This window comes from Rhinichthys klamathensis, unplaced genomic scaffold (genome assembly GCF_029890125.1).
Source record: "Rhinichthys klamathensis goyatoka isolate OS25496 unplaced genomic scaffold, OSU_Roscu_1.1 h1tg000011l_1, whole genome shotgun sequence".
In the NCBI taxonomy this organism is placed as follows: domain Eukaryota; kingdom Metazoa; phylum Chordata; class Actinopteri; order Cypriniformes; family Leuciscidae; genus Rhinichthys; species Rhinichthys klamathensis.
This window is the reverse complement of record NW_026606564.1, coordinates 7,215,394-7,287,482: the sequence shown is the minus strand read 5'-3', so window position 1 is coordinate 7,287,482 and position 72,089 is coordinate 7,215,394. Positions and strand designations below refer to the sequence as shown.

General features: G+C 40.7%; 2 protein-coding genes across 2 annotated transcripts; one reads left to right on the top strand and one right to left on the bottom strand.

Annotated features, from left to right (window-relative positions):
- Window positions 1–21,722: 21,722 nt before the first annotated feature.
- Window positions 21,723–30,323, top strand: LOC130098979 (uncharacterized). Its single transcript, XM_056264799.1, has 10 exons — window positions 21,723–21,998; window positions 22,102–22,337; window positions 22,536–22,645; window positions 23,361–23,555; window positions 27,981–28,067; window positions 28,370–28,626; window positions 28,716–28,844; window positions 29,029–29,169; window positions 29,561–29,675; window positions 29,796–30,323. The coding sequence occupies exons 3-10, from the start codon at window positions 22,594–22,596 to the stop codon at window positions 30,014–30,016; spliced, it is 1,197 nt and encodes a 398-aa protein (XP_056120774.1). The 5' UTR covers window positions 21,723–21,998; window positions 22,102–22,337; window positions 22,536–22,593; the 3' UTR covers window positions 30,017–30,323.
- On the bottom strand, window positions 30,310–37,210 carry LOC130098995 (uncharacterized). The gene is made up of 6 exons (XM_056264800.1): window positions 36,828–37,210; window positions 33,817–33,958; window positions 33,050–33,197; window positions 32,495–32,743; window positions 31,049–31,313; window positions 30,310–30,566 (listed from the first exon to the last, which is right to left on the bottom strand). The coding sequence occupies exons 2-6, from the start codon at window positions 33,896–33,898 to the stop codon at window positions 30,363–30,365; spliced, it is 948 nt and encodes a 315-aa protein (XP_056120775.1). The 5' UTR covers window positions 33,899–33,958; window positions 36,828–37,210; the 3' UTR covers window positions 30,310–30,362.
- Between the last annotated feature and the right edge of the window lie 34,879 nt (window positions 37,211–72,089).

The window sequence follows — 72,089 nt, the reverse complement described above, 5'->3', positions numbered from 1 at the left end:
TTGAAAGTTATTGAAATGTTAAGGTAGGTATAGGATCATTCAGTACCACATACATGGACAGCGCCATGTCACACGAACATAGTCGAGTTTTCCTAAAAAGTAAAGTTGCCAAGCAGGGTAAAGTTATAGGTTTGATATTTGCTGCATATTCACCTAGGCTGCTTTAGCAGACGGTCCGTCTGTACGTACAGTACACAAATATTTTTATTTAAAACTTACAGTAATTCACCAAAGGGATGTTCCAAATTTTGTAGAATGTTCTGAGTGACCAGACTTACTACAGGTGATATTTTGCCAATACCACCCTTACTGTATTTACAGTAAACAAATATTTTTTATGAAAAATTTAAGGAATTTACCAAAAGGGGTTTTCCTTCTTCCAAATGTTTTAAGTATGTTCATAGTGACCAGACTGACTTATTACAGGTGACATTTTGACAATACCTCCCCTTCTGTACGTACAAAAATCATATATGTTTATGAAAAAATTTCTGTAATTCCCCTAAAGCATTATTTTCATGTTTCAAAGGGTGTAGTACTTTCCTAGTGACCAGACTGACTTACTACAGGTGAAATTTTGACAATACCTCCCATACTGTATGTACAATTATCAAATGTTTATTAAGAAAATTACTGTAATTCCCCTAAAGCATTATTTTCATGTTTCAAAGAGTCTAGTACTTTCCTAGTGACCAGACTGACTTACTACAGGTGACATTTTGACAATACCTCCCTCCCTTACTGTACGTACAATAATCAAATATGTTTATGAAACAATTACTGTAATTCCCCAATAGCATTTTCTTCATGTTCCAAAGGGTGTAGTACTTTCCTAGTGACCATACTGACTTACTACACGTGAAACTTTGACAATACCTATAATATAGTATTACATAATATAATACTGTAATTCACTAAAAGGGGTTTTGTTTTTTTAAAGTTGTAGAACATTAATAGGGGCTACATTATTAATAACAGCAGTGAATGAACCTGTTCGCATTGGTGCAGCAAATCTGACAGATAATGTACAGCAAGATCATGGAGGCATTCAAGATACTGTACAGTGCCGAATTTTATGACCAACATGTAATTTTTGCTTCTTGTACAGCAGGAATAATGGGTCTAATTGCAGAAGCCAATACACGGGTCTGGTATAATTTTGTATACAAGGTTATCTAAAATAATGGTTTGTTGAGAGGATGCTGCAAGTTGGCTGTTGGCATCATCTTTTCTGACACTGACTCCCCTATCAATCTGTATGTAGTGTAGTTGTCCTTAATGGTCAATATTTTCACATATTTTAAGTCACATGTGCTGATATAGCCACCAGCCAACATGGTATGTCTCCAACACTTACAAACTTTGTCCTTACACGACATTCACTTTTATGGTCTTTCTCCCCCCTCCAAATTCAACTTCAAATTCAACCAAAGTAACGTAGAAAGTCATTGTTGATGTAAACACTGTTTTAAGTGTATTATATTTCTAATTGTTCATGGAATACCACTGGGATTATAAATACAAGTTGTAATAAATTCCTTGTGGTTAGAGTAATATTTCAATATCACCTCTTCATAATTTTGCTGTTGTTGATCCTCTCTTGGTTGAAGTTGTTCTTATATTATCATAAACCCTTTAACTGATTGTTTTGTCAAGTAATTTTTACTTTACTATATTTACTTTTAGTGAAGTGACGATAAAATAAAAATTTAATTAAAATAAATGTGTGTGTTTGACTACTGTGGGTAAACCAAAATATTGAAGCAATTGAACATATTAAAATTATTTAATATATATTCATTGCATAATGTACTTGGTTAACACACATAACTGTTAGTGGTTTATTACATAATTAGTCCTTGTCATGTTTAGCAATGTGAACAGTGCAAAAGATGGTGCCATGCCTTGGACTATCACCAGACACTATTTCCTATTTCCACTACCTGGAAAAGATGCCCAATCATTGTGTTCACTGTGTACCTAGTTAAACAGTGGAACCTAACGACACTTTTAAAATTGTAATGTCTTACATAAAGAATACTTGATAAGTTGGCTAAACTTTGTCATTAAAGAATATCTGCAGAAGCTTCTGCTTTATTGTCCTTGTTGCAATATAGATTACCACTGTATATCTGTATTTTGGGACTTACAGTTAAAGACCCAAGAACCATATATGATTAATTAAGACCAGGAGTTAGTCAGTCAATTTAAGACAAGAGTCAGAATTATAAAAAATAAATGCACGTTTTACTGAAGATAGTTTGTAGTTTCATCATGCAAAAGTCAGCTTCAAGACACACAAGGAGTTTGTAGGCAACTCTGTCATGGTTACAAAGATCACAGCAATTATACCCTTCACCAAGGTCTAAGCTAAATCAAATGAAGATAAAAGAAGATATTAAGTCTCTCAACCTAAGTCTGACTTAAGTTTTTCTGTCAGACGTCTACAGAAGTTTTTAAGAGAATAAACAGAGGTTTAGAATTGAATGATTTATTGTTTCGTTTAAGGTCACCATGATGGAGATCAGCGTTTGCTTTAGTTGGGTTCCTGACCCTTGACTTTTGCATATAAGAATTTTTTTGTCTGCTATAACCAGGGTTCTAAATTAACACCCGCCAACCCGCCAAATGCGGGTTAAAATTCATTTTGGCGGGTGTTAATAAAAACTTACTAGCCAGTTTGGCCGGTGATGCATAAGGCTCTGTTCTCGGTCATTTATCCCCTGGCCGTACTTCCTACATTTCCCATGAACACTGTGCCGTAATGCTACGTGATGACGTTTCATATACGCCCATTGGCTGCGCGCAGTTTGCAGTGAAACCAGCGCGAGAAATGATCATGGAAACGAACGGAGCGTCCGTCCACCAGAAAACACAAGGAAGATAAAGAACGAATGGAGCCAGAGCAGGGAGCATAGACTGAAAGAGGAGGGAGCTAGTAAAGTAAAGTAAAAAGTTAAGATTAAACTAAATGCGGAGGTGGTTGGGACAGACTTCTGGGTTTAAATTTAAATGTCGTTTAACGAGAGATACGTTATTTTTTTAAGTTTAAGGTTTTTGTCATTATTTCTGAACAAGCTTATACATTAGGCAATATACACAACAAGCTTACTATATATCTTAAGGTTTTCTTTTAGTTGAAAACATTAAACAATATGTGTAAACAAAAAATATAAACAGCAAAAGCATTTAAGCTCAAGCAGCACGAACGGGTAAAAAACGCTAAAAAGAAGCAGACTGCGCAGTTATCGTACAGAACGTACATACTCGAGTAAGCATGATTATCGTGTTTATATTGTTTCACGTTCATGTTGAGAAAAACAATAATATCCTCATGCTCGAGTGAGAAAACGCGCTGCGCTGACACAGACGTTGCAGAGACACGTGTGTGTGTGCAAAGTGAAGTAACAGCACTTTGCGTTTTCTGTTCTTAAACCTGTATCCCTCAACGAAATTTAAAGGAAGCATATGTCTCAAAATCATTTTGCTACCAGAAGATATCATCTCGGATCATGATTCCCTTGGGGTACAGCTGCTGTCCTGCAGTCGTTAATGCAGTGATGGACAGCTGCTTCCTCAGTCGACTGGTGTTTCTTTGTATTTCATGTGATTTCTCATAGGCCTATATATTGTGGTGGTGATATTATGATAACTCAGTTTAATTAATAATTGATTAAAAGTAATTCCATTTTGTAATAGGCTATAATTTTCATCTAAGTAATTCCAAACTTCGTGAGGCAGACAACGACATTATGTGATCAAATACAATCCACTTGTTAAACACGCTCCACTCAGTGCATTTAATTATAACTGGGAAAAAGAAAAAAAAATTCGAATAGTATTTTATTTTTTGAATTACAGATCGAAAATTTGAATATTCGTGCACATCCCAAATAGATAGATAGATAGATACCAAACTTGAAATGAAATGTTTGCACTTTCTGTGTTGTATTGTACTTTATATGTGTTTTTCATGCCAACAATGTTAATAAAATGATCAAATGCATTCAGTGGCACTCATAATTTCTCTTATTTTCACCGGAAAAAAATTTGGCTAGTGGAAATTCTGATTGGCTGGTAACTTTAGAAAGTTACCAGCCACATTGGCTGGTGATCAAAAAAGTTAATTTAGAACCCTGGCTATAACCTGTGTGTTTACAAAGCACATTTGTTATGGTACGAAAGTCAAGAGAAAATGTGATCAAATGGTTAAGTATTGATGAAGACAGTCATCATGTAGTGACCTGATACAATGTTCTCTTTCAGAGTCTAATATCTGATTAAAACTGGCGACATACTATAGTTTTATTCTAAACTGTGATTCTACAGCAAAAGTGCCAGCAGTGTTGTGACATCAGATAAAATTAAGTATTTTACAAACAGTGTGTTGGTACAAACAAAAAGTTCTCTTACGAGAGGTTCTCTCGTATTGCGTAAGTTTAGCTTACGCTACGGGTAAAGTTCATCTTTGCTCGAGATATTGAAGCCAAAATTATCCTTAATTTTGTATATATTGTCAACGCAGTGCAGCAGCTGCAGACCTAGAGCAGGCTATCTAGCGTGCCCATTGGCTGCCTTGCGGCAACTGCAGAAGTCCACCAGTGAGCCTGGCGTGACGTCACGCCCAATGGTGGCACTTCGCGCCCACTACGCGTCACGGCCCGCGCAAGGGGGTGTGGCTTAGCGTATAAAAGCGGGGCTCAGAGGCTGCTTCCCTGATTTTCATCTCTTCAGCGAAGCTCTTCATACCGCTGGATCCGAGAGAAGCCGCCGCCGTCGAATCCAGCGACTGCCAGCAGAGGAAAGCGCCTGAGGAAGCCGGTCGACTTCTCGCTACCTTCAGCCTTCCGTGCCAGCAACGCTATCCGGCGACAATATCCTTTACTGCTCTTTTTCACTGTATTTACTGTGTGTGTGTGTGCTCGCCGCTGCGACACACACTTTTCTAAAAGAGCGCGAGCGTTCTTGTAAGAATGCCTCGCACGTCCTGTGGCTCGTGCCGAGCCCCGCTCAGCGTCGGAGACCGCCATGTGTTTTGCGCTCTCTGCCTGGGCCCGGACCATGCAGCCCTCGCACGTCGACCCTGTCTATGTCGACCCTGCGGGCATCGTCTAGACCTCTTAACGGCAAAGCTGTCACTCCGCCATCTGCTGGACCGCGCAAGAAGAAGCGCCGTGCACAGAGTCTGCCGGAGCCTGATGTGGCACTCAAACGCTCGCCGGAACGACTCCCTCGAGCATTTCTCTCTCCTTTCCCGCCCCCCCTCCCGGACGCGCAGCCGCCGGCTCCCGCCCGCGCTGCCGCCGCCTCAGGGGACGAGGCGCTTGATATGGATGAGTACGCGCCGCTAACAGCTGTTCTAATCGCGGCTAGCTTCTCTACGTACGAGAAAGCTATCCCGCCCCCGCGCCCCAGGCGCATGCGTATCTCACCGGCGGAAAAGGGAAGAGTGTTCTAGTCCCGCCGAGGCCGGACTAACCCCTATTTCTCAATATTGCAGCTATGAGCCTGTTATATAACATGCACTCCTGCAAACTAACGCCTACACAAAGCTGTGATGACGCTTTGTTATCTGCTCGCGCTAACTTAAGCTTTTGTCGTTTCCCCTGTGGCTCACTGGCGAAATCCTAAGCTTTCGCGCCAGAGACCTGTGTTCGAATCCCGGCTCTGGCAGCAGATAAAATTTATGCGGCTCTCCTCTCTGAGCTCGCGGACAGTTTTTCTTACGTACAGAAAGCACTGTTTAAAGCCGCGGCCGGACCGCCGTCAAACTATCTCGCCATGTCAGTCCCCCTGGAAAGGGCTACTGCAGTGGAGTATTTGGCAGCCAACGAGTCGGTAATGTTACCCACTTGCCTGCACACAACCACCGTTTTTACGGCAGCCCAGAGAAATCTCAGAAGAGTGTAATGTCTGGTATCCGGCTCATGCCGTTGGTGTTTCAAGTGTAGAAAAAGTGCCCACGTCTCAGTGTTCACCCCTACACACAAGCACTGTACCCCCCGTGTCTCTCACGCTCACAGAGCCCACTCTCTTAAAGCTGGCAAATGCCGCTTGAGTGTTAGATGCAGGTATCGTGCCCACAACCTTGTGTTCACGCCCATCCTCTGCCCGCTCTGTCACACGGCTAAAACACTCTCATATGGGTCAGTCTATGAGCGTAAGTCGCGTGCCCGCTCACGCTTACAAACAGACACATCGCCTTTGGCGCCGCTCGCACATCACAATATTTTCACAAACCGTTCCCCATTCGTAGCAATCGGGACGTCTCACGTGACACAGCCAGCTGCTGCTGTCAGCAAGCCGCCGTGTCCAGGCTCTCATATCTGTCAAGCTATGAATGTAAGTCACGTGCCCGCTCACGAGCGCTCACGCTTACTAACAGACACACCGCCTCCGGCGCCGCTTGCACAGTACAAGTGCTCACTCGACGTTCCCCATTCAAAGCAATCGGGTCGTCATATATGAAACAGCTAGTCACTGCTGGTTATCCGGCTCACGCCGCTGGTGTTTTAAGTGTAGAGATTGTGCCCACGCCCCAGTGTTCACCCCTACACACAAGCACTATAACTCATATGTCCTTCATGCCCACAGAGCCCACTCTCATAAAGCTGGCAAATGCCGCTCGAGTGTTAGATGTAAACATCGCGCCCGCGAACTCGCGCTCGCGTCCATCTCATGCCCGCTCTGTCACACGGCCATTTCAACCTCGTATGAATCAGGTTGTAAGTGTAAGTCACGTGCCCGCTCACGAGCGCTCACTCTTACTAACAGACACACTGTCTCCGGTGCTGCTCAGAACACAGTGCTGGAACACAGAATGTTCACAAAACGCTCCCCGTTCACAGTAACCGGGTCGTCTCATTTAAAACAGCCAGCTGTTGCTGTCAGCGAGCCGCCGCATATAGACACCCATATGAGTCAGGCTGCGAATGTAAGTTACGTGCCTGCCCCAGCGCGCTCACGCTTACTAATAAATGCCTCGCCTCCGGCGCCGCTCACTCGCTACAAAGCTCTCAGAAAACATTCCCCGCCCTAAGTAACCGGCACGTCACATATGAAACAGCGTACCTTCGCTGTCAGCGAGCCGCCGTATTCGAGCACTCATATCGGTCAGACTACGAATGTATGCTACGAGCTCGCTCAGTCGCTCCGCTTCAAGCCCCGCTCGCGCTTCAGAAAGCCATTGTAAAACGCTCCCCATACAATGTAATCAGGTCGTTATGTGCGAACTAGCCCAAGCGGCTGTCAGCGAGCCGTGCCCACGTCTCCGTTCAGTTCCCAAAGCCCACAGTGTGCGGCGACCAGAACCCGGAGGCCATTCTCCCTCTAGCCATACATGCACAAGCATGGGAAGCCATTCCAGGGGTTTCAGAGTGGGTGCTAAGCACAATAAGACAGGGCTATGCACTACAGTTCGCTCGCCGTCCCCCGTGTTTTCACGCTCGGACCGAGTCGACAGTGAACGCAAAATTAGCACATCTACTCCGCGCAGAAATAGCCAAACTGCTGTGCAAGGGAGCTATAGAACCGGTGCCGCCTTCTCTGAGCGAGTTAGGCTTTTACAGACGTTATTTTCTCGTACCGAAGAAGGACGGAGGCCTGAGGCCTATATTAGATCTGAGATTTTTGAACAAAGCTCTCATGAGGAGACCGTTCAAAATCATTACAACCAGGCAGATTCTCGCGCAAATTCGCCCGAGGGACTGGTTTAAATCTCTCAATCTGAAAGACGCGTATTTTCAGATACAGATTATACCCCGTCACAGGCCATTCTTGAGATTCGCCTTCGACGGCCAGGTATATCAGTACACCGTCCTCCCGTTCGGCCTGTCCCTGGCACCCCGTACATTTACGAAGTGCATGGACGCGGCGCTCGCCCCCCTCAGATGTCAGGGTGTGCGAATTCTGAACTACTTGGACGATTGGCTGATTCTAGCACTGAGATAGAGATAGAGATAGAGCTCGTATCTCACAGAACTATGCTACTCAGTCACTTGGAAAGATTGGGTCTCACGGTCAACTGGACCAAGAGCTCATTACGGCCCAGCCAGTCAATCTCCTTTTTAGGGATGGAAACTGGACTCCGTGGCTATGAAGGCTCAGCTGTCGACAGAGCGCGCGCGCCATGTTCGACACCTAGCCGCATCTTTCCAGAAGGGCAGAACCGCCTCCCTGAAAAAATTTCAGAGGATGCTGGGCTGTATGGCCTCAGCTGCAGCAGTGCTTCAGCTGGGCTTACTGCGCATGCGCCCGCTACAACGCTGGTTGAATGCCCGCGTACCCCGTCAGGGGTGGATGCGCGGCTACAAGCGGATCATGATATCTCAGAGCTGCATTTCAGCTCTGCAGCCCTGGTTAGCGGCCAATTGGTACCAGCAGGGGGTGACAATGGGAGCGATTTCCCACCAGAAAATCATCTCGACAGACGCCTCCAACTCAGGATGGGGCGGCCTTTTCGAGGGCAGACCGGTCTTTGGCCTGTGGCCAGACCGAGAGAAACGCCTTCACATAAACTGTCTGGAGATGCTGGCGGTCGAGAACGCGCTGAAGCGCTTCCTCCCGTTCATACAGGACCAACACATTCTAGTCCGCTCGGACAACATGTCGGTTGTGTCCTACGTGAACCGCCAGGGCGGTGTCAGATCCAGGAGCCTCTGCGATCTGGAAGAACACCTCCTCGTTTGGGCCCAGCTGAGAGCGACGCACGTGCCAGGGATCCTGAACGACGGCCCGGACAGACTGTCCAGGGACAATATTCCCCCTGGGGAGTGGTCTTTACACCCCCAAACAGTCCAGCTGTTATGGCGCCTCTTTGGCAGAGTGGAAGTCGACCTATTCGCGTCAAAGGACAACGCTCATTGCCCAGTGTTCTTTTCAAAGAACGAGGATGCGCTGGCCCAACTCTGGCCCAGCCGCCCGCTATATGCCTTCCCTCCGATCTCTATGTTACCACAGGTAATCAAGAGAATCAGGGAATCGCACAGCCCGGTGCTCCTCATAGCCCCACGATGGGAGAACCAAACCTGGTTCCCGGAACTAACACGGCTGTCACACACAGCCCCGTGGCCGATTCCGGTGAGCAGGGACGACCTCTCTCAAGCCCGCGGCTTGATCTGGCATCCCCACCCAGAGCGCTGGTCTCTGCACGTGTGGCTGATCAACGGATACCCGGCTATATGCGTCTAAATGGTCTGTGTTCTCCAAATGGTGCACCGACAAAAATCTGGACCCCAGAACGGGTGAGGTTTCGCAGGTGCTCGGTTTCCTTCAAGAGCTGCTGGATGAGGGCAGGTCCCCATCCACGCTCAAAGTATACGTGGTGGCCGTTGCAGCCTTCGCTGAGTCGAAGCAAGGCCGGTCGCTAGGAAGGAACGAGCTGGTCATCCGCTTCTTAAGAGGAGCCAGAAGGATGAACCCTCCGCGCCCACCTTCGGTTCCTATTTGGGATCTCTCCGTGGTCCTAGAGGCCCTAAAGATGCATCCCTTCGAACCATTAGATTCAACGAATCTAAAATACCTCTCGCTCAAAAACGTTTTTCTTTTGGCTCTGTCATCAGTTAAACGTGTGGGGGACTTACACGCGCTATCTGTTAGCACAGTGTGCCTTGAATTTGGTTCGAATGACTCTAAAGTCATCCTCAAACCGAGACATGGCTATGTCCCGAAGGTGATTGGCACTCCCTTCAGAGCGCAGGTCATTTCTCTGTCGGCTCTGCCAGCATCCGACAGCGTGAGCAGTGACAGCCTCCTCTGCCCTGTCAGGGCACTGAGAACTTATGTTACGCGCTCCACCGCCTTCAGACGCTCCGAGCAGCTTTTCGTTTCGTTTGGCGGGCACACCAAAGGTCTCGCCGCCTCGAAACAGTCCTTATCCAGATGGATAGTGGACGCGATTTCTGCTGCCTACGCGTCAAAAGGTCTGCAATGCCCTCTGGGCATCAGGGCTCATTCCACAAGAGGCATGGCCTCGTCATGGGCATGGTCCAGTGGAATTTCCATTCACAACATCTGTATGGCGGTGGGCTGGGCCTCCCCGTCTACATTTGTGAGATTCTATAATCTGGAAGTTCCCGCCTTGCAGGCTAGACTTCTGTCAGTCTATGTGTGTATGACCTGCCCACATGACTGGTGCACAGGCTACCTCAACGTTAGCTCTCCTGGTTGAGCTGCACTAATATGGGTTGATTTACATGTAACATGCAGCCCGGCGCCGCCGCTCTGCATTCCCCATGGGTGCTTATGTTATACATGTGTCGGCCCGCTTGCTGGCCGCCTGAATTTCCCACTTTCAATGTTCCCCGGGTTGGGACTCATGGAGTGGATGCTGGGCGCGCACGGCATTGACAAAGTGTTCCCGTAGCGTAAGCTAAACTTACGCAATACGAGAGAACCTCTCGTAAGAGAACGTACTCGGTTACCTAACGTAACCTCGGTTCTCTCTAGAGAGGGAACGAGTGTTGCGTAACCGGCCGTGCTGGCGCCACGGGCGATTTTCGCTTCAGATCATGAAAACCAGGGAAGCAGCCTCTGAGCCCCGCTTTTATACGCTAAGCCACACCCCCTTGCGCGTGCTGGGACGTGTAGTGGGTGCGAAGCGCCACCATTGGGCGTGACGTCACGCCAGGCTCACTGGTAGGCTGCTGCAGTTGCCGCAAGGCAGCCAATGGGCACGCTAGATAGCCTGCTCTAGGTCTGCAGCTGCTGCACTGCGTTGACAATATACAAAATTAAGGATAATTTTGGCTTCAATATCTCGAGCAAAGATGAACTTTACCCGTAGCGTAAGCTAAACTTACGCAATACTCGTTCCCTCTCTAGAGAGAACCGAGGTTACGTTAGGTAATCGAGTACGTTTTCATCTATGGCATTACTAAAACTAACATAGACATCAAGAATCAGCATATTAATCTCAACAATGGTGACCATTAAAAAACGATTCATGCTGCAATGCATGCTGGGTACTAGCATAATACAAAACTTATCCATGACTCCCACCATGCATTGTGGCGTGAATCACTTTTTAATAGTCCCCGTTGAGATTCATATGCTGATTATTGATGCCTGTGTTAGTCTTAATAATGCCATAGATGAAAACTTTTTGTGCACAAACTGCTTGTAAAATCCTTCATTTTATCTGATGGTCATAACACTGCAACGTACATGATTTTAAAATCTGATTGTCACAACAATAGATCTTCAGGTCTAATTTAAATAAATAGACAAAACTATTAATACATAACCTGTTTAATCAGATATTAGTGATGTGTCGTTCATGAACGATTCGTTCATTTTGAACGAATCTTTAATATGACTCGGGACTACCGAGTTGTCTCAGAGAGTGATTCATTCATTTTGTGTTGACCGCGCATGCGCATTGCGCAACATATGGGTTCTGAATCTGTACTGGAAACAGAAATGATTAGTTCATCTCTCTCTCTCGTCTTCGGGTTCAGGACTGGTCTGAGTCTTTCGTTCTTCCTGTCAAACTATGTTAAATCAACATTCCATTGTCAACATTAAGTCATTGAATCAACATCAAACTCTGATGTTGATTCTGCATAATTTTGCACCCTGTTTTAATATTGAAACAACGTTGAAATCCTGTCCATAGATCAACGGATTTTCAATGGTATTTATTTCAGTTATCAGGAATATTGAAACAATGTTGAAATTTCAACTGAACTAAGGATCAACGTGATTTCAATGGAATTTCAATCGTTGTTAAGCCATAGAAAATGATTGCGATGCATACTAAAATAATGCCCTAAATAGCATATAATGAATACCCTGCTTCATCTACAGCCAGGATGTTAAAAAGTGATGGAGCATTTGAAAGCTTGTATAGCCTAGCCTAAAACACTGACCACACCACACTATTTAATGTAAAAACAAATTCATTTTATTAGCATATCTTATTTCATCATTTGTTCTCTTTAGCCTATTTACAGTACATGGTCCTCTGACGTCTGAATGGTTTGTTGTCCAGTCCCTCCTGCCCGGTCTGGCGCATAGCGCAGACACTTTTGCACAGACTGTGCAAAAGTAAATTGGGTGACGGCGGCTGTCCCCATCTGCTATGTAAGAGCATCTAAAACAAAAAAATACAAGCACAATGCAAAAAATTTGCATTTAGGTTAAACAGAACACCCACATATTTGCACACTTGGTAACAAATTCAGACGCAAAAGATAAAGTCCAGTTTTCAGGCGCTGTTTGACAGTGGCGCTTCGGACGTGGTCAGAAAAAGTGCATCATGTCAGAACAGAACGCCAATGGAATGTCTAACCGGCAAAGCTTTAAAGCACGAGCAAATAATACACTTTTGTGATTGCGAATAAATGCAGTGTCCGGTGAGTGTAACTCTACCGATGCGTTAACGTTCTGCATTGAATAAAGTAAGGTAAATCAAGTTTTCGGTGTAATTCTGGCCCGCCGCGGTCACATCTGCACTAGGTGCAGCACTATGCTAGTGTTGGTGCCGGTGTTCACCGGGGGTCCGACATACAGTAGGCTACATCCTCCATGTATCTGCCTATTTAGCAATGTACAGACATGTATTTCGAGCTAGCTATCACAAAAATAGACTGGACTCGGAGGTTTTGCTAACTTTGTAACTTTGGAAGCGAACCACGATAGCCATCAGCACAAAGTTACATTAATTTGTATTTTAATTCCTAAATATAAAACGATATACATTCTGACACAGTCAATAATACGAATCTAATGTTGTATTTGATGCGAGATACCAGCGGTCATGTGACAAAAGAAGGAAGGATTCAAAACCCGAAGACTCGAAGAAAATGAACTAATCATTTCTCTTTCCGGTACTGACAGCATAGCCTCTATGGGACTGACAGGAAGAACTCAAGACTCGGACCCGGCCGAACCCGAACTCAAGACTCGAAAGATGAACTAATCATTTCTCTTTCCGGCCCTGCTGTATCACACACGGCACGGCACGGCCCAGCAGACAGATCAGAGTCAGACACTGACGAGTCGACAACTAACGTCTTGAGACACGAGAGGAGGAGAACAAACCTGATAAATATGAAGTTGCAAAGGACAGAATGATGATGAAGATCAGGAGGTGAGGTGAACTAACAGAATCAGACTGCAATAGCCTGAACTTAAGACCCAACAACTAATCAATTAATAAAACATTTCGGTTTCTTATAATTTGGCTTTGGCTTCATTACCCTATAGTTTATTTTTATTCTTTTTACAAATGTAATCAACATTTTCGTAAGTACTAGATGTGTTGGGATATTTAACATGCCGTTTTAATTATATTACGCTGAAATTAACGAAATGACTCGAAAAAAGATTTGTTCATTTTGCTGAACGAGACTCAAAGATCCGAGTCAGTAAAATGATCTGAACTTCCCACTACTATCAGATATTAGACTCTATAAAATATCAGTGAATCAAGCCACTAAATAATGATTTTCATCATCAAAGTCCAACCATTAACACCTGATCATACTTTCTTTTGACTTTTGTGCCTTAACACACTTATAAACACATGGGTTACAGCAGCCAAAGACAAACTTGTTTGCAAGGGTCAAGAGACCAACTAAAACAACTGCTAATCTCCAATATGGTGACCTTAAACGAAACTCAATAAATCATCCCCTTCTAAACCTCTGCCACCTCTTCTTGTGTCTCTCCATCTATGTCTGACTCCGGTTTGACAATAAAAGGTTACACGTTTTTGTCATTTTCAGTGCATGTTTGTTTGAGGTAAAAGGACAGAACCTCTTGAGGCTCCGCCCCCTGTGCTGGGAGCAGCAGCTCATTTGCATTTAAAGTTTTTCTTTCCTTCAGTGATTTTGCTTGTTAACAGCAGGTGTTCATCACTAATGCTCAATCGTCACTTAACCCTCTGGGGTCGGCGGTATCGCCAGCGATACCAGCTCACTTTTTTCCTTATCAGTGCAAAAGAGACTCAAATTACTCTGTTGATTTTGATCTTACATATAAGTGTTGTACATCATTCGATCCTGTTAAGTTTGTATTTTTTTTGTGGAACCTCACAATAAAAACAAAGTGTTGTGCTTTTCGCCTATACAGAAAAATAAACATGATGCGCGTTCTGCGTTCTCTCTGTCAGTGAAGTCCATTCTGAAACGCGTCCGAAAAATGAACTGTAACTAAGTCAATACTTATCACAGAACCACGAGACATGTGTCTTTTTAAAGCTTGTATTCTCTTCTTTTAAATGAAGTAATTTATTAAAAAAATAAATATTTCCAGTTTATGTAATCCGTTTGAAACCAAGGAGAGGTACAGTTTTTTCGTTCTCAGTTCATTATCTTTAATTAGCTGAGGCCGCCACGCCCCTAGCGCTTTTCACATGGTAAATAGGTGATCTAACGTTACGCATAGCACACGCCCAGCGATCAATGGCATAAAAACACGAAATTTCTTCACTGATAGATTCATTGCGTTTTGAGGATGGCACGGTACTCCGACAAAGAGGCCCTTCAGATAATTCTGGACAGCGAGGAAGAATTCACTTTTCCTCAGAGGAAGATTATAACTTGGACGAGGAACGGCTGCATTTTGAAGAACGAATTGATCCCGCGCCGAGGACACAAGTTCGGAGTAAGTTGTTTAGTGTTTTATAATTTCTTTTCTGATCGTATAGAGCTCAAATGAATTTTCAGACTATATTTTGCCTAGATTTTGACATCTTACTGAAAAGATTGCTTCACAATATCCCTAACATTCGCTCGTGTAAACTTTTTAAATGTGATATTACTCTCTAAACATATTTGTATATTATATATATAGTTTTTATTAGCTTATGACACTGATTATCATGCTAAAATACTGCCTTATGCGTTATGTATTTTGTTTGCGAATAACTGCATGTTTAGGTATAGCCTATTGATTTAGTGAAATATATTTCAGCCTCCGGTAAAATATGTGATACTGTCTAAATACAATATATTTTTTATATAAAAATGTTGAGTTTTGGTTAGCCTATGACCAGTGTTTGGAATAACGCCGTTTAAAAGAACGGCGTTAGGTAACAACGTTATTTTTTCAGTAACGGGGTAATCTAACTAATTACTTTTTCCGTCGTTACAACGCCGTTAACGTTACTGGACGTTAAATGCGGTGCGTTACTATGCGTTGATTCATGGGCGTCAGTTTGGTTTGAAATGTGTGGGGGACAGAGACGCATTCGGAAGTGCACTTTCAGAAGTGCTGGGTACAACGACGCAATATAGCCTACGTAAATATACGGTTAGTAAAAAATAGACTAATGTCATAGAACGGATACCTAATACAAATAAATAAAACATATCCAGTTAACTAGCAGAGCATTCATTTAGTTCGCTATTAAATAAGAGATCTAGCGCTTAAATCTGTTGTTTTTGAGATCCAGCTGAGCGCTCGTGCTGCTGCGATCAGTGTCATGGATACAGTTGTTCTCTTGTGGCTCGCGGCGTGCGCAGTCTTCACTCGGACGCGCGCTTCAATCTATCGCCGTTGCGGAGACTATTCATTCCGGTGAAATCACAAAATAAAATGCACACAAAGTGTCCCTGCTTGATCTAGATATATAGATACAGCTATATCTAGGAGCTAAAGTTCAATCTTTAAAAGCACTCCATCTTGTTAAACTGTTTACTTTTTTAATGAAGATAAAGAAATACAGCAGCCTATGTCTTCCAGACTATTTATCTCAGGTTGTTAGAGTTTGTTTGATTTATTTAGTTTGCTACAGTTACTGCAAACACACTTTATATTATTTAACTGTTTACCCACATAGCAAATGTTTTCTGGCCCAGCTCCGGGCCACACAATCACTTTTCCCTCGGCCCAAGTACCGCAAAGAATGACGGTACTGAAGTGGCCCAGAACTGGATTAAAGACAAGGGTCACACATGGGCCATAACCGGCCCGAATCTCAGCCAGTTAATCACCCTTAACTGGCCCTGAAGTGGCCCAGAACTGGATTAAAGACATGGGTCACACATGGGCCATAACCGGCCCGAATCTCAGCCAGTTAATCACCCTTAACTGGCCCTGAAGTGGCCCAGAACTGGATTAAAGACAAGGGTCACACATGGGCCATAACTGGCCCGAATCTCAGCCAGTTAACCCTTAACTGGCCCTGAAGTGGCCCAGAACTGGATTAAGGACAAGAGTCACACATGGGCCATAAGTGGCCCTGAATAGGACCAAAACAGGTTTTATTATTGGTACAAAGTCTCAGCCATAAGTTAACCTTATCAACACCAGAAACCCCAAAACTGAGCCATAACCCAGCCTAATCTTACCAAACCATATGAACAAATAAGTCACAGGAAAATTCAATTCTGAAAATTGCTTTATTTAACAATAATGTACACGCCAAAAATACATTTTTAAATTACATCTAGAATTGTGTAACTGTGTGAAGGCTATTTTAGTACATTCAAAGCATAACATCTTATTAGCACCTCAAAAAAGTGCATTTAATTTCAAAATGTTCTTGTCTGTCTTTAACCGTTACTTATTGTAGTAATGCACAAGCCAAAACATTTAATAATAATGAAAATTCAAATCTAGAATTGTGTAACTGTGTGAAGGCTATTTTTTTTTTTGTACATTCAAAGCGCAACATCCTATTACCTCAAAGTGCATTTAATTTCAAAATGTTCTGGTCTGTCTTAAAGGAACACTCCACCGTTTTTTCATATTAAACTATGTTATTCCCTTAACTAAGACGAGTTGATACCTCTCTCGTCTCAGTGCGTGCACTATATCGCTCTGGCGCGCGGCAACACTTTGATAGCACTTAGCTTAGCCCAGTTCATTCATTAGGATCCAAACAGAGATGAAGTTAGAAGCGACCAAACACCTCCACGTTTTCCCTATTTAAATACAGTTACACGACCAAGTATGGTGAAACAAAATAAAACATGGCACTTTTCTAAGCGGGTAAAATGGATAATAATGTATGGCGGAATAGCACTTGAACTCGGCGCAGTAATATAACTATATCATCGGGAGAGGATTATGAGTGATGATATTACTGCACCGAGTTGAAGTGCTATCAAGTGCTATTCTGCCATACATTATAGTTATCCATTATATGTTATAAGGCAATAACATAGTTTAATGGTCTGTTTAATAAAAAATAAAAAAAAGTTTAATATGAAAAAAACGGTGGAGTGTTCCTTTAAACAGTAGCTTACTTATTGTAGTAATATTGTAGTAATACAGCTAGAGTTGTGTGAACACTATTTTAGTTGCCTGAACAGCCAAGTATACAACATTTTCCAATTCTAACTAAATTAATCTATGAATGAATCTAGCACTGAAATGTAACCATATTATAATGTAATTTTACTCTCAACAAACATAGAGCAAATTAAAACAATTACTTAAAACAAATTTACACATCAGAATTTTTGTATGTGTGAGGGAGAAAAAAAATAGTTCTCAGGAAGTGAAGTACATCTCTGCAGCTCCTCTTTTCTCCTCAAGCGCTCTCTCCTTCCTCCATCTCTATCAGGAGCAAGCTGAAGCCATCTTGTATAGTTGCTTCTATCTCCTGATCGGGAGCATGTTGTGTCAGACGATTTTTTTCTCACAGCAGCTAAAAGACAAAATATGAAATTAATACAAAATTAATAAATACATATACAAACATTAATCCACCTGTAGGTAACAAAATAAAATAAGGTTGCTTTGGTTACATTTTATACAGGAAATGGTTGCTTATAATGTGGCACTATTGAATGACTGTCAAAATACTGTTGTCAAACTCACAACAGTATGACAACAGTATTTTGACAAACAAAACCTTTTTAGCAAACAAAAACCTTAAAAATGTTTAGATATGAAAACTGTGGTGTAAACACAAGCTTATCTGTGAATTAACTTTTAATTTATTAACTGTTAAAATAAAACGGCAATTATCCACTAAAGGAATAGTTCAACCAAAAATTTTAATTCTGTCAACATTTCCTCACCTCCACTTGTACGATGCCTATATGAGTTTCTTCCTTCTGTTGAACACAGCAGAAAAAAAAAAAAAAAATGTTTAATCAGTAGAGAACCACTTTCCAATTTAATGTTACATTCCAGTTACCTGTCTGGTCACCAACATTCCTCAAAATGTGTTCTTTGTGTTCATCAAAAGAAACCATAAGAGAAAATGATGAGTAAATTTTCAGTTTTGTTTGAACTTCCTTTAAAAAACAAGAACAGACATAACGTTACACACACACACACATAAAATAGCAGACATATCCTGATTATCAAAGTCACAGATTAGATTTAGATATAATTAAATCTGATTATACAGCCATTGAATCACTTTGAGCTTTAAAAGTCAATTACTGTTGTTTGTTGCTGATTTCGCTGTGATTTTTCCTATCATTTTAACAGCATTAACTTACATTACATCCCGCAGGCCGGTCTATCGCACCGGTCGCGTCAGTCTGTACTCGCATTCTCAAGGGGCAGTGGATCCGCTACCATATAAGCAAAAGTTCACTTTTGTAAAGTTCACAAAGTGACATCCGAGTTTGAATTCTGGTATTTAAAAAAAGCACAAAGAAAGAGAGCGACGAACTTCACTTACCTGAACAGCAGTTGTCTGACAGTGACAGACTTCTTCTGTTCTTCACCCTTCAGCGGGAGAAATTTCAAACGACGCATACATCACGTGAACCTCATTAACCAACCAGAAAAGCTGCTGTTACCGTGGAGATCGCGCCAAAATAAGCATTTTTTAAATGATATTTTTTTTCAAACGTTTTTTAATAAACTGATATATATATATATATATATATATATATATATATATATATATATATATATATATATATATATATATAGTTCGTTTTTAACATGTATATATATATATATATATATAGTACGTTTTTAACATGATTTTGTGGTGCTTAAACTAAAAAGTATGGAAAATGTTGACTATTTTGTATGTGAATTATTTTTTCTTTAAACTATAATTTATTTATTTTTTTTAAAAAAAAAATCAATTATCATGTTAGGAAAATGTATATTTTGTTCAGGTCAAATGGATTTGGGAATTGTTTAATGATTATTGAATTTTGTGAACATTGCTGAAAACTAATAGGCCTAGCAGCCCTAAATACTTATAACTGTCCAGTACACAAAGGCCCATAATCGCTACACTGATCTGGGCCATAATCGCTAAACTGATCTGGGCCACACACCTCCCATCCACAATCGGCCCAAATGTTGTCTGCCGTCATGCATGCAGTGCCATCATTGCCACGCATGGCCCAGAGTTGGCTGACATGATCTGGGCCACACACCTCCCATCCACAATCGGCCCAAATGTTGTTTGCCGTCATGCATGCAGTGCCATCATTGCCACGCATGGCCCAGAGTTGGCTGACATGATCTGGGCCACACACCTCCCATCCACAATCGGCCCAAATGTTGTTTGCCGTCATGCATGCAGTGCCATCATTGCCACGCATGGCCCAGAGTTGGCTGACATGATGCATGCCAGTGCCGGCAACACGCCAGCAGTGCCATTTTGAGGCCACATTTGGGCCAAGTCTGTTTGCTATGTGGGTACTTTTGAAGAAAATACTTGAAGTACAGAATGTCTACCAGACCAGTTGTCTGACATTGGGAGTTTGATTTATTTAATTAAGAATTTGTAGTTTAAATGTTTACTTTTGTTGTGAACAAAACACTTGGAAGTACAGGTTGTTAACCCTCTGGGGACCAAGAACGCGCCCACGCGTTTTGCTGTTTTTTTTTTCACATAGCAGCAACATAGACTTAAAATACTCCGTCATTTATGGTCATATAAATAAAATCAATACATGATTATAAACTATAGAGGGTCTTCTTTTTTTGTGTACACTCACAATAACATCAAAACCTTGTGTTTTTTTTTTAAATAAATAAAATAAACAGGGTGCGCTTTCAGCTCACTCTGTCTCCGCAAAAATCTTTCTGAAACATGTCTGGAAAATGAACGGAAACTCCGCTAATACTTATCACACAAACATGAAACATACGTCTAAAGAACGCTTTAAATTTCTACTTTTAAATAAAACAATTCACATTTAAAACAAATATTCTCCTGCAATGTAATCTGTCAAAAACTAAAGAGAAGTACAGTTTCTCCTGTCTCAGCTCATTATCGTTAATTTGTTCACACCCACTCGCAGAGCGCGCTATTCATAAGATAATGTGTTGAGGCCATTTGCAAAATAGATAAACGCCCCCAGGCAAATGCTGTAAACACACAATATTTTTTAGTCAGATTAAGATTCGTTTTGCGCGGAGGAATGAGGATTATAGGATTCCTATGAGGAATAATCCTGGGACATTTACCACAGAAGGGCTGGTTTATTTTCACTTCGAGGAGGAGCAACAGATTCAGCTGAGAAGTGTAAGTGTTTTGTGCTTTGTTCTAATCGCGATATAGAATAACGTTAGTGTCTGTAAACGGACAAATAGCATATCCTACTGTTTAAATGTGAATTATGTTTCTCTCTCTGTGTGTGTGTGTGTGTGTGTGTGTGTGTGTGTGTGTGTGTGTGTGTGTGTGTGTGTGTGTGAATGAATGAATGAACGCACAGATACGTATGGAAGCACATGGGTAGCAAAATTCAATTTGAAATGTAACATGCAAAATGACAATGCAATATGTAAAATGGCAATGCATTCTGTATTTAAATTTACATTTTACATTAACCATTCTAGCAACGTTTGGTGCAAAATGAAAATGAAAATGAAATTACAAAATTTACATTTGCCATTTCATACACTAGTTTTAATTTGCATATTGAAACGCTTTATAAGTTGCAAAATTAAAATTAAAATGTATTACAGAAACGTTTAGATATGTGTAACATGTTCAAGCAAAAACTGTGGCAAAATGATCATTCAAATGTTATTTTTCTTAATTGCATTTACACTCACAGTCAATACACTTGCGATTGCATTTTCATTAAATGTCCGGCAATGAATGTAGCAAAATTCAATGTGCATTCCGAGCCAATCAAGTCTCCGCCCCCTCCCGCCCTGCCAATCACTGCATCAAGGCGGGGTTTGAGTTGTGTTGTCCGGGGTATTAGCATAGACTGTAAAAAATGGGGTATTATTATGCATAAGGTTTAAGTGAGGCAACATGGACAAGTCAGTTCCACAACTTCTCCGAGAAGCTGCTCAAGCAATAGAGCGAAGTGCAAATGCTGCCCCTTCAGAAAGGCCATCGTCAAGTATGACGCCTCCTGATCGAAGTGGTGGGACACGGGGTAAGTTGGCAGAAAGAAAAGAGACAAGGGGTCGGTCGTCAAACGGTAGGCCTAGGGTTGCCAACTTTCACTCGTGGTCTGGACTGTGGAGTGTATTTGACGATCACACTCTTACGTGACCATAGAGCGTCTTTATCTGCGGTCACTACTAGATTTTAAGCACACGAATATAGCCAAAAAATCGAAATAGTCGGTCCAAAACGTTAAAATGTAACACCTACTCCACTTCACTGCAAACAGTTTGTATTCTTTTATTTCAGGTTACTTAAAGGTCATGTCGTGATGTATCGATCTTTTATTCGTCACGTCATACGAATTCGCAATTCAGAGTTTACCAAATTTTAACTTTTAGTGCAGCGAAATTCGAAACTTCCTCGCATGATCTCCCCCACTCGCATTTGTTTGAATGCAAGGCAGTTGGCAACCCTGATATAGCATTAATCAGTCAATTTATTAAAATACCAAAGACTAACATACATTTCATATTTTATGACCATTTTATTGCAGCAGAAGTTTTAAGATTATTTGCCCCATATTCAAATTCACGGGGCCGCCTGCCTAAACGTCCCAACACTGCTGGGCCTTCAGCAAAAAAATCGAAAAGTGTGTCCTACACCCATCGTTTTTTTTGTCTATCAAAAAGAAAGGAATATGAGGTCCCAAGTCCTTCAGTAAAAAACAAATTAGAGAGGGCAGGAATAGGAGAGAAGAGGATAACCTTTCCAGGTAAGACAATAACAAATATAAAAAAAATGCTTCCATTTTAATAATCCAACTCATAATCAGAATTTACATTGCATATGTCTTTTATATTTTATCTTTGTTCTAGACAAATACTGCACTCCACAGGATTTTTCAGACCATCTTTTTCAGCATTTCCCCATCTTGAAAGAGTGTGGCGGTTTCCAGCTCTTGCGATCCAGAGGATCAACGCGTTCAAAAATTTTAGAGACAATACCCTGTCCAGACGATGGCTATTGCCCTGAGTACCTCTTAAGTGAGTCTGTCATGATTGGGCAGGCTGTCATATATATCAGGCCACTCCAGAAAGATATAGATGTGCAGGTAGGTTTAAAAAAAAAAGTTAAAAACTGTGCTTAGTAATATTCTAGAAGTTGGGGAAAAGTTTAAACTACCAACCTTAAGTGATAAGCTACTTTTAAATAAGGTAGTTTAGGATTTTCCCTAAATTAATATTTCTTCTATTTAAAGATAACCCTACTATCTGCTAATGTTTAGGTCTTTTTTATTCTTGTGGTTCAGATTCTTGAGAGTGACCAGCCTATATCCACTGGACCACTGACAGAATGCTTGTACTGCAATGAGAAGTATAGCCTGTCAGAAATACAAGACCATGTTGATGTTTGTGAAAAGTAGGTGACATTTAAACATTCATATACAATATTCAACATTTTATATAAATAGGCACTTTTTTCCCTTTAAAATAATGTATATTTGATGTGGTTCTCTAATCTCTTAATGCAGATTTAACACTTTGGACCTTTTTCACAGACCGTGGTGATGCCTTTCCCCCCCCCCCAAAAAATATTACTTCATAAGAGTAGTGATGTTTTTTTGATTAATGTACATTTTTCCCAACATACTTTACATTATAATTATTGGCCATTCAATTAAAGAAAAAGTTATTACTATTGTGGGAAGGTTTTTAATACTGCTCCTGAAGGAGTGATGTTGAATTTAATATTTTTCACTGCTGTACTGTGATTATGGTTATATCAGGTTACATGAGTCAGGCAAAGTGATATCAGATAACACTGGCAGTACAAGACAGGAAGAAATTGCAGCAACCATGTCAGAGGATAATGCTGAAAGGGAGGAAAGGGCCTCAACATCATTCACTACTGTTTTCTCAGCCAGTACCACCAGCCCATCAGCAGAGCCTGCCACTGAAGGTGTCTCCATCTAAATGAACATACCACTGAACATAGCTTTCTCTGTATTAGCTTTAGCACACAAATCATGTTTTTCTTAAACTATTAAAAAAAAAACAGGCAAGCTGTCAGGGATATTAATCATATCACAGTTCTTTTGATGATTTGTTGTCATCACGTGTCTGTGTTTCCATAGAGTGGAAGATTGAGCCTGATCTTGAAACAGCTGCCCGGCTGTTTCGAAGACATATCTTAAAGAATGCTGAGGACAAACCAGACCTAGTTGTAACACTATATCTACACAGCTGTAAGGATCGGGAACGGGACATGTTAACTTTTTATAAACGTCCTAATATTGATTGGACAAGTCCATTAACAGTAAAACTTAAAGGTATGAATATTTGTTATTCACACCTTTAAGTTTTAGTCTCGGAAAACAGGACATTCTCTTCCATACTGGAATTATTTTAATAGCGGATAAGGCTGAATTTGAACTTAAAACCTGGACATTGACCACCTGATAGCCCTGCTTGCTAGCCACCACCTGGATGCTCTGCTAGCAGCCTTCTACAGGTAGCCCTGTTTCCTAGCCTGCTGCTGGTAGCTCTGCCTGCTAGCCATCACCTGGATGCTCTGCTGCTAGCCTGTTGCTGGTAGCCACCACCTGGATGCCCTGCTGCTAGCTGCCCGTGCTAGCTCCACTTGCTAGCCACCTCCCGGATGCCCTGCTGCTAGCCCCACTTGCTAGCCACTACCGGGATGCTCTGCTGCTAGCCACTACCTGGATGCTCTGCTGCTAGCCCCACTTGCTAGCCACTACCTGGATGCTCTGCTGCTAGCCCCACTTGCTAGCCACCTCCCGGATGCCCTGCTGCTAGCCCCACTTGCTAGCCACCTCCCGGATGCCCTGCTGCTAGCCCCACTTGCTAGCCACTACCTGGATGCTCTGATGCTAGCCCCACTTGCTAGCCACCTCCCGGATGCCCTGCTGCTAGCCCCACTTGCTAGCCACTACCTGGATGCTCTGCTGCTAGCCCCACTAGCTAGCCACCATCTGGATGCCCTGTTGCTAGCCTGCTACTGATAGCCCTACTACTAGCCTGCTACTTTTAGCCCTGCTTGCTAGCTATCACTTGGAAGCCTCCCTGCTAGCCTCCATTCTGTAGCCCTGACTTTCTGACTCCAAGCTACTGCTCACCCCTGTTAAGGCTGTCTTCAACTAAAACTGGTAACTTGACATCATGCATTTGTTTATACTCTTCATACTTTTACAGTCCAGCCCTACACTAGATGAATTTAATATGTCCAAAATGAGAAGTAGTATACTGATACAGTTAAATTATGGTCATTTCTCAATGTCATCTACAAGTCATTATGAGATATACCGCCAGAAAATCAACCTGTGTAACCAAAAAAATTGTTCACAAATTATAAGACTCTGTATCTCCAGAACCTACTGTTGTTAAATGATCATTTTACTGTCTCAGATTACTCTTTTTCTCAGTTCATAGAGAACAGTGGTAATGACAAATATTACCCAGCCAAGCAAAAACTACGCTGTATGATTATGCTTTTATTGTTGTTATCTGGTAATGTTCAGCCCAATCCTGGTCCTGTTCCTGGTCTTCCTAACACTTTGAAATCCTTAGCCACTCCTTCAGATTTGAAAAGCAGACATGGCCTTGGTTTTATACATTTAAACGTTAGAAGCCTTGTCCCTAAAATGGATATGATTAAGATCTGGGCTAATACAACCAATGCTGATATCATTATTATCTCCGAAACCTGGCTTAAAAAATCTGTATCTGATGAACTTATTTCTATTGAAGGTTTTAAAGTTTATAGAACTGATCGGGTTGGTAAAGGAGTTGGGGTTGCCATATATGTGAAATCTAAGTTTATAAGCTCGGTAACCCTATCACTAACTAAAGCTAAACAGTTTGAAATTCTGACCGTGAAAGTGAATATCTCAAAAGACGCTGATATTACAGTAGTTGGGTGCTATAGACCTCCATCTGCTTCAAAGGATGCTTTCCAATCTATATCTGAAATATTACATGAAATGAATGACTCTGAATTTATTCTTATGGGTGATATGAATTGGGACTGGCTTTCTGGGAACTCTGATTGTTTTAAAGATTTGTGTAATGACTTAAATTTAGTGCAACTTATTAATGAACCGACAAGAATAAATCCCAAAACAGAAATAAAATCTACTCTACTAGATCTAATCATAACAAACTCAGTTCATAAATATACCTCAACTGCCGTATTTTGTAATGACGTCAGTGACCATTGTGCAGTCGCCTGTGTAAGAAATACAAAAATCCCCAAGGTAAAACCGCGCATCATCCTAAAAAGACATTTTAAAAGTTTTGAACAACAGGCTTTTCTGCATGATCTGTATCATAGTGAACTCAGCAGGGTGTCTTTGTTTTCGGATGCTGAAATGGCATGGGATATTTTTCATTAAAATTTCAGCTCCATTGTAAATAAATATGTACCAATCAAAAAGTTTAGGATCAGTGGTAAGGATAACCACTGGTTCTCAGACAGTCTATCAGAGCTAATCTGTTTGAGAAATAAAATGTGGGCACAAGCTAGATTCTCCAAATCTTCTGCTGATTGGACTGCATTTAGAACTGTAAGAAACAAGTGTACTTTGATGATTAGAAAGTCTAAATCTGAGTTTTATTTAAAGTCATTCACAGAAAACTTAAACAACCCTTTAAAGTTTTGGAAATCAGTTAAATCTGTGTCGGGTGCACGTGTGACCTCAAACCTCCCTGAACAGATTCTCATCGGTTCAGATGAAATAAAAGACAAAGCAGTCATAGTCAATCAGTTTAATAAACACTTTGTTCAGGCTGGATTCATATTTAATCAAACCGTAAATAAATCTGTCCCATGTCCTGCCATGTCAGCATCTGAAAATGTAAATGTAAATCGTGAATTCTTTAATTTTAAACCGATTTCAGTGTCAGAAGTTCATAAAGCCCTCAGAGACATTGATCACAAAAAGTCAGCAGGTACAGATAATCTGGATCCTTTTCTGTTAAAAGTGGCAGCTGATATTATTGCTGAGCCCATAGCGCATATTTTTAATTTGAGTCTTCTTTCCAACTCTATTCCTAAAAGTTGGAAAGCAGCCTATGTCCTCCCTTTACATAAAGGTGGAGACCCATCAGAATTGAACAATTACCGTCCAATATCAAAACTCTCTGTTCTGTCAAAGATCTTGGAATCATTTGTGAATGTACAGTTAAAACAGTATTTAGCTGACAAAAACATTTTAAATAAATTTCAGTCAGGGTTCAGAAGTGGCCATAGCACTATTACTGCTGCTACATTAGTGACAAATGATATTATTGGGGCCTTAGATAAGAAGCAACACTCTGCTGCATTATTTATTGATCTGTCGAAGGCATTTGATTCAGTTGATCATGGATTGTTATTGACCAAACTATGTTCAGTTGGTTTAAGTGAGAAGGCTGTTGCATGGTTCCAAAATTATTTTGTAGATCGTACTCAATGTGTTTATGCTGAAGGTTATAAATCTGATTTTCTTGAGATAACTAAAGGTGTCCCTCAAGGATCAATCTTAGGACCCATTCTGTTTTCAATTTTTATAAATGATTTGGATAGAGATGTTCAAGCCAAATTACATTTATATGCTGATGATACAGTGGTTTACACCCAGGCTTCCACCATTTCAGTAGCAGTGCACGAACTTCAGACTGCATTTCAGGCATTGCAAAACACATTACTGAGTCTAAAACTGGTTTTAAATACACAGAAAACTAAGTTTATGGTCTTCTCAAGAGCTCGAGCTCAGCTACTTGACAACTGTGGCCTCTTGTCCTTAGATGGGAAATCAATTGAGAGAGTGTCTTCATACAAGTACTTGGGCATATGGATAGATGATAAGCTCACCTTCAATGAACATATCACTGCTTTAGTCAAGAAACTTAAAGTCAAGCTCGGCTTCTATTTCAGAAACAAATCTTGTTTTACTTTTAGTGCTAAGAAGGAACTTGTGGAAGCTACTTTTCTGTCGGTAATTGATTATGGAGATATATTGTACATGCATGCTGCATCCTCCATCTTGCGTCATGTTGATTCAGTTTACCATGCATCACTACGATTCATAACAAATACAAAGTCCCTTACCCATCACTGCATTCTTTATGATTTAGTTGGTTGGACATCACTTAAAATTCGTAGACAGCAGCACTGGTATATTTTTATTTATAAAGCTATACTTGGCAAACTTCCACTGTACCTCTGTAACCTCCTCTCTGTCTGCTCTGGTACCTATCAGCTACGCTCCTCAAAGTGGTTGCTCTTTAACGTGCCACGAGTTACAACCGAATTGGGAAGAACTGCTTTCTCTTATTTAGCACCTTGGGGGTGGAATAATCTACAAAAAAAGCTAAGGTTAGAAACCCTTATGTCCATTAATGAATTTAAAACTACTGTAAAGAGTGTTGTGATGGAGACATGTTCTTGTTTTTCTTAAGAGTCTCATTGTGTTCTTTTTATACTACTTTTATCATGAAATTGTAATTTGGTGTTTGTTATGTATGCATTTGTTGTGATTTGGCTGCTACCTTGGCCAGGTCTCTCTTGTAAAAGAGATTCTGAATCTCAATGGGACCTCCTGGTTAAATAAAGGTATAATAATTTGTATATAAAAGCATTTCATATATGATGAAGCACTCTGCATACTACTTGTTTCTTATTTTACTATTTGGTTTTATTTGAGTTTTAGTAATGTGTTTTTTATGTACATTGTATGTAATCTGTTTAAAAACAGGAGATGCTGCATTAGGGGATGGAGTAACACGGCACTTTTTTACCTTGATAATGGAAAAGCTCCACAATGGATTTGAACTTGACATTGGTAAGTTACAATTTCCAGAATTAAGTGAGTTAAGGAAGATAAAATGTGTCTGTAAAGTTAGTATACAATTTTAACAGTTGAACGTATCTTTGACATACCATTTCTTTGACCTCCACTTTAGTTAGGGTAAAGGGTATGCAAATACAGAATGACATTTTAAGAAAAAAAAACATTTGAAGTTTATTAAAATTTTAAAACAAAAAAAAATGTTTTACTCAATTTAATAAGTATGAGCATAGTTAATAGAAGGGTTTATTAAGAATGGTCATCTAAGTGCATTTTTCTTGTTCTAAATTTACCAGATAACTGTGGGAAAACACTTTTATTCAACGGAGCAGATGATCACAAGGTTCCTTCGACATCTAGAGCACTTTTGGATGGTGACCTGTTCAGAGTTGTGGGAAGAATGATTGGACATTCATTTATTAATGGAGGTCCACTCTACTCAGGACTTAGTGCAGCTTTCTTCCCCCTTTTAAGTGGCAGTAAAAAGGATGAATCTCCAATTCTGGAATTGAAGGACTGTCCTGATACAGATGTGATTGAAGTTGTGTCCCTTGTATGTATACTCTGTCTTTTGTCTCTGTGGAAAAACATACATTTTAACAAGTTTAAGTCTTACATTTTCACATTTTGTATAAATCATAGCTGGAAAGCCAGAATGAATTGAATCCGAACGAAATGGACAGTATCAACAATCTGGCCATCAGTTGGGACCTGCCAGCAGTCAACAACATCAACAGAAGATGGTTGGCAGAAACCATTCTCTACCATGGGGTATGTATTATATTATTTAAAAGTGAAAGCTGTTAACTGCCATTGGATATGCTACTTCACTGTCTCTACCACTACAAAAGAAAAAGAATCTTCATGCAAGTAGTTAGGACAAAGGTTTATCATGGTATTTATCATGGCTTGCATGGCATTTGTCCTACTTGTATGGTTTATGGTTAATTTCTAGGTTGTTGGTCGACGTGAAAAACAGATCTCACAGCTGCGGAGAGGACTCAAAGATACTGGTGTTTTGAGAATGATAAAAGAACAACCCAGTCTAGCTGCAGTACTGTTTCCCAGATCTTCTGCACTAGTGCTGGAACCAGAGGTCTTTTTTACTTTATTTATTTTTTATTGATGCTTGCAGTAAATGAACTGGGCTGGTAAAAGCTTACTAAAATGCAAGAAGGGGGAGGGCAGTTTCTAATAAAACACTAGGTAGTTGAATTAATTACTGATATAGTTTTTGGGTAACGCTTCCTTTTACAGTACAGTACTTACGTGTACTTACAGTACAGTACTTACCTAAAAAAGTACTGGCTAATATAATTACATGAGTTAGGGGTAGGTTCAGGGTTAGTACATAGTTATTACCCAGTAATTGTAATTACTATAAGTACGTAGTAAGTACATGGGTAACAGGACTGTAAAAGGAAGCGTTACCAATTTTTGCAGCCCTGTGTTTAGGCTTGTATTCAATGCTGCTATCTTTGTATTAGATGATACTTAAGAGAGTCATCTGGCCAGAACCAGACAGTGATGAAGATGAGTCCCAATTCAACCTGGAGCAATCTTGTGATGTTACGGCCTTCTTGCGTGAATATATTCAAACAGGTAAAACAATTGTGCTTGTAATTTTTTTAAGTTTAATGCGCGTTAAATGTTCAGCAGCAGATGATTGTATGTGTAGGAATGATGCAATAGAAATGTTGTGTTTGACCCAAACTGATGCAGGATCACCTGCTGAACTGTGCGAGTTGCTGAAGTTTTGGACTGGCTGGGCTGTTCTGCCTCAACATCTGTATGTTGAAGTATCACCTGACCTGTCATTGCCAGTGGCTTCAACCTGCCTCACAACACTTAAACTTCCTTTAAGATGCAGAACCTTTCTTGCATTTACACAAGCCATGAGAGCATCAGTTTCATCCACAAGGTTTGGCTTTGGCCTTGTCTGAGTTGTTACATTTAAAATTGTTCATGAACTGATAAATGCATGTTTGGGGAAAAAAATGTAATGACGTGTTTGTCGTCTTCAGTATTTTTATTATTTTCATACATTTTTCTTTTTTTAATGCATGTTCTTGAAAGGAACTTTCCCAGTTTTGCATTGTTTGAAATTCTTACGAGTTAAATGAAGTTAACATAAGAACAAATTAAATACAAATGTTAATAAGAAAACATTACTCTTGTTTCTCACAAAGCCTTAATGCAGTTAAGGCATTTCATTCACAATGTTACAATAAACTCACCAAAAGAATGTCAGTTCATGGTGTCAGTCCTCAATGCTCAAAACAAGAACATCTAATATCTCAACATCTCTGTCAGTTGTGCCACTGTGGAATTATAAACATTCACTGTGTCATTTAGGGGAACATCCCGGTCGGGAAGACCTGAAATCTCCTCTGCAGTGAGGCTGCGTGGCAACTGCACATCTGGGATTGAAATGCTGTTTGCATCTTCCATGGCATGTGGTCCATCCCAGTCAACACCATAGTCCTCATCAACCTTAAAAAAAATATTATGCAATTATATTATGCAAAATAACAAGCGTTTATGTGCCACCAAGGCATAAATGTATTGTTCTGATGTAGTTCTGATATTCAATTTAATTTAATCAATCAATAATACTATTGATCAGCATTACCAAACGTGGACGTTTTATTATTTTAATTAATACTGTGGAGCTGCTTTGATACAATCTGTGTTGTGAGAAGCGCTGTACAAATATTCCTGACATATTCTTGACTTATGAGTGAGGAAATTAAATTGAATAATTTGTTAAATAAGACTTCCCGAATGTCCCAACTTCGAGACATTTAGTGGTTTAATGCAGTGCTTCAGTTCTCAAACAAAATCCTGGGGTTTGAGATGGAGACAAAACGTGCCCATGGGGGATGTGCCTCCAGAACAGGTTCTGAAAGCACTGGTTTAATGGATCAGCATAAGAGTAAATGTTATTGTTCTTGAGTTTAAATGTGCAAACATACAGTCCCTAAATCATCGGCAGCATCTCTGTTTTGCAGCCACAGTTGATATGGAGATCGACCGTTCTCCGTTCTCAGTCTGTGCAAATTCCATGCTTCTTTAAAAGTGTTAAGCTGATGTTGTAACTGGGAGGAAAAGGTCCAATGCAGAGCGAAAAGGTGGATCTCATCATCAGGGTTCAACAGTCCAGTCACTTCCAAATGGTAAAACAATGCGTGGAACAAATCAAGGACTTGTGTGTATACATCTCGCCAAAGACGTTCAATCCTAAAAAAAAAGATAATGAAAACAAGTATCACACTACGATCACTAAAATTCATAACCTTTTTATAGATCAAAGCCATCTCTGTGCGTTTATATTTGAATTTGACAGGTGTTTGAATAGTCTTGACCACGGGTGTCCAATCCAGGACCTGGAGATCTACCTACCTTCAAAGTTCAGCCCCAACCCTGATCACACACAACTGCACCTAATTAGACTAAGCTAATTAAGATCTTTAGGAGCACTTGAAAATTACAGGCATGTTTGATTTGGAGCAGAATATCTGTTCCAAACAGATACAGTTTGACATTCTGTGCGAACAGAATATCTGTTCCTGGATAGGCAGATATCCAGGAACAGGAGACTGGACTACCTCCATATTTGACCATGAAGATGGTGCACTGTAAAAAAAAAAGTTGCCTGTAAAACTGTTGTATATTGCTGTAAAATTGTTAAGAACAAAACTGTAAAGCAATTTTAGAGCAATTAACAACAGTTTTACACGACTTTATTAGCAACTTTTTTGCCAGTAAATTGAACTAAAGCTTGATGATTAATGTACTTTCCTGCAGGACAGTCATCCCAAAGATTTTTCAAGCAAGGAATGGGCCAAGATTGCAGTAGAAAGGTGACAGATGCTTCTAAGCACTTACAGGCTGCGTTTGTGAAGAGGTTATAAAGATTAAATTATTCTGCGTTACGTTCTCAGAATCACTCCAATGTGTCTTAATAAACTTTCTATAATAGTTTACTGATGCCTTTGTTGAAGGCATCAAAGGTATTGTTTTGCATAAAATTTTGTTTTTGGCAGTAAAATGACTTGCCGGTCATGGGGTTGAATAATTTTGATTTCAACTGTACATATGTGATAGAAATGGTGTCCATCAAAGAAAGCCAATCTTTAGCATTAATTTTGATTATGGCTTTTCGAGGATGCGTGTATGGAGCAAGTGGTGGTTTGTTGTCTCACTAATTGTGTCATCAGGTTCTGCGCTACTATTGGTTTTTGATTTCACAGTTGTTGTAAGGAGAAGACACTGCATGACTGTGCCAGAATTTCGCCAGAGGTAAAATGTGATTGTTATGGAATTAATCATCAGTTAGTGAACATTATGTCAAGCAAACATAAATAAATATATAGGTAAAGCATTATGATTTCAAACCATACAAGTAATTTTTCAATTACCTCTGATTGTGAACGCTCCTTCCCGTAATGTGAGAATTGCGGTTTTCTCCACGGTTCTGTACCATAAATTGAGCCACCTCAATGTTTTCTCCTCCTTTATCTGAACGAACACGATATGGCAACCCATACTGGCTAACAGCACCAAGGAAAGCATCCAGCACAGTGGTGGCATTATTGTTAGTAGCAGCATTCAGATATACTACAAGACGACTAAACCCATCAATACCTCCATGGATCACGAATCGCCAGCTGATTTTAGACAAAAAGGATGAGAGACAAGAAAAGAACATCAGAGTTACATTTTGACTAGAAAATGTCCATGACTTTTTCTATCACCACCCTTATAAATCTGTCTTGTATATAATTTAATAATTAATATAATTATAACAACAATGTTGTCATTCAAAGTATAATGCTTAATATTATTGTCTCACAGTATATGTGCAGTAAATGAAAATATGTAGGTCCCTCACAAGGAGATCATAATATTTGGGGGTCCTTGGCATGAAAACATTTGACAATCCCAGTTGGGTGCCATCCAAAAAATCGTATTACCGTATTAATTTGTGATTTCCATCTATATGCCACATGCAATTCGGAGCAGGAACTGAGTACTGTCTGCGATGAAGAGTCCGGTTAGTCAGGGCTCGAAGTTGTGTTCCCTCTGGGTCCACTCTGTGTAGTGATTCACGTACCCTAAAAACTTCAGATGATGAAATATTGTGATTTTTGTAATGTTGCGTTTGCTTAAAGTTAATTAGAGTTGGGTAAAATCACTTCTACTTGATGCAAAGTAAATACAAGAATTTCAAAAAGAGAGTTACTGAGATAAAAAATAATATTGATAATGACTAATGGTTTTTATATCTTCCAGAACTGAACTGGACTTAATGTTTGTGTGTACACACCAAATATCTTATTAGCTATCTGGTTAGTGTAGACTGAAGGCAGGTTTATACTTCTACATTGGACCAAAGCCGTTTGCTCTGTGTAGCTACGATGGTTACACCTCTCCATTATATGATTGCATGTTATTTACGCAGAATGCAAGTGCATATATATAAGGAAAAGCTCATAAAACATGAATCTAAATAACAATTAGTCATCATAACGTAAAATACCTGCTTCTGCTGCATTTTACTCCTGTAGTCGACACCACTGGTTTGGCTGTATACTTGCAGAACAATACAAACACACCAAGGCAGAGCTATAAATGCAAACAGCCACGTAGGGCACCTCATATAGAGGCTATGCAGGTCTGCCATAGGTCCGACATAGAAGTATAAATCAGCCTGCAAGTATGTAAACAAAAACAAACTTACACTGAATCAAATGTCCACTTGCTTGGAGAAAAGCTCTCATCATACGGTACCCACACCGTGGGTGCTCCCTTTGAATTTCCATCACCAAACTGTCCAGTTCTGTATTGTCAATGCCAGAATTTCAAAGTACAACTCTGAAACTCTGCAGAACAAGTGCATAATAGAGTGATATATTTAGCATTAGATGCATCAGATATTTTATGATTTTATGTGATGAACAGAATTGTGTAAAACCCTATACACATATGTCTGTTTCTTAGTTATTCATGTCATATCTGAATGTCCTAGTTTAATTTCTACCCATCAGATTATTCTATTCAATTGTACAAAGCAGGTCTAAATACATCAGTCACACAGGATAAGACTTGCCGGTAGTAGTATGTTTGTATGTAAATCAATTGTTACTTCTGAAATGAATTGAAGTAGATAACTATTAACAGTTACTACATTTTTTTAATGCCTTTTTTATTAAAATCCCCTTGTCATGATTCTGCCCTCGTGTCCTTGATTTTCTCTAGTCTTGAGGCAGGATCATGACAGAATCATGTTTTGTGTGCAAGCACATGGTCTTGTGTTTTGAGCCATGTGCTTGTGTTGTCTCGTTACGTTACCCCGCCCCCTTGTTATCCTTGTCTCGTCATTTTTGTCTAGTCAGTTTTACCTGTCCTTGTCTAGTCAGCTTCACCTGTCTTTGTCATTAGTGTCTCCCTATTTAATCCCCTTGTGTTTGCTGTCCTGTGTCGGTACATTGTCAAACATTGTGAGTTATTCTCTGTGAGTATTTTGTCTGAAACCTGTTTATTGAGAATTGTGAGTTTGTTTCCTGTCAAGTCAGAGTCTTCGTTTGTCATCGTGTCTTAGTCTACCTCCAGTCCTGTTTTGCCCCATCGTGGGTTTTGTTTTCTGTTTTGTCATCATTAAACCCCTTTTGAGTTATTTGCTGTCTGCGCATGGGTTCGTTCCTCCATCCACATGACAGAATGTACCGACCAAAGAAGAACCCAGCAGACCGTTTGTCCTTCTCTGCCAAGCATCGTCCGGACCCCCTTGAAGAAGTCTGGTTGTCTTCCCCCCTCAACAAGAAGAGTGTCACCCTTCCATACTCACCCGAGGGTGAGTGGATCTTGTCAAACTTCTCTCGACTGTATGACCAATTCTCCCGGGAGGAGTCCGAGGTGGCATCCTCGAGGTCTTCACCTTCTGCCTGCCTACCTATCATTCCCGAGGGTCGAATGATAGGCGTCGCGACGCTTGGGGACCAGGCTGGTTCCCCCACGACTCCTGGCACTCCGTCTACCCCCTTCGGTCTTCGAGGGAGACGGTCCTCGTGGGACTCTCCTTCAGAGTCCTCAGCGACAGAGTCAATCCTGCCTGAGAAAGCCCCTCCTTCGCCCGACACAGTTCCCGCTGTGCTTCCCCAACCCGTCTCAGTTCCGGCTATAGTCTCTGCTTCGCGACCTAGGAGAAAGAGGAGGAAGAGGGGAGCCTCCCGTTCTTCGCCCGCTGCAGTCACAGAGCCCGCTGCAGACACAGAGCCCGCTGCAGACACAGAGCCCGCTGCAGACACAGAGCCCGCTGCAGACACAGAGCCCGCTGCAGACACAGAGCCCGCTGCAGACACAGAGCCCGCTGCAGACACAGAGCCCGCTGCAGACACAGAGCCCGCTGCAGACACAGAGCCCGCTGCAGACACAGAGCCCGCTGCAGACACAGAGCCCGCTGCAGACACAGAGCCCGCTGCAGACACAGAGCCCGCTGCAGACACAGAGCCCGCTGCAGACACAGAGCCCGCTGCAGACACAGAGCCCGCTGCAGTCACAGAGCCCGCTGCAGACACAGAGCCCGCTGCAGTCACAGAGCCCGCTGCAGACAGCGCTTCTTCCGAGTCAGATTTGAGCGCTTCATCCGAGTCTGTGTTCATGTGTACCGAGTCTGATTCAGTGAGTTCAGTTCCCGCTCCACAGCCGTCTGCTACGTCCCCTGTTCTTTGTCCTGTTCCTTTTTCCGCTGTTTCCCCAGTCAGAAGTCTTGTCTCGCCACCCTCAGCTTCCCCTGTCGTGATTCCCTCTCCGTCGTCCACTGTTCCTCCTGTCCCTAATCAACCCCGGACTGTTTCCTCCAAGACTCCTCATGTGTCCCGATCCAAACCTGCCCGGAATCCTCGTCCCAAGCCCTCATCCCGTGGACCTAAGACCCCCAGCACACCCATCCACCCTGGACCACCCCCCATGAACTCTGTGTTTCCTCCGCCACCTCTTCCTTGTTTGTTATTTTTATTGTTTCATCCGAACCCTGCTGTTGTGTTTTCGTGTTTGCCACTACTGTTATTTGTCATGTTTTGTTGGTTTGTGTCGATGTCTCAGTCTGTCTTGTCCCGTGTTTGATGTCCCCTTGAGGAGCGTCTGGTAGCCGCTCCTTAAGGTGGGGGTTCTGTCATGATTCTGCCCTCGTGTCCTTGATTTTCTCTAGTCTTGAGGCAGGATCATGACAGAATCATGTTTTGTGTGCAAGCACATGGTCTTGTGTTTTGAGCCATGTGCTTGTGTTGTCTCGTTACGTTACCCCGCCCCCTTGTTATCCTTGTCTCGTCATTATTGTCTAGTCAGTTTCACCTGTCCTTGTGTAGTCAGCTTCACCTGTCTTTGTCATTAGTGTCTCCCTATTTAATCCCCTTGTGTTTGCTGTCCTGTGTCGGTACATTGTCAAACATTGTGAGTTATTCTCTGTGAGTATTTTGTCTGAAACCTGTTTATTGAGAATTGTGAGTTTGTTTCCTGTCAGAGTCTTCGTTTGTCATCGTGTCTTAGTCTACCTCCAGTCCTGTTTTGCCCCATCGTGGGTTTTGTTTTCTGTTTTGTCATCATTAAACCCCTTTTGAGTTATTTGCTGTCTGCGCATGGGTTCGTTCCTCCATCCACATGACACCCCTTGTCAGAATTCGGGAATAAACTCAGAGATTATGGCCTTGAGGTATTTGTGTAAAATCATTAAAATATATTTAAGTTATTTACTTCAGTCCACACTGCTGCATTCGTCGATGTACCGTCCATCGACTAACTCCATACAAGGCCGCGATATCTTTAACTTTTAACCCATACATAAGATACCCCTCTATAGCCTTGCCAGGGATCTCCACGGCTGGTCTCCCCACTCCCCTAGGCCTATCCGAATACAATTGTTCTTCCACCACCTTTAAGAGGTCAGCAGCCAAACGGGTGTCGGCGCCTGATAAGGCAGAAAATTCTCCCAGACGCTCCAAAAGCGTACTGGTTCTATCACCTACATACGCGTAATAATCTTCGGAAATACTACCGTTTCTCTGTTCACGCTCCACTTCATCTGCTAGTGAATTTAACGCTCGTATTAGCTCTGCCGCCGCCATTTTTCCAACACTTCTAAAAACACGTAACATAGCAACATGTTATGTTTACCTGTTGCCGAGCCCCGCCTTGATGCAGTGATTGGCAGGGCGGGAGGGGGCGGAGACGTGATTGGCTCGGAATGCATTTTCAATGTGCACATTGAATTTTGCTACATTCATTGCGGGACATTTAATGAAAATGCAATCGCAAGTGTATTGACTGTGAGTGTAAATGCAATTAAGAAAAATAACATTTGAATGATCATTTTGCCACAGTTTTTGCTTGAACATGTTACACATATCTAAACATTTCTGTAATACATTTTAATTTTAATTTTGCAACTTATAAAGCGTTTCAATATGCAAATTAAAACTAGTGTGTGAAATGGCAAATGTAAATTTTGTAATTTCATTTTCATTTACATTTTGCACCAAACGTTGCTAGAATGTTAATGTAAAATGTAAATTTAAATACAGAATGCATTGCCATTTTACATATTGCATTGTCATTTTGCATATTACATGTCAAATTGAATAATGCTACCCATATGCTTCCATAGATACGCACTGTTACAGACGAAATAAAAGAACATTTCTTTGACTAGTTTTGGATAAAGTTTTTCAAATCAAATAAGCATCAAATAAGCTTCAAAATATAGACATCAAATAAGCTTATGTTTTGTCAATAAACTAATCAACTAAGATGTTTGTTCCAATGCAAGCTATATCAAAATAATGAATCCTCAACTTTGAAATATGTATGATCAAACTAAGACATTTATGGAAAAAGACTATTTTCTTTTCAAGATGTTTCCAACTCTAACTTTGAACTGAAATAAAACCATGTCTATATGGTGAAGGGTGTGTGATAGAAGTGTCCAGAGTATGCACCCTGTATTTTAAAGAAGAACATTTAATTATTTGCGATACATTATTCATTCACAAAGAATTCAGGGACATTATTCATTTCCCTAAAGGTTAGAGTTTTCCTCATTTTTTAAATTAAGGCATTAAGATTTTTTATTCCTCTTCTTAGTCAACTTTAGCATGGGTGTTTTCACTTATTCTAAGCAGTGTGTGTGTGTGTGTATATACACTACCGTTCAAAAGTTTGGGGTCAGTGAGAATTTTATTTTTATTTTTTGGAGGAAAGAAATCAATACTTTTATTTATCAAGGAATAATTAATTTGATCGAAAGTGACAGTAAAGACATTTATAATGTTACAAAAGTCTTTTGAACTTCCTATTCATCAAAGAATCCTAGAAAAAAAAAAAAAAAAAATTGTACAACTGACAGACCAACAACTGTTTCAACATTGATAATAATAATAAATGTTTCTTGAGCATCAAATCCTCATATTATACTGATTTGTGAAGGATCATTTGACACTGAAGACACTGACACTGGTGATGCTGAAAATTCAGCTTTGATCACAGGAATAAATTACACTTTACTATATATTCACACAGAAAACAGCTGATTTACACTGGAATAATATTTAATACTATAACCGATTTTTGTTGTATTTTTAATCAAATAAGCGCAGCCATGGTTAGCAGAAGAGAATTCTTTTAAAAGTATTTAAAATCGTACCGACCCCAAACTTTTGAACGGTAGTGTATATATAATTAAAAAGCAATTTTAACCAGAAACCAGTCCTTTGTTGTGTATCTTTGGATTATGTTGTGTTGTAAATAAATCCAAACAATCTAAAAGCCATTCTTTTTTAAATCTCCTCATTCTTTGTGCAAGGCTCCACATAAGGGCCTGATAGCACCTAATAGGGCCATTATGGGAGGGTCTTTGTCTTTCTCAGGTGTGAAATGCCATACATATTAATGAGAGATCACGCCTCCTCGCATAAAGCTTTCTCACACTAAACATGTCATACACATTATAAAAGACTTTATTGACTTATCTGAATGAGTAGTCAGGATGATTCTCACATAGTTTTGGAGCAAATATTCTAGGCTATGTGATACAATTTTCAAAAGTCTTGTGAATAAATAATCAATATGTGTTTTGTGGCCTTATTTCAGAAACTTTTATTTTTAAGTTTTTCAATAACCATGCATAAATAATATTCTCTCAAAAATACAAACATGTACATACATGTTGCTCAAATATTATGGTAGCCCCGTTTGTGCTATATAGAGTGAATTTACACCGTTGCCATTAACATGTTTATAAATAACTGAAAAAAGCACAAATGTCAGTGCATGTCAAAACATCCCAAGGGCCTCAAAAAACCCTTGGTCCCCAGAGGGTTAACTTGACCAGTTGTCTCAGGTTGAGAGAGTTTGATTTAATTCGCTAGAGTTAAATGCACTTTATATGGTGTAACTGTTTACTTTTCTTACAAAGATAATACTTGAGGTGCAGGACAAACCTCTTGCTGTCTGTCGACGTGCAATAAATATCGAAAGTTACGTACAAACACCTGTCTGTTCTACTCATTTCAACTGACTTGTGAAAACTGCTAAAAAAAAAATCCAAATTCTTTGACATATAGCAACTTTTTTTTAACAGTAACGCAAATAGTTACTTTCCCTGGTAACGAGTTACTTTTATTATAGAGTAATTCAGTTACTAACTTAGTTACTTTTTGGAACAAGTAGTGAGTAACTATAACTAATTACTTTTTTAAAGTAACGTTCCCAACACTGCCTATGACACTACTTATGCTAAAATAGTGACTTATGCGTAATGTAGCCTATTTTGTTTGCGAATAACTGCTTAGGTTATATAACGAGAAATATATTTCAGGCTCCGGTAAAAGAGGTCTAAATACAATATATTTTTTATATAATTAAATGTTCAGTTTTGGTTAGCCTATGACACTATATCATGCGTAAATAACTGAATACAGGTGTAAATGTTTGAAATGTAGTGATGTGTCGTTCGCGAACGATCCGTTCATTGCGTGTAGGCCTATCACTAAATGCGTGCGGTCTATATGGCCCATCAACAGATATTTCTCCATCCCATGGCCCATCAACAGATATTTACATACATTGTGCATCCATACCCATTAATTGTCCATCAGTTTACTTTGGATAATGTATGCTAACAGTTTTTTTTTTTTTTTTAGGAATGTGTTTGCATCATGCTCTCCTTCTCCAGCACCTCGCAGAGGGACACGCAGGTGTCGTTCAGTTCTCAGTGCGATCGAGAATCATACTGAGTAAGTGCACAGACGTAATATTTTACAGATGAAATTTAGCCTAATTGTGTTAACATCGTCATAATGTAAAAGTAGGCTACCTATTCTTGTGTGAAATTACAACAAAAAAAATTTATCCATGGCAATTAGTGATTGATAATGATAATAATACAGTTTATTTGATTGTGTTATCAGCATGCTTTTTTTTTTCTTTTTTATAACAGATGTGACAATGAACACGTCCATCCACCAGTTCCGAAGAGAGCCAAGGCAAACAAGCAGGCAAGCAACAGGCAGTCCACTTTTTTATATAAAAAGGCAAACAAGCAGGCAAGCAACAGGCAGTCCACTTTTTTTTTTATTAAAAAAAAAACAAGTTTGGTCTTTTTACGTTTGTTTTTTTGAAAGGATGTGTTAAGTGATAGTAATGACTTTAAGTCTTTACGTTCTTAGGAAAGATTTCTATTTTGAATAAATGCTGTTCTTTTTAACTTTTTATTCATCAGTGAATCATTCTTAGTTCAGGCTGCCTCACAGCACCTTGATGGGCCATTGGGGGAGTGTCTTTAGTCTTCCCACCCAGGTGTAAATCACATTAATATTCATGGCCATTCACACTCCCACGCATACAGCAGTGCTGACCAAAAACTGACGTAAGAAATTTAAATCATTATATTGTTGTTTGTGAAAGAGTGGTCAGAATGATTTTCACTTCATTTTGAAGTAAAAATTCTAGCCTACAAGCATAGTAACTCAAAAGTCTTGTGGACAATTATTCAGTATGTGTTAAATGGCCTTATTGCGGTGACATTTTTTCCCCCAAAACGTACTAACCACGCATAATATTTTTTTTCTATAAAATGCAAACATGTACATCCATTTTGCTCACATATTATTGTAGCAGAGTTTGTGCTGAATACAGCAAATTTATATGTTGGCAAATGGTATGTTTTAAGTAGCTGAAATAAGCACAAATGTCAGGGCATGTCAAAACATCTCAAGGGCCCCAAAAACACCTCAGACCCCAGAGGGTTAATTAGTCAATTAATGAATCGCTTAACTTATTGACTGCAATGTATATCTTCTTTTAGTTTTTAAAATTAAATTAAGGTAATCGGTGTCCTCAAATGAAATGAGTTAGCTTAACTTAAAGGATTTGACTTTGTGTGTGATATTGTGAGCTAGCAGTAACTACAAGCACTTAAAAGTTAATTTAAATTTTGTAATTTCACTGTTTTTACTCAATATAGTGAAGTTTCACCTATATAAGATATTTGAATGCAGTGTAAAGTTTAATTGTGTATTAAGAAATATCCTTGTTTTAGTGGATTTGATTAAAATAAGTTCAGAGTACTCATAACTATTGTTTTTATAAACTTAATTGAATTGAGGTAATCGGTCTCAAATGAAATGAGTTAGCTTAACTTGTTGGGTTTTACAGTGCACCTCTCAGATATTCAATATAGACATTAGATATACATGAAGTAACATTTTTGATAATCACACTGGTAATTTCTATAACAAAGTACAATCTCATAAGCCTAAAGAAGTCATTCAACTCATTTGATATTTAGAAGGAAAATATTGATTAATACCTTGATTATAATCACTCATTAGATATACATTGAAGAAGCAGTGGATTCCAGATTTAAATCATTACAATATGATTGTTGCTTATTTATAACGTTGAAAATATGATTAAGCTAAAATCTTTTTTATTCAAGGAACGAAATGTGTTGTACCAGGAACAGCAGTTCTAATACCTGCTTTTACCTAATACATTTATCAAAATTAATTGAGTAGAGTGATCACTAGGAACATACTATAACATTTGGAACATGAAGAAACACTTGAGGTGAATTACAGTAAAAATTGTATGTACTGTACTTACAGTAAGGCAGGTATTGGCAAATTGTAACCTTTAGTAAGTTAGTCTGATCACTAGGAACATTCTCCAACCTTTGGAACATGCAAAAAAACTTTAGGGGAATTACAGTTATTTGTTTCATAAACATTTGATTATTGTACGTACAGTAAGGGAGGTATTGTCAACATTTCACCTGGAGTAAGTCAGTCTGGTCACTAGGAAAGCACTACGCCCTTTGGAACATGAAAAAAATACTTGCGGTGAATTACAGTAATTTTTTCATAAACCTATTTGATAATAGTACATACAGTAAGGGAGTTATTGTCAAAATTTCACCTGGAGTAAGTCAGTCTGGTCACTAGAAAAGTACTACACCATTTGAAACGTGAAAATAATGCTTTAGGGGAATTACAGTAATTGTTTCATAAACATATTTAATTATTGTACATACAGTAAGGGAGTTATTGTCAAAATTTCACTTGGAGTGAGTCAATCTGGTCACTAGGAAAGTACTACACCCTTTGAAACATGAAAATAATGCTTTAAGGGAATTACAGTATTTTTTAAATAAACATTTGATAATTGTACATACAGTATGGGAGGTATTGTCAAAATTTCACCTGTAGTAAGTCAGTCTGGTCACTAGGAAAGTACTACACCCTTTGAAACATGAAAAGAATGCTTTAGGGGAATTACAGTAATTTTTGTAATAAACATTTTATAATTGTACATACAGTAAGGGCGGTATTGTCAAAATTTCACCTGTAGTAAGTCAGTCTGGTCACTAGGAAAGCACTACACCCCTTGGAACACGAAAAAATACTTATGGTGAATTACAGTAATTTTTTCATAAACCTATTTGATAATAGTATATAGAGTAAAGGAGTTATTGTAAAAAATTCACCTGGAGTAAGTCAGTCTGGTCACTAGGAAAGTACTACACCATTTAAAACATGAAAAGAATGCTTTAGGGGAATTACAGTAATTGTTTCATAAACATATTTGATTATTGTACATACAGTAAGGACGGTATTGTCAAAATTTCACCTGTAGTAAGTTCGTCTGGTCACTAGGAAAGCACTACACCCTTTGGAACACGAAAAAATACTTACGGTGAAATACAGTATTTTTTTCATAAACCTATTTGATAATAGCATATACAGTAAGGGAGTTATTGTCAAAATTTCACTTGGAGTAAGTCAGTCTGGTCACTAGGAAAGTACTACACCCTTTGAAACATGAAGAGAATGCTTTAAGGGAATTACAGTAATTTTTTAATAAACATTTGATAATTGTACGTGAAATGTTTATTACACAACAGTGAAAAAAATTATAACTTTTTAGACGGTCCCTATCTTGTTTAACACACTACATCAGACATTCAGTGGATATTCGCAAGTAAGTATGCCATTAAAACAATACTTGCCCATTTTGATCGATTGTGGGAAATGTAGTAGAGTTGTCAATATCATGTAGCTGCTTCGAATTTGCAAACAAATTGCTTTATTTCACATATTATTGAGAAAGTAAAAGACGCGAAAAGTCAGAATGTGTGAATATAAAACTAACTTTACCTAAGACTTAATTTAAACCGTGTCCGGGAAACTGCCCCATAGTGTTTCTGTATGGTCTGTCATTGTGCTGGAGAGTAGAGCCTGTGCTTCAGTCCAGGATGAGCAGAGAAACACTGATGCTATGCTGTGTGTTGCTTTATTTAACAGACAGTAACTGTGTAGTTGCTGATGCAGTGACATGTAGTCACAGTAAATCATGCTGTTCACTGCAAGAGATTCACTTTTTACAGTGAGTGTGTTTGTTAGTAAAAATTCAGGAAATGTATGTGAAATAACTGTGTTTCTGTCAAAAAGTTTAATGAAGATTTCTGTAAAAGTCTTTTGCACTATATTTAAATTAGGATATTTTACATTCATTTTATGGTTTTTGTATGGCAGCTGTTGCAGACAGTCATTTGACTGTTTTTTATGTTTTTTTGTTTTTTTTTCAGTGAAGGTGTTTGATTGTTATAATTCAGGAAATAGCTGTAAAAGCTATTGTTTTTCTGTAAAAAATTTAAGGAAAATTTCTGTAAAGGTTTTTTTGCACTTTATTTAAATGAGGATATTTTACTTTATTTGTACGGTTTTAGTTTGACAGACAGTCATTGACCGTTTTTTTAAAGATTAAATTCATGTTCCATCATGTTCCACAAAATTACAATTACATTAAATCAAACTTAACTATTTGTTCTGTGACTAGAGCTTTTAACATTCATTGCTGGGTGAAAACATTTCCTGTTAATGCAATCTGTACAAGAAGTTCAAACTAATATCATTTATAGAATATGTAATACAATCATATCTGACATATACTGTAAAGCTCCATTGTTAAACACTTCACTTAAAATATGAATTTCTTTGAATTTTTATTGAATTGCAATTCTGCTTCCTTTAATTCAAATTCGAGTTGTAATTCTAGATCCTGTTTTTGACATCAATTCAAATTCAAGAATTGAATTGGAATTCAGGAGTCATTCTCAATTCAATTCTGAACTGTGCACAAGCCTGGTATGCTGTGCATTTTCTGTTATTTAGATCAGTCCTTTGTTTACTAAAAGCTTATGAAATGCATTAAAAGCCTGGGAACTGATGCAACAGTGTTTTTTTTGAAACAACAGCAAATTTGCCATGATAAATATTTACAAAGTGGCAACAATTTAGTAAGGATTAACATCCCAAATGTTTCTCTTTAAACTGAAATACACAGCAAGCCTGTTTGGTGTTATCTTGGCAACATCTTTTCGCTGGTCACTCGTCTTGTAAACACATTGTCTCAAGGGTCTGTAGGACACGATGAATCCGGATGTGCAGGACTTGTTTAAAATGTTATCGTCCTATTGCAGAGCCAGTGTGTCCGCTAATGACAATCTGTTGGTCAGCAAATGATCCCACCCACCTTAAAAGTTTAAAATAAACACAATAATGATCTTTTTTTTCTGTCAATTCAGTTAAACATCTGAGAAAAACTGAAACCTGTTCAACCAGATCAAATCTGGGTACCAGGATTCAAGTCCACATCCAGACTTTAAAATTTGATAAAAGTGTGTGGAGAGGCCCAGCCACCATACAAACATTCCCCAAAGACGCATCCTTCAATAACACCTGAGAAGCAACACCTACAATAGAGTGAGCTTGAACGCCAAGAGATGAAGATAATTCATGCACCTCATAAGGTGGCAAAATTGCATCATTTACCCCACATAACATCTTTTGTTTAATAGCAGCAAAACCTTCATGGTGACTACCAAAACAATCAAACAGTTAATCAAAATGTTTTTGTGATTCAAAAAGAAGAGGACACAATGACTGCAACACAACAACCAAGAGCGAAATGAAGTGGAAGCAACTTTAGGTAAGGTTACCTAGGTCACAAACAAAATCACATCATTAAGAGATGTGTAATGGGACAATGGGTGCTTTTTAATCGCCCTTGACTACACCTCTCCAGTTTTATTTACGTAGGAGATCCCAGTTCACCTGAGGGCTTCCCACATGGCTATTCAATGTGATTAATACACTTAAAGCAGAATTACTCTAAACAAAGCCTTTTATTAAATACATTAATGTTTTTTTTCACTCAAAAGCTGCCCAAACTTGCTCATTGAAGATGGAAATACAAGTAACTACAGAGGGTAATATAACACTTAAAAAAAAGAGAAAAACGCACACAAACAAATAAATACAATAAACCCCTGAAAAATGCACCACATGCACAAAAAAGCTCAATAAACACATACCACAGAAACTAATAGCAGATTTAGGTAAGAACCTAATCTTAACTAGATTTACATATTTGAAACATTTGAAACATTATGTTGGCTTGACAAGGTCTTAAATTTTTAAACAATTTGAAGCTATAAATAGATAGATAGCCATTGCCATTTCTACTGAATTCAGTGAAATTCGTGTTGCCCATACATGGGATGTCACGGTATGGTTGCACAAATCGCACGAAGCAGGAGAATTTAAAACAAACATACTTAAATCCAAACGATCACATGGCATAGGAACCCGGGAGAACAGGGTCCATGCCATAACCTGCTATTCCAGAAAGCAGGTTATGTGACATACCCGGGTATGTTTAAGGGTAGTTAGCGGATAACCTCAACTGTTGGTTATGTAGGTAGCCATAGCAACTTACTCTCTGAACATAACCTGCTCCGGAGCACAATATCATATATAGATATATCGATATATAAAGCGCTATTAAAACAAGGTAATGTTAATTTTATTATAATATATATCTATATAATTCTCATCTCACAAATCGTTGATCTGCATTCAGACACATTTTTTTTTGTTGCATGTTCTATGCTATAATGTATTTCTATAATAAAATACATATATGATATGTGATATATCTTACCTTTCAAGCAATGCGGAAGCAAAATGACAAAACAATAAATAAACATATGCAGCCATGCTATCCTTGCAAGCACAGACTGTATTTAGTTTAATCAGTCTTTTTTTTATTATATAATTAGCATCAAACAAACAATATAGTTCTTATTCACAGTGTCTAAAGATTATTAAATGCAAAGATTGAAAAATGATTGCGCAACCACCAAATAGGTAGCGATATGCACTAAGTTTGTAAATCAGCATTTAACAAAAGAAGAAGAAAGAAGTAGCATGGTGCGCTTTTCCTTAGCGTCCGTTTCCATGGTGACTCGTCGATTCATCACTCTGTTGAGAATGTCTGGTGTGTTAACCATGAACATACTCTGAGTTGGATGAACTTACTCCTGGACGCGTTTTTGTCAAGTCAAGTCAAGTCACATTTATTTATATAGCGCTTTTCACAATACAGATTGCATCAAAGCAGCTTCACAGTGATAACATGAAAGTAGTACAACACAGTTCAATAATATTGTTGAATATTAAATATCCCCAACTAAGCAAGCCAAAAGCAAGGCGACAGTGGCAAGGAACCAAAACTCCATCAGATTGGATGGAGAAAAAAACCTTGGGAGAACCCAGGCTAGTCAGGGGCCAGTTCTCCTCTGGCTAACAATCATAGCTTTACAGTAAGTGCATATCAGAAAGTACCTGGAAAAAATACATTTAGTTAATCATGTAATATTTAGGGGATAACATATCGCCGGCGTTGAGTCGTCTCTTCGCAGGCGTTGAGTCGTCTCTTCACAGGCGTTGGTCTTCTCATCACAGGCGTTGAGGCATCCGAAATCCCCGTGAGAGGCAGGATACCAAACTGGAGCCTACGAACGCCATTTTTCTCGGGACAAGCGTCCCGAGATAACAGCAGAAAAGGCACAGTAGACAAAATCTTTTGTAACCAGCATACCTCCAGTAAGCAAGATTTGGTTTATTCAATCGAGAGTTCAGGGTATGTTTGACGGTAAGATAACCTTGCTTTCTGGAGTACCCCCCAGGAAAACCACGTTACATAGACAACACCAAACAAACGAACTGAACCAAACAGGGAATGTAAATACACAGGAACTAATGAGTTAATTAATTAGACAACAGGGGCGCGTTTCAATAAGGAGGTTCAACCAACTCTGAGTTAAAACTTGAACTCTGAGTTGACTTACCCTGAGATGGGAAACTCTGAGTTTTTGGTTACAGAACAGCTGAAATGAGTAAGTTCAATCAACTCTAAGTTGACTGACTCTGAGTTAAGCGCGTGCACCACAACTATAAAAAGCCATTATCAATGGAGCGCAGATATTATGAGTCACCATGGTAACAGCGCCAGACAAAAAGAGATCTGCATATTTCTCACCAGCAGTACGCAAAAAAAATCTACAGGACTACCTTCAGAAGATAGATTCATTTTATGAATACCTTTGTGAAGGTGAGATGCATGCACTATATTTTTAAAGTCACAGTTCACAACTTGTGTTGAGTACGCAAAAGATTGTATCAATGTTTAAATCTTAAAGGGATGGTTCACCCCTAAAACTTAAAATCAGTCATCAACTCCTAACCTCCTTGACAGTAGAAACTTGGGAGTGGTTTCCACTTTTATATAACCAACACAGAGTTTGTTAGCACAACACTGGATATTTTCTTAAAACAATTAAAGTATTTCAATATTTATCTAGCCTTAGACACAGCCAAACAGCACTCGCTCAAACCATTTTGCAAGATTTGGCAAACTACAACTAATAAGACAACTGACTCTAAAACCTTTTCTACCAACCTGTCCACTGCCACTGTTTTTATCTGCAGAGTATTGGGAAGTTTGAAAGCAATTGCACAAGATTTGGGGATGAGGAAGTATGACTGTTTATTTTGATAGCAATAGCGGACCACTGATTTTGTGATTGATCGTGTAGAATAGATTAATGTGACATGGATAATACTGTATGGGGGACTTTTGAGGACATGTTACTGTTATTGATCTGGAAAGAAGTGGCCACCTTTTACTTCTGTTTGTAAAAACGTTCACACAGTATTATGCAGTGTTGTATGAAAATGGCAAGCTCCAAAGTTGATCCTGTCAAGGAGGTGAGTCGTTGATGACTGAAATTTAGTTTTAGGGTGAACCATCCATTAAACAATTTCCTTAATCAATCCCCCAAATAGAACAAGCTTTTGAGAGTCATGGGAAGGGCACAACACATGTATGTCGAATTCCAGCTTACCACGTTTGCAGTTTGGCACTTGTTTACTAACATTGTGTATTTCTATGATTATAGAAGTGTTTAAGTCAATGTTTAATTTTACATTCAGTGTAATCAGTGTGCACACTGGAGACAGTCACACATTATGATTGTCACACATAAATACTGAACAAAATGGGACCATTATAAAGAAATGTTAGAGGAATGAATAAACTTTTTTTCTGCTGCTGAATGCTTGTATGATCGTAGGCTCCTCTATGTAACGCTGGTAACGCTTCCTTTTACAGTCCTGTTACCCATGTATTTTACTATGTACTTATTATAGTAATTACAATTACTGGGTAATAACTAGGTACTAACCCTGAACCTACCCCTAACCCATGTACTTACCTTATATTAGCCAGTACTTTCTAGGTAATTACACTGTAAGTACACGTAAGTGCTGTACTGTAAAAGGAAGCAATGTAATGTAGACGCAAATGGGAAGAATAATTAAAAAATTTATTATGGGAATTGTTCAGTAAAATGTGTTTCAAAACGGTAGTTTCTTGCAACTGTAGATACTCAGGCAGGTAGATTCTTGTAACGAGGCTGAGGCTGAGTGAGAATCCATGTGCGGAAGTTTATTAAAGACAGTTTCCACAAACAAATACGATAAGGCAGGCAGAGGGTCAAAAACAAGGTAGCAGTCAGATCTTTCAACATACAAAGGGGAATTCCAAAAGGCAAGAGTGAGTAGGCAGGCAAAAGGTCCAAGCAAAAACATCAGTCCGATCAGGCAACCAAAACAAAGGGGATAATCCAGAAAATCGAAAAACAGATAACTAGGCAGAATCATACACAGTAGACAAGCAGGATCAACAGGAAATAACGCTCGGTAAGGCAGGTAAACTGGCAATACTTCGCAATGAGTATAAGAATGGTCTCTGGTTAAATAGCAGTCAAACAGGAAATGAGTGCAGAAGAAGCAGAGGGAGTGGAACACAGTCAGTACTCAGGTGAGGGCTCCCTCTGCTGGTTTGGCATTACAATTCTAAGTTTATTGAGCCCCGTTTGTATTAATAGCATGCAGCACACTGGTCTACAATGGGATTATGGGATTTGGCACCCATAGTTAAAGGGGTCATATAATGGTACATGCACTTTTACAAGTTGATTGTACTGAAATGTGTGTTGGCAGTGCCTGTACACAACCATCATAAAATGATAAAATCTGATCTTGCCAGCCTGGCTAGTTTTGGGTACACCAATCTATTGACTTTCCACCATTTCAGTAGGTCCCTGTCGTCATCCATGACATGCCTCTGTGAATTGTACATGGCCACCTCATCCTCATCTGGTTAGTTATCATCATCTTGGTTCTCCCATTCGGCGAAGTCAGAGTCTCTTCTGGGCCTGGCTGCTGGTGGTGTGAAGCCAGTACTGCTCATTGCACTGACAGCCGCTGCAGCATCTTCCTCTACAGACAAGAGTAGGGAGCGAACGTGGGCATGTACTTCAGATATCTCTTCAGGAGACATCATCCTCAATTTGTTGAATTTGGGCCAGAGGAAAAGAGCAACTTTGTGAAGGATTTTCACCTTGATTTTTTGCACTATGAAATCGACATGTCTCTGGCGCACAAAGGCTTACTGCGGAGAGTCGGTGGGAGAGGGCTGGCAATGTCTCTTCAGTCTCTCAAGCCAGAGGCAGACCAGGTTTATGGTTGGATATTTGTCGCCCTCCAACTCTCTCTGGGCATTTGAGGTGAGTCGTTGGTCGTGAATGGTTTTGAATGGCTCCAAAAAGGTGACCAGAAAGCTCAACAAGTCAGGTGCTATATTTTCGATGCACTCAAGCTCACCGTGGGTCTCCAGCTTCTCCCGTAGCTCTGGGTATATGTCCTGAACTGACTTGAGTGTGAGGTAAACTGTGTTAAATCATGTCTCCCCCATCTGTAGCACTGTTTTCGATAATTGCGCAACGAGGCCAGATTGTTTCAGATATCTCACAAGTCCTTTAGCAGCAGATATGGTCTCTCCTATATCCGGCGCGTTGTCGGCCAGTGTGTCGGCATGCAGACCGTGACGAAGGACAGTATTAATTAGGTGATCGAGACAAGAAAGCCTCCTATATGGTTCCAGGGCTTTGATTATGTTGCTGTCTTCATCTGTTACCCACACTATTCGGCTGAGGGAGCTAGGGTCGAGGCCAAATTTGTTGACCAGCAGGCACACTATCTCGCGTCTGATCTTTTTCCCCGTTTTAGCATCCTCCACGGGAAACATTGCTGTGGTGAGAGTTTTACCAACTAATGTATAGTCTATTCCAAGCCTTGGAAACGGTGCTATGGTGAGGCAGGATGGACTGGGTCGATACACAACCATATGTAGCACCAACATTGATCAATTCTTGAGCTAGCACCTGGAAGCCCTGGCCACTTACAACGTAAAATGGCCTTATGTCTCTGCAGCAAAACTCAACGTATTTCTCGGTGAGGGCTTGCCTCGCCCTCAGGGGTATGCTTGGAGAAGTAACAAAAGAGGACATTGAAGGCTGACTATAATCCTTTCTGTCATGGCAAGCCTGCTTCATGTGTCTATTCATCATCGAAGTGCCCGTTTTTTTGCTGTCATAAGCGAGCAGCGTGCCGCACTTAATGCACTCGACAAAGCCAACACATATGTTCACGAGTTCGCACTTACAAATAAGTCAGATAGAATAAATGCGTATTTGGCGTGCTGTCCGAGGAGAGGGCTCCGGGTTAGATATTCGGCCCGAACCCAGAGTACTCCCCCCATATTCCTGGCTGTGAAAGAATAAGCCAAGAGTGAGGAGTCGGGGTGGTGGAGGGATGCTGAAACTGTCAAGGAATGTTAGGTGAGTTGACAGAGTGAATATATATATGCTTCCTCTCGTGCTGATAGGGTAGACATGGTAATTGTTTGATGACAAGTTGATTGGAATGATTGTTTGAACGTAATCCTCCCGAATTTTGTTTATAAAACATAATTTCACGAGTTCGCACTTACAAATAAGTCAGATAGAATAAATGCATATTTGGCGTGCTGTCCGAGGAGAGGGCTCCGGGTTAGGTATTCGACCCGAACCCAGAGTACTCCCCCCAAAAGCTGCAAATAAAATGCGGGACAGCTGTCAGAATGATGCTTGTATGATCGTAGGCTCCTCTATGTAACGCTGGTAACGCTTCCTTTTACAGTCCTGTTACCCATGTGAGTGCAAAGCTTAAAGTATCAGCCGTGGGAAGGGGTTAGTCGCTGGAAGGTTTCTTCTAACATAGGACGGGAGTTGGTTGTCTTGAGGTCGGATAGGTGTGCCTCTCAGGTAGTAGGCTGGGGATGGTCTACTGCGGAAGCGGAGGAGATGACACTGCTGTGGCAGTGGAGCAAGTTTGGATGGAGTAATGGAGCTCCTGCGGGAGCGGAGTGGATGACATTGCTGCGGCAGTGGACCAGACTTGCTTTACGACTTGCTTTGAGTAATGGAGCCCTTGCGGGAGCGGAGTAGATGACACTGCTGCGGCAGTGGAGCAAGTTAGGACGGAGTAACGGAGCTCCTGCGGGAGCGGAGTAGATTGCACTGCTGCGGCAGTGGACCGGACTTGCTTTACGACTTGCCTTGAGTAATGGAGCTCCTGCGGGAGGGGAGTAGATGACACTGCTGCGGCAGTGGAGGAAGTTTGGACGGAGGAATGGAGCTCCTGCGGGAGTGCAGTAGACGACACTGCTGCGACAGTGGACAAACTTGCTTTCGACTTGCTTTCCAGGTATCCTAAGGTGAGTTGAGAGGAGGATTGGGCACTTGCTGGAGCGGAAGAGATAATGATTATGCGGGATTGGAACGAGTTGGAAAAATGTAACTCCTGCGGGAGTGGAAGAGATGATACTGCTGCGGCAGTGGACCAAACTTGCTTTCTGAACTCGACTGTCCAAAGGTAAGTTGGACTAAAGACTGGGCTCCTGCGAGAGCGGAGTAGATTGTGTTGTAGTTCTTTCTAACCGATGGGCCAGTTGGATTGGGAACGAGCTCCTGCTGGAAAGGAAGAGATGATGCTGCTGCTGTGTTGGAACCAAACTTGCTTTGAAATTGCTTTCTAGGCTATCCGGAAGGAAAGTTGGAAGGAGAGCTGAGCTCCTGCTGGAGCAGAGGATATGGTACTGTTGTGGCGGTGGAACGAGTTGGAGTTGGGAAACGTAGCTCCTGGGGGAGCAGAGTAGATGACGTTGCAGAGGGAGTGGAACCCGACTTGCTTTCCAGCGGCCTAAAGGCGGGTTGGGAGAAAAAAAGGTGAGCTCCTGCGGGAGCGGAGAGATAGCACTGCTGTGGCAGTAGAGTGAGTTAGGATGGGGGACGGGGCTCCTGGGGGAGTGGTGGGAAAGAGGTTCATTGAGCTTCTTTGGTATGGAAGCGGTTTAAACGGATGTAACTTTTAAAGGCCTCTGACGACCAGCGGCCAAGCTCTTGAATCTACTGCTGGGAGAGGCCTTTTTGGGCAGCTGTGGTTGCTGCGCCTATATGGAATGAATGGCTGGAAAAGTGGTCTGCTGGGATGCCTGATTGGAGCAAAATGGACTTGAGGTGTTTTTGGAACCAGAATTGTGTGATGGGGCGATTGGAGTCGTCAGTGAAGAGTGGGTCGGAAGGGGACTTGGTCTGCGAGTTTCTGAAATGTAAGTATGCTAAGAGAGATTGGTACGGTTGGATTGGTGATGGGAGATTGAAGATGTATATGAAATGGCCTTTTTTCATTTGATCTGTCTTACTTTGCTTTATGAAGTAAGAGATGGTTTCGTTGTCTAGCACTGATAGATCTGTGATTGTGGGGTGGACTTTTGGGTTAAAGCTGGAAGTGATGGCGAGTTCTGAGCATCTGAGAAAACCGAAAAAAGCCAATATGAACATTCCGTCCAGTGTACGGGCAGTGTTGGTGGAGTGGTAGCCTCAGCGGAGGGTGGAGATGCACTTAGTAAATATGTCTAAAGTTATTGGTTGTCTGGCATCTGGGAGGGTGGGTTGGGTTTTTTGGATGCCTTTGATGAGCATTGATGTCTGAGAATTTGCTATGTCTGTGGAAGGTGAACCAAAAAGGAGTTTGTGGAAGAATTGGATTCCGCTTAGATAACCCTTGATGGAGCAGGCTTTGAGATTCTTGATGCTGTTGAGATAGGATATGAATGAAGTGACGGTGAGCAGAGAAAAATTGGGAAAAGGCAGGTTGTATGTGGAGTGAAAAGACTTAAAACTCTTCCATGCGGTTACCGGTACGTAGGATTGGAGGGTGCTGGGTGAAACGGCTTGAAGAATGGAATTAAGAGAAGTATCAAGAAGTGGTTTCAATGGGTGGTTTATGGGAAAATAAGCTCTGAATAGTGAGGTACTGGGGTTGGGAATGGGTCCGCATCTGGTGCCAGCAGCCTGAATTTCTGGAAAGCAAAACGAGAGAGAGAGTCAGCTATTTGATTTTTGGACCCGGGAACATGTTTTGCAGTTAAGATGAACTGATCGCAAGTTGCTATCCAAATGAGGCGCCTTAAGAGAGGCATTAGTGTGGGGGGATTAGAGTGGCCTTTGTTGAAGCAATGCACAGTTGCTTCATTATCGCAGTTGCTTCATTATGCTGTTAGTTGACCATTCTTTACCAGACAGGAAAGCTGCTACTACTAAAGGATACAACTCGAACAGCGCTGAGGATGTTAGTGATTGCGGTGAGTCTAACAGCTGGGCAGGCCATGTAGACGCAAACCAACGGCCTTGGTAGAATCCCCCGAAACCGACGGAGGGAGTGAACAGTTGACGTCAGTGAACAGTTGGATATCCACGGGGAGAGAAATCAGATTATTATAGAAAAAGGACATGCCGTTCCATTGTTTAAGGAAGGTTATCCATAAACTGAGCTCGTTGCAACATGGAGTAGTTAGGGAGATTTGGTCCTCTAGCGCGTGAACTGATGATGCGAGGAAGAGGAGACGTGAGATGAAAGAGCGGCCTTGCGGGATGATGCGCATGGCAAAGTTTAAGTGGCCGGGCAGAGATAGTAGCTCTCGTTTAGAGCAATTTGGATTTTCTAGGAGGGTAGATACGACCAGAATAATCCTATCGATTTTTTCCTTGGGCAGTGAGGCCTGGAAGTTAACTGTGTCCAATTTAATGCCCAAAAATTCGATGGATGTGGCTGGACCCATGGTTTTTTCTTGGGCGATTGGAATCCCGAGCTCAGCGAAGACTTTTTGGACTGTGAGAAGATGCGCGGCTGGGACGGTGTCGGGCGGTGAGATGATTAGAAAATCATCTAGCAGGTGGATTAAGTAGGCTATCGAGTAGTTATTGGAAAGAATCCAGCAAATGGCTTCTGATAGCATGTCGAAAATCTTGGGGCTGCTTTTGCAGCCAAAAGTTAAACGAACGGCGAAGTAAAAATTACGTAATAATAAAAATACACCGAACAAATGCCATGAATCTGGGTGAATTGGCGTCACTTTAAAGGCAGAGGTGATGTCGACTTTAGTGAGCCAAGCGCCGTAACCTGCGTCTTTAATGGCTTATGGCAAGGTTATGGCTTGGTCAATGGTGTGGTAATGAAGAGAGAATTGTTCAAGCGAGATAAGGCTGTTTATGCTTGGAAACGGAGAATTATGCGGGGCTGAGAGATCCATTATTAAACGTTTTTTGCCTGAAAATTTCCTAGTGGCCACCTCAATGGGGCTGATGCCTAAACATTCGAAAGGAGGAATGTTAAAAGGACCAATCATAAAGCCTGATTCGATTTCTTAATCAGGATGTCGACTGTGTCAGGTTCAGCGAGAGCAGACTGGAGATTGTCACATATGATACTTTGAGTGGGAAGGCTTTCGACGCCGGGTTTGAAGCCGTGCTCGAGACCAGACAGTAAATAGTCAGTAAAGTTAGTGTTAGGGTGGTGAGACAATTCAGAAGACAGACGAGAAAAATTCACAGGAGTCGACAAGTAATTTTTGGAATCTTTATTTACGGACCTTCTTACAGGGCATATGGTGCGAGCGTGCGCGCCGCCACAATAGCTGCAAATGTGTAAATAACGGCAGCTTGGCCGTGAGCAACGTCCTGAATTGAAGTTATTGCAAACTTGGTTGTTGGATGGGAAGGAGGGTTTTCTTCTTTTAAAATCTGTGGCTGTTGAAATTTATGTTTGCTGGCCGCGGGACATAACTGGTTGATTTTCCATCTGGTGAATCTGGGCGGGGAGGGTTTGCAGGGTTAATCAAGGGACAAGCCGTGGTGGAGTGCGAAACGGATCTGCAAACAGCGCAGGATATATTACGGCAGCCTAGGAACACTCTATTGTGTAGCTCTGTGTCTAGGGCGCCCCAGTAAGGGCACTGGTTCTACTGAGCTACGTGGACGGCGCATTTTGCTGAGAACAATTTGTGGTAAGTATAGAAATGGGTTCCTCCATACGATAGCTCTCGTCTCCTGTGGGGAAGTGCGGCACAAATAATTTCGCAATACCGGCTAAAAGCAATTGCAAATTCGGAAAACGACAGAATGCGGGATAAATTATGAACTGGTTTTTTTTAGGGTGACTGCAAAATTGCCGCAGTCGATTTGGCGATTTGAAACAGAGGGAGGGAGTAAAGGTAGAAGGGAAGATAAATCGATGTCCGCACCTGTGAGGATCTGTGCTCTGATGTTGCTGGCAACAGGGGGCTGTTCCATGGCTGTAGCATTCGGCGGGATGGGCATCGGCGTTGCGGAAAACAGAGTGAAAGGAGAACGATTTTGGGAAAAGGTCGTTTATGGAGGTTGAAGGAACTGGGCTTCAAGGGTTCCTCCTCAACCCTTAAAGCTTGAGGAGGAACTGGAAAAGTGGGAAAGGAGGGGAGCTGTGGAGGTAGAAAAGATGTCTGGGCCTGCACCTCTAGCTGAAGCAGCCTCGTGCTAGAGTCTTGCGGTGGGGCTGCAGGCCATGGACAGGGGAAAGGGAAAGCTGCCTGGAGTGAAACGTACAGGTTGTACAGTTGAGCTTTGTTCATTCTCCTAGAAAAATGAACATCGGCGCTGATTAGCGCTTGTCTCAACCCCAGTACTGTCCATTTCTCAATTGCAGGAATAGTGGGTTGTGCTTAGGTGTAGGAGGAAGCTGGAGATGGTGGTGGAGGTCTTGATGCCACCAGGGCAAGCCCCGGCGCCTCGGGGTACGGGAAGCGGCTCGGCTAGGCCTGCGGCCGCGCGGTGATGCTGGAGGTTCAGATGCGGTGTCCTGTTGAGCATGGGAGCTCGTTGCAGCGATGGAATGCTGCGATGGAGCCTGGGCGACGAAGGAGTCGTCGTCGGACGGGAAGAGTTCGATCTCTGACATTGTAGCAAGTGTTAGGTTAGTTGACAGAGTGAATATATACAGTATATGCTTCCTCTCGTGCTGATGGGGTAGACATGGTAATTGTTTGATGACAAGTTGATTGGAATGATTGTTTGAACGTGCTCCTCCCGAACTTTGTTTATAAAACATCATTTGTCACTGCCCACAACTAGTTTAAAATGTTTCCATACCTCCGACTTTCCTCCAAACTTGCTCAAAGTTAATTCTCCTGTTTTAATTTTTTTCTTTACTTCTTCAAGCTCCATGTTGCACTTAAGCTACACAATACAACAGCACACAGCGCATGCGAGTGGAGGAGACGCTGCGTGCGTGCGCATGACACGTGACGTGCTTGATCAAGGGCCCGACCCGGCCAGAGAATAGTGGCGGAAAATATCGGCCCGACCCGGCCCGGGCAAAGAATCTAAGCTCTAGGAGGAGGCAAGCACCATGGGACAGGTGGAAGAGGCGAGCACTACGAAGGGGCTTGTGAAGGAGGCAAGCACTACAAAGGAACAGGTGGAAGAGGCAAGCACTAGAGGGGCTGGTGGAGGAGGCAAGCACTACGGGACAGGTGGAAGAGGCGAGCACTTTGGGACAGGTGGAAGAGGCAAGCACTACGGGACAGGTGGAAGAGGCGAGCACTAGGGGACAGGTGGAAGAGGCAAGCACTACGGGACAGGTGGAAGAGGCGAGCACTATGGAGGGGCTAGTGGAGGAGGCAAGCACTACAGAGGGGCAAGGTAATTAGGACAGATTTAAAGAGTTACAGTTTATATTTCTAAAGGCTTGAAGTGTTTGACCCATGGGTTAAAAAATACTACTAATCGAACACTGAAATTACTAGGCTATATTTCAGGATTAAAGATATTAAGATAATTTGAATATTCAAAATAATATGGAATGTAATTCGAATGGGATTATAGAGGAAGATTGACAGCACTAATCTGTATTTACATCTTGCTGACATATAACATTGGGTAAATCTGTTTAGCAGCACCAGGAGGCCTGTTTATCTTCCGCTACGCAGATTAAGCATACATTTGATTTTGGTCATGTGTCATTTTCTGTGTGTGCAGTATGGGTTAGGGTGATGTATAGTTATTTCTAAAAGTAAAGTGAACTCGTGGCATCAATTGAAACACAGTTACAGAAGTGCTTACAGAGCACACATAACAGAAAGGCTATTCCCCCCCCCCCCCCCCCCCCCCAGAAATTCAATGACAGAAGGTGTTGAATATCTTATGCACAGTAGATCCTTAGGCCCTTCCTGTCAGTGGATGTCAGTGTCCATGTCCATGAACACTTAATTTGAAGGCAACATATCTCAAAATCTATTGGATTGCCATGAAATTTGATGAGCACATTCCATGCTCATCACCACACCGCCATTTCCCCACCCCATGAGTTCCCTGAACAAGTCAGCGAAGGATCAGCGCTTGTTGAAACTGAAGACTAAAATGTAATCTTTTAATATAATTTCATTATATTTCAGGTATAATACAACAACCATACTTCAAATCACTATCAGTACCCGTAAACTTGGGCACACAAGGGGCACCAGGAAACACTGGCATCATCATCTTTGGAGATTTTAAAATATTCTATCAAGTGCTGTTCCACCGTTCCCATACCCGATCCTGCCAACTACGCCAAATTATGTCAGCGGCCAATGACAACGGATAAAATTTATATTTAAAAACTTTTGTAGCCGACTACACCACCTAGAGTTGAAACTGAGACCCTAGGAACTCACTATCTAAAACAGGTTCTTTATCAGGGGAAGGAACATGGAAAACAACACCCAGCAATAGGTGAAGAAAAACTATTTTATTACAATAAAATTGTTGGAGAAAAGGATGAAAAAATTAATAAAACAAAAAAACAAGAAAGTCCAAAAATCCAAGCTCAGGGGGCAGTCAAAGTTCAACTCAGTCTCTGCTAGGCATCTGAATTGCAGCTGACGTCCATTTACTCTCAGTCCCACTAGAGGCCAATATCAGCACGATGCTGGAACACAGAGAAGAAAACAACTGCCAGCATACGACGTCTAAACTCACATCACTTCATATCATATAAGTTCATTAGTAAAAACTAGAATCTCCTTTAAAAATGTCGGCCGATTCAAAGTCACTCATCGAATAAGATTATGCAAAGCAGGCTCGTTCTCTTCCGTTACAGGGCAATGAACTGGATTTAATAGGCACACTGCTAGATGAAAGTCAAACGTACTCACAGGGTGACCGGATAGCAACCCTGCTATCCAGTCCAATGTATTCACGGTAGAAGAACTCCACGTCAGTTTTTACTCGTCTCCTCAGCACTCACGGTAGTCTCTCGCAGCCGGTCATCAACCCGTCTCACACGTTGCTTCTCCAACAGTGCTCCGCGAATCACCGACTCTGTGGTTAATCGTCTACAGTGCGCTGCACTCTCTCATAGTCAAGTCAAGTCAAGTCATCTTCATTTATATAGCGCTTTTAACAATGTAGATTGTTCCAAAGCTGCTTTACAGTGATAATAGGAAATTAAACTTACAGAGATTGTTTTGGATTTATGACAGCTCTAGAATAAAGTTATTTTCCAGCTAAAGTTAGTTTTAATTGATTCACTTCCGTCGCAACGATCATTAGTTATTAACTTAGGGGCCGCTGACACGACACCGTTTTAACAGAAAACTCTTAAGTTCTCTCTACGCAAACTTTAAAAACGCAAACCTGTGAGAACGCTGATGGCGTGCACATGCGTACACACCGAGGCCACGTGTGTGTGTGTGTGTGTGTGTGTGAGTGAGTGAGTGAGTGAGTGAGTGAGTGTGTGTGTGTGTGTGTGTCTGGTGTGTGTGTGTGTGTATGCGTGTTTGAATATATGTGTGCAGGCATGTAGTCCTTCCCTAAAAAACCAACCCTCAACAAACTACTTGTCTGGCCTTAAAATTTATAATACAGAGTTTTATCACTTCGGCGTAGCCACGTGAACCGGAAGTATCACTACAACAATTATCTGTACAGAGGTAAAGGGAAGGAGGCCTTCACAAGGAGGGACTAGTGACACTTCAGGACTGCGTCGTCGTCGCGTCCAGGCGCAAGTCCTTCATCAGATCTGGATACGGCCTGGATCCGGCGGACTGCGGTAAACCTCGGGATAAACAGAGAGACTAATATTAGCGTAGATGCCATTCTTCTTATGATGTAAGAAGTACATCAGGATTTATGGGAAGTGTTCCCGGTTCCGGCTGACCTAATCTATGCAGCCTTGAATTATAGAAGTCTATAGTGTGTTATGTGCATGCAAGGTCAAAGAGATGTGTTTTTAGTCTAGCTTTGAACTGACAGAGTGTGCCTGCTTCCCGGACAATGTTAGGAAGACTGTTCCAAAGTTTTGGTGCTAAATAGGAAAAGGATCTACCACCAGCAGTCGATTTTGATATTCTAGGTATTATCAACTGGCCGGAATTTTCAGATCGCAATAGGCGTGATGGACCATAATGCGTTAAGAGCTCGCTCAAGTACTGGGGAGCTAAACCATTTAGTGCTTTATAAGTTATTAGCAATATTTTAAAATGTATACGATGTTTAATAGGGAGCCAATGCAGTGTTGACAGAACCAGGCTAATATGGTCATACTTCCTGGTTCTGGTAAGAACTCGAGCTGCTGCGTTTTGGACCAGCTGTAATTTGTTTATTAAGCATGCAGGGCAACCACCCAGTAGAGCATTACAATAATCTAGCCTTGTTGTCATGAACGTATGAACTAATTGTTCCGCATTCGTCAATGAGAGCATATGACGTAATTTAGATATATTTTTAAGATGGAAAAATGCGGTTTTACAGATACTATTCATGTGACTTTCAAATGAAAGATTGCTATCAAAGAGCACACCCAGGTTCCTAACCGACGACGAAGACTTGACAGAGCAGCCATCAAGTGTTAGACAGTATTCTAGGTTATTACGTGAGGACGTTTTTTGTCCAATAATTATGCTGCGTTCCAGGCAGGTTTTTGAGCACGTAAATCACGACTTCAAACCACGACTCACGACTTTGTAGCATTCCAGGCCAGTCACGCCAAACTACCTGAGCGCAAGGAATTGTGGTAGCTAACGTTAGATGTAAACAAACCAGCATGGCGGACCTTACGGGGCTTATGCGCATTTGTAATAATTTCTGTCGCCAAAGGTGCTTACTCCTTGTAAACGCTGCATATATAAGCCAAGATAAGCTGTTATACCTTCTATTTTACTGTATTTGTATATTTGGAAATGTATTTGGTATTAATTAATCCTTGCACTCAATGGACTGAAAACTAGTTAACGTTATATTGTCCTAAAGTGTATTCTCACCGTGTACCGCCTGCAGAAACACTGCATCCGTAGGGGCTGCCATTGTTGTTTTGTATGGTTTTGCGGGCTATGTGACGTCAGAGCTCGTAACTGGGAGTACATCGATCTAGTACGAGTTCACGGGTGGGAAGTCACGAGTTTGACTGCCGTTCCAATGCACTTTTACGGGTATAAGGTTGGAAAAACACGGGTAACAGGTTGCCTGGAACGCGGCATTAGAATCTCTGTTTTTTTTCAGAATTAAGTAGTAGGAAATTACTAGTCATCCAATTTTTTATATCAGCTATGCATTCCGTTAATTTTGTGAATTGGTAAGTTTCTTCAGAGCGTGAAGAAATATAGAGCTGAGTATCATCAGCATAACAGTAAAAACTAATGCCATGCTTCCTAATGATATCTCCTAAGGGTAGCATGTACAGAGTGAACCGCAACAGTCCTAGTACTGAGCCTTGTGGTACACCATACTGAACTTGTGATCGATAAGACATCTCTTCATTTACTGCTACAAACTGATAACTAGGGTTGGGTACCGAAACGCGGTGCCAATAGGGAACCGGTTCTGACGTAAACGGTAGTCACCAGACCGAATAAGAACGAAAATTTCGGTGCCTGATTTCGGTGCCTGAGTCTCTGTGGCATAAGGCGCACACACGCAAAGTCTCTCCCTCTCTCTCTCCGCCGTGCACGCACTATACGGTTTATTGGAGCACTGTCTGTTCTGTCTCACATGCGCGCTTTTGCTCGCTCGCTCAAGCGTAAATTAGATTTTAACTAATTTGCGGGCATCAGGGAGCCGTTATCAATATAATACAAAATCAATATCAATATCAGCAGACTCCCGGAACGTCTGCTGATAGCGAGGGGATTATTGAAGATGCCGAAGACAAAACGCTCCAAGGTTTGGTTGCATTTCACGTGTAAAATTACGCGTCAGAACGATTGTCTGAAGCCCATATAGAATCACGATTCACTCCAATCCAGTGGCCGATGGCGCGGCCGCCGCCTTGACGCTCACGTCATCGTATTATATTAGCGCGCGCATCATCTGCTCCTCAGATTTCTCTGCCGAAAAAGGAAGCTTGTCGGCAGCGCGAGGAGTTTGGCAGTGAACGCAGCGTCTCGTTCCCTATTCAGAGAACATGGGTTACACCAGTAACCAGAGACGTTCTCTTTCATAAGTTTACTCAAAGCTGCGTAGCTAAGACGCAGTGGGAACGAAATACCAAACTTGCCAAGCTAAGCGCTGCGTAACTAGTACAATGATCAGATAACTTACATGACTAGTTCAAGCAGACAAAACATGGGAACCTGTAGCCATGTCGATATTAGATTACCCAGGTAGTAATCTCTGTTAATCTCCAGTATTATTACATTGTTTGATACAATATTGTTTTATTTGATATTATGTAATGTGAATTTTTATTTTATATTGGTTTATTTCTTATTACCTTATGTTACTTGTATTTATATTGTTTAAAGATTCAAGTTAATATTGTGTCCAGTTTGGCCCTGTAAATAAAGGGGTATTATTTTTTGACAAAGTGTGTGCGGTTTCGTTTTCTTAAGTACCGTTTCAAGAACCGTTTAAGCACCGGAACCGTTTAAAAAATACAGAGTAGGTACTGGTATCGGATAAAACCCAACCGATACCCAACCCTACTGATAACGGTCAGATAAGTATGATTTAAACCATGCTAATGCAATTCCACTAATGCCAACTTAATTTTCGAGTGTATTTAAAAGAATGTTGTGGTCAATAGTATCAAATGCAGCACTAAGATCGAGTAACACCAATAGCGAGATACAACCACGATCGGATAAGAGCAAATCATTTGTGACTCTGATAAGAGCTGTCTCAGTACTATGGTGTGGTATAAATCCTGACTGAAAATCCTCGCAGATATAATTTCTTTCTAAAAAGGAACATAGTTGTGAGGATACTGCCTTTTCTAGTATCTTTGACAGAAAAGGTATAGATTTGAGATCGGCCTGTAATTGACTAATTCTGTACAATCAAGTTGTGGTTTTTTAACAAGTGGTTTAATCATAGCCAGCTTAAAAGTGTTTGGTACGTATCCTAGTGACAAAGATACGGAGCCCCTAAAGGGACGTGGTGGTGGAAAAAATTTAGGATGGGAGGAATTTTTTTTTTCAAATCTTTTGCGTTCCCTCGCAAAACTTTTGCGTTCCCCCGAGAAACTTTGCGTTCCCTCGCAAAACTTTTGCGTTCCCTCGCAAAGATATTTGCGTTCCCACGCAAAACCTGTTGTGAGCTCGGACAGACACTTCCTGTTTAATGTCCCGCTGGCAGTGCTTCAGAGCTCCGTACGTTAATGGAGCGTTTCATAGTGTTTGAACTTGGACTCAAATATAAAGAAATGCGGTCCGTGCTTAACTCAAGGAGTATATTCAATATATTCAAATAGGCTATTCGAACTTCCCGGATCAATATTCTTGAGCTAAACGTTGTTAAAACACAAACGACACCTATTTACAATCACAGTTAACCATAGACAACGAGCTACAACCCAATTCTCCTCAAAACGAGCTTTATAATATAAATTTATCTCTAAACAACAGCCGATTGAGACAAGTCCAAATAAGGGGCCGTCTGCAAAGTGCAAATCCCCAAACCCTTCTGCACATTTTATATTATTAAACATATTCTATCGTGTCCGGCAGCAAGTAAGGGTGACTTGCACACTCTGTGGCATTAAAATAAATAAAAGGAACTTGCTGGTTCATATGAACCGAAGACACAGGCAAAGGGTAGCAGATATTACAGCAAAGCAGCACCTATCATGCCAATGGCTACACGTAGTTTGATAAAAAAAATGCATAATTGTTATGATTTTTTATTATGAAATAAAATCAGTAACTTCACAGTTATACAGTGTAATGCCATCGAAATTCAGTAAGCAAATATAATGCAAAAGCTATGGTTGTGACTATTATGTTAGCTGTGCAGAGTACCAATATAATTTGTGTAAATAATAGGCCTACTTATTTTTTATGTGCTATTACTTCCCATACTATCTTTCCTGTAGCTCAAACAGTAGAGCGTTGGTGCTTGCAATGCCAAGGTCATGGGTTCGATTCCCAGGGAAAAGCAAGAACTGATAAGAATGTAAATGTGTACCTTTGGATAAAAGCGTCTTCCAAATCCATAAATGCAATTAAGTGTTCTATAACCAATATTAGAGCAGTGATGTGTGAACTAAATTTGGTGTGTTACAGTGAAGTTATTGAATATTTTTCATAATATAAAATGTGCAAAAGCAGTGTAGTATGACCAGTGGGTCACCATTGATGTGTAAGCTGAATTGGGTGGCACTACAGTTTGTAACATTGAAGTTAATGACTATTTTTGTATTTTTGAATATGAGTTGATGCTGTAGTAATTTTTTGGGTTATATTGCACTTTGCAGATGGTCCCTTGACTTGTCTCTCAGCCGCCTGCACATAAAGATCCATTTAGCCTATATTATAAAGCTCGTTTTGAGGGGAATTGGGTTGTAGCTCGTTGTCTAGGTTACTGTGGTTGTAAATAGGTGTTGTTTGTGTTTTAACAACGTTTAGCTCAAGAATATTGATCCGGGAAGTTCGAATAGCCTATTTGAATATATTGCCAACTTCACTGAACTCCTTGAGTTAAGCACGGACCGCATTTCTTTATATTTGAGTCCAAGTTCAAACACTATGAAACGCTCCATTAACGTACGGAGCTCTGAAGCACTGCCAGCGGGACATTAAACAGGAAGTGTCTGTCCGAGCTCACAACAGGTTTTGCGTGGGAACGCAAATATCTTTGCGAGGGAACGCAAAAGTTTTGCGAGGGAAAGCAAAGTTTCTCGGGGGAACGCAAAAGTTCTCCCATCCTAAATTTTTTTCCACCACCACATCCCTTTAGGGGCTCCGTACAAAGATGAATAATGATATTGAGAAGAGGACCTCTGGAAGTATCTCTTTCAATAGCTTAGTCGGTATAGGGTCTAACATACATGTTGTCGATTTAGATGATTTAACGAGATTAGAAAATTCTTCCTCTTCTATAGCAATGAATGAATTGAATTTTTCCTTGGGGAGACTACAATGCACTCCCTGATGCGATTCTATAGTAGACGGTTGCATAGTTATAATTTTCTCCCTGATATTATCAATCTTGTAACTGAAGAAGGTCAAAAGTCATTACTGTTGTGCTGCTTGGAAACTTCTGGGCTTGAAGCTTTATTTTTCGTTAGTTTAGCAACTGTTTCAAATAAATACCTAGGGTTTTGTTTATTTTCTTCTAATAGGGTTGAAAAATAAGCAGATCTAGCAGCTTTTAAGGCCTCTCTGTATGCAATCGAGCTCTCCTTCCATGAAATGCGAAATACCTCTAGTTTAGTTTTCTTCCAGTTTCGCTCCATTTTTCTGGCTGCTATCTTAAAGGGATACTTCACCTCTGGAAAGATGAATGTGTATTTAAAATAGGTCATTTATGTAGAAGAAATATGAAATTATTTTTGAATTTGGAGCTTTCGAGACTGAGAAAAGCCAGAAAATGTATTTTTGGCTTATGTGGATGAAAGACAACAACTCCCAGAATGCACTTGCTTCGCTGCCCTAGGAGGCCACGCCTACCGGTAACAGAGCGCAGTGGTAAAACAACAAGTCTAGGCTACTAGTGAGTCTCCGTGATGAGTCTGCCCGAAAATGTGTTTCAAGATCACCCAAAATGTCCGGGATTCGGCTTTTGCGTTCTACCGTCGCCTTTCATTATGTTTACTGTGGCGAGCAGGACGAGGCTAGGGCCGCGGGAGAACTGCGCGAGGCCGATGGCGTGATTACCGATGAGTGACACCTGTGAGACGCACCGGTCTCGTATCTCTCACGGAGGAGCGGGACTTTTCTTAGCAATGTTAAAACGCACATCAACCGATCACTTGTTTAGCGTTCATGTAAACACTACATTCAGATTCACCAATCGGAATGAATTCAGTTAGATTGAAACAAAAGGTGTGCATGTAAACAATGAATGGCGACTGCAGAAAGCAAAAGCTGAATCCCGGACATCGACGGCCGGACATGTCCGGGAAAAAAGAGGATGGTAACCCCTACTACTCAGCTTTCTCCACAGAACAAGAGCCTGCTAGCTTAGCTTCCAAAAAAAGATGGCTGACACTATGTGTACATTCTGTGAGTGAGATCCCACCCTCTATGGGCGGGATGAGAACATGCGGGACAGCCCCTACTACTGACTGTAGTCTTTAGCCTCTGGCCAAAAAATCCTCCGATGACGCAAAATGACGATTTTTGCGTCATCGGAGGATTTTTTCCAGACAAAAAATACATAAATCTCTCGTCTCAGGGGGATATGAGGGTGGAAAGCATGGTAATTCGAAAATACTACAGGTTTTCTACTAATACAAAGCTTAATGCTAAATCCTGAAGTATCCCTTTAAGGGCCTGAGTGTGCTCATTGTACCACGGGGTTGGACTATTTTCTTTAATCTTCTTTAAGCGCAACGGAGCAACTGTGTCTAAAGTGCTGAAAAAGAGAGAGTTAACCCTCTGGGGACCAAGAACACACCCGTGCGTTTTGGCAGATTTTTTTCACATAGCAGAAAAATAGACTTAAACTACTTCATCATTTCTGGTCATACAGAGTTATGAAACATATTTAAAAAAAACTGTTAAATATCTACTTTTTTTATGTGCCCACCTACAATCGAAATAAAATATTGTGCTTTTGTAAAATAAAGAAAATAAACAGGGTGTGCGTTCTGCCTCTCCGTGTCCGTGAACTTTTTTTCTGGAGCACGTCTCTTAAACTTAAACAAAACTCAGCGAATACTATTCACCCAGACATGAGCAATATATGTTTATGATAAGTTTGTAATTTTAAATTATCTAATTTAAAACTAAAATAAATATTCCCTGTTTATGTAATCTATATAAAAAGAGAGGGGTGTCAGCCGTTCTCATTATCGTTCTCGCATCTCATTATTCCGCTAATGTGACACGCCCACGGAGAGCGCGCGCTATTCAAACGCTAATGATCTGAAGCAACACATTGAGATGTGTAAACGCCCATATAAACTCTGTAAACACACTATATTTAGTCAGATTAATGTACTGTCGTCTTGCGCGGCTGTTAGGAATAATCCTGGGACATTTACCTACCTCAGAACAAGTGCTGGTTTATTTTCACTTCGAGGATCGAGCTGAACTGTAAGTGTTTTTATTTTTGTGCTTTGTTCTAATCGCGATATATAATAACGTTAGTGTCTGTAAACGCAAAAATAGCCTACTGTTTAAATTTGAATCATGTTTCTTTGTGTGTGTGTGTGTGTGTGTGTGTGTGTGTGTGTGTGTGTGTGTGTGTGTGTGTGTGTGTGTGTGTGTGTGTGTGTGTGTGTGTGTGTGTGTGTGTGTGTGTGTGTGTGTGTGTGTGTGTGTGTGTGTGTGTGTGTGTGTGACTAGTTTTGGATAGATTATAAAGTTTTAACTCTAAAATAGACATCAAATAAGCTTTTGTTAGCAGTTTCTGCTCATATGTTAAATATATAGTATGTTTTGTCAGTAAACTAATCAACGAAGAATAGTGTTTGTTCCAATGCAAGCTATATCAAAATAATGAATCCTTAACTTTGAAAAATGTATGATAAAATGTATTGGCCTACTAAGACATTTATGGAAAAAGACAATTTTCTTTTCAAGATGTTTCCAACTCTAACTTTGAACCAATTCTGTAGAATGGCCCATATAACCTATTTGAACAGGATTTGTTTCCAGGTATGACTAAAAATGTGCTTTTGACTTTCATTTATATTTTGATTTTATATATATATATATATATATATATATATATATATATATATATATATATGTATGTATGTATGTATGTATGTATGTGTGTGTGTGTGTGTGTGTGTGTGTGTGTGTATATATATATTGTCCTTGCATTCTTTCTTGTGTGACACACCTGAATGAAAGGCTCATTAATATGCAGGTCGTCTTTGTCTTCTCAACCACCTAATTATTCACAATGGGGTTGGGCCGTTCACGCCCATTCGCATATTGCCTTGGCTAACAAAATAATGTTTTTCACAATTTAAAAGAATCTATTGTGTTATGTGAATGATTAGAAAGGATGATTTTCAGATCATTTTGAAGCAAAAACTCTAGGCCACAACTTCCATTAGTCAAAAGTCTTGTGGACACATATTTAGTATGTGTTTTGTGGCTTTATTTCAGAAACTTTAATTTTTAGTTTTTTCAATAACCATGCATAAACAATATTCTCTCAAAAATACAAACATGTATACATGTTGCTCACATATTATGGTAGCCCTGTTTGTGCTAAATAGAGTGTAATTTCACCTGTGCCATTAATATGTTTATAAGCAACTGAAAAATGTCAGGGCATGTCAAAACATCTCAAGGACCCCAAAAACACCATGGTCCCCAGAGGGTTAAAAGTCTCTGTCGCAATATCGAGTTCTTCTAAGCTATCTAGGATGCTGAGATGATGAAACTGATCAGGAAGATTATTAATAAAGCAATCTTTAGTGGCAGAAGTGATAGGTCTAACATATTTGTAACACGGAGTCGGCTTTGCAGCCTTTGCTAAATGAAGTTTACATGAAACTAGATAATGATCTGAGATGTCATCGTTCTGCTGCAGAATTTCAATAGCATCAACATTGATTCTATGTGATACTATTAGATCTAGAGTATGATTACGACAATGAGTAGGTCCCGACACGTGTTGTCAAACTCCAATAGAGTTAATAATATCTTTAAATGCCAATCCCAATGCAATCTTTTTCATTATCTACATGTATATTAAAATCACCAACAATTAAGACTTTATCTGCAGCCAGTAAAACTCTAGTACTACTAACATAGCCATAAGCCGTCTCACCGCAAGTGAAACACTCACTTCCTGATGCAGGCGCAACGTGATTCCTCTTGCTCTCGCTCTTGCTGTGTTGATTTCAGGTACGAATGCACGGTGCTGCACTTGCACTTTTATAGGGGAACATATTCACCGCTCTACCCCAAAGTCCATCACTTACTAGTTCATTGAATTATAGGAAATAGAGGCGTGGCTTGGGAATACTGCTTGCAAAAAAAAACACAGCAAAAAGCAAACACAGCAATTCACACAAAAGAAAACAGCAATTAAATGTGAACATGCATATATATATATATATATATATATATATATATATAACAAGAGCAGTAAATAAATTATTGTGAAGCATCTGAAACCTTACATACCAGTGCCATGAACCTCCACGGCCATATCTGAGACACAGTGCTCTCTCCAGTAAGGGAATGCTCCACCACAGCAACGTCAATGTTTGTGGCAGAGTCTAGTACAAGACCATTGTATTTCTCTATCGCCTGAAGAAGGAGCTTTTTGTCTTCTGCCAGCTTCCTTCGAAGGCAGTGGCGATGCTTGCTGCTGTCTAGAAAGACATAAAGTACATGGGTAGAGGTTTGTGACAGAATTGTTTAACAAGAAAAAAATGTATTGCAACCAAAAAGTGAAAGCACGTTGTGCTTTAATTACTTTAGAATGGGCAGTTTTTAAATAAAATCAATTGAATGTATTTTGTTGGTGGAGTAGGATGCATACAGTATGCATACAGTATTATACTCTATAGTTATACCATTCTGATGGTAGAGAGTTTTCTTCCGCTGCCTCACACTAAGGTAAAGCCCCTCAATTGACTGCTGAAGTCCTCTGTGTGTGTGAAGTCAAGTCACCTTCATTTATATAACAATAACAATATGGACTGTTTCAAAGCAGCTTTACAGTGATAATAGGAAATTAAAGTAACAGAGATTGGTTTGGCTTTACAGGAGCTCTAGAATAAAGTTATTGTGCAGCTAAAGTTAGTTTTCATCGATTCACTTCCGTTGCAAAGATCATCAGTTATTAACTTAGGGGACGCTTACACGACACCGTTCTAACAGAAAACCCTTAATGCGCTCCGGCCCGCTCATGTAGTGGTCATTTTCTGTATAATATATATATATACACTCACCGGCCACTTTATTAGGTACACCTGTCCAACTGCTCGTTAACACTTAATTTCTAAGCAGCCAATCACATGGCGGCAACTCAGTGCATTTAGGCATGTAGACATGGTCAAGACAATCCCCTGCAGTTCAAACCGAGCATCAGTATGGGGAAGAAAGTTGATTTGAGTGACTTTAAACGTGGCATGATTGTTGGTGCCAGAAGGGCTGGTCTGAGTATTTCAGAAACTGCTAATCTACTGGGATTTTCACGCACAACCATCTCTAGGGTTTACAGAGAATGGTCCGAAAAAGAAAAAACATCCAGTGAGCGGCAGTTCTGTGGGCGGAAATGCCTTGTTGATGCCAGAGGTCAGAGGAGAATGGCCAGACTGGTTCGAGCTGATAGAAGGGCAACAGTGACTGAAATAACCACTCGTTACAACCGAGGTATGCAGCAAAGCATTTGTGAAGCCACAACACGCACAACCTTGAGGCGGATGGGCTACAACAGCAGAAGACTCCACCGGGTACCACTCATCTCCACTACAAATAGGAAAAAGAGGCTACAATTTGCAAGAGCTCACCAAAATTGAACAGTTGAAGACTGGAAAAATGTTGCCTGGTCTGATGAGTCTCGATTTCTGTTGAGACATTCAGATGTTAGAGTCAGAATTTGGCGTAAACAGAATGAGAACATGGAACCATCATGCCTTGTTACCACTGTGCAGGCTGGTGGTGGTGGTGTAATGGTGTGGGGGATGTTTTCCTGGCACACTTTAGGCCCCTTAGTGCCAATTGGGCATCGTTTAAATGCCACGGCCTACCTGAGCATTGTTTCTGACCATGTCCATCCCTTTATGGCCACCATGTACCCATCCTCTGATGGCTACTTCCACCATGTCACAAAGCTCTAATCATTTCAAATTGGTTTCTTGAACATGACAATGAGTTCACTGTACTAAAATGGCCTCCACAGTCACCAGATCTCAACCCAATAGAGCATCTTTGGGATGTGGTGGAACGGGAGATTCGCATCATGGATGTGCAGCCGACAAATCTGCGGCAACTGTGTGATGCCATCATGTCAATATGGACCAAACTCCCTGAGGAATGCTTCCAGCACCTTGTTGAATCTATGCCACGAAGAATTGAGGCAGTTCTGAAGGCAAAAGGGGGTCCAACCCGTTACTAGCATGGGGTACCTAATAAAGTGGCCGGTGAGTGTATATATATATATATATATATATTATACAGAAAATATTTCTGTATAATATATATATATATATATATATATATATATATATATTATACAGAAAATGTTTTGAGCTGGGTTTTAGGAGTAAAGAGACATCAGGATTCAACATATGAATCTCAACAATGGTGACAATCAACAAAGCTTTTTTGTGACTTTAGTAGCTTGTTTTGTGACGAGGTCAGTGTTGATCTGAATTGTTTTCATTGTCACCATTGTTGCGATTCATACGCTGCTTCTTGATGTCTCTATACTCCTAAATAAAAATCCCAGCTCAAAACATTTGC

What these genes read in the sequence shown, in the direction of transcription:
- LOC130098979 (XM_056264799.1), top strand. Translation starts at nt 22,594, where the DNA reads ATGAGAAGTATAGCCTGTCAGAAATACAAGACCATGTTGATGTTTGTG. An exon ending in CATGTTGATGTTTGTGAAAA is followed by an intron (nt 22,646 to 23,360) that starts GTAGGTGACATT and finishes GTGTTTCCATAG; the next exon opens with AGTGGAAGATTGAGCCTGAT. An exon ending in GCGTGAATATATTCAAACAG is followed by an intron (nt 29,676 to 29,795) that starts GTAAAACAATTG and finishes AAACTGATGCAG; the next exon opens with GATCACCTGCTGAACTGTGC.
- LOC130098995 (XM_056264800.1), bottom strand. Translation starts at nt 33,898, where the DNA reads ATGGAAATTCAAAGGGAGCACCCACGGTGTGGGTACCGTATGATGAGA. An exon ending in GGAAATCACAAATTAATACG is followed by an intron (nt 32,744 to 33,049) that starts GTAATACGATTT and finishes GTCTAAAATCAG; the next exon opens with CTGGCGATTCGTGATCCATG. An exon ending in CTGCCGATGATTTAGGGACT is followed by an intron (nt 30,567 to 31,048) that starts GTATGTTTGCAC and finishes ATTTTTTTTAAG; the next exon opens with GTTGATGAGGACTATGGTGT.